Source organism: Cinclus cinclus, chromosome 19 (assembly GCF_963662255.1).
Source record: "Cinclus cinclus chromosome 19, bCinCin1.1, whole genome shotgun sequence".
NCBI classification, from domain to species: Eukaryota; Metazoa; Chordata; class Aves; order Passeriformes; family Cinclidae; genus Cinclus; species Cinclus cinclus.
The window spans coordinates 1,960,153-2,030,553 of record NC_085064.1 but is presented as its reverse complement, the minus strand read 5'-3'; the positions used below and the strand labels follow the sequence as shown (position 1 = coordinate 2,030,553).

The 70,401-nt window shown below is 50.7% G+C and overlaps 1 protein-coding gene across 1 annotated transcript; it reads left to right on the top strand.

The window, feature by feature from the left end:
- Nucleotides 1–24,468: 24,468 nt before the first annotated feature.
- DAB2IP (DAB2 interacting protein) lies at nucleotides 24,469–58,173 on the top strand. Its single transcript, XM_062505555.1, has 13 exons — nucleotides 24,469–24,622; nucleotides 29,771–29,869; nucleotides 32,007–32,561; nucleotides 40,297–40,441; nucleotides 42,620–42,764; nucleotides 45,763–45,999; nucleotides 47,462–47,663; nucleotides 47,823–48,001; nucleotides 49,514–50,387; nucleotides 52,592–52,744; nucleotides 55,627–55,820; nucleotides 56,397–56,484; nucleotides 58,006–58,173. The coding sequence occupies exons 1-13, from the start codon at nucleotides 24,479–24,481 to the stop codon at nucleotides 58,171–58,173; spliced, it is 3,183 nt and encodes a 1,060-aa protein (XP_062361539.1). The 5' UTR covers nucleotides 24,469–24,478.
- The last annotated feature ends 12,228 nt before the right edge of the window (nucleotides 58,174–70,401 follow it).

Genomic DNA, 70,401 nt, shown 5'->3' with positions numbered 1-70,401 from the left:
ATCAGCAAGAAGAATAAATCAAAAGTTTCAGGGCTCTGCCTGCCTGCCTTCAAGAGTCAGGAACTGTATTTTCCCTCTGTTAACAAGATTGTCTTCCTGCTGGAGGCAGGATCCCATGTTAGATGGAGCTTGTTCTGGGATACTGAGCTGGGAACAGGAGTGAAAGGGCAGAGAAGAATCTTGCCAAAGGCCACAAAGCCAGCCAGGCCTCCCAGCAGCTTACAGGAAAAGGCTCTTGGAACAGTAACATCTAACACATATAGATAATATTTTCTAATTACTCTTGTATAAGTCCTCCTAGTATCAGAGAGGGACTCTTTATCAGGAAGTGTAGTCACAGGATAAGGAGTAATTGGCTCAAAGTGAAAGATAGGAGCAGAGCAGAAATTTCTCCCTGGGAGGGTGAGGATGCCCTGGCAGAGGGTGCCCAGAGCAGCTGTGGCTGCCCCTGGATCCCTGGAAGTGTCCAAGGAGAGGCTGGACGGGGCTTGGAGCAGCCTGGGACACTGGAAGGTGTGGCAGGGGGTGGAATAGATTGAGCTTTACTGTCTCTTCCTACACAAACCATTGTGGGATTGTCTGATTCCAGGAAGCAGCTCCAGACCATACTCCATTCCACAGATGGCAGAGCTGAGTGACTGCATGACTGCAGCAGTTTTTGTTTGAAATGGTGAATCTCTGTTGGCTTTGTTCACTTTCTGTGTTTGCACAGTTCCTGTTGCTCAGGGCACCCATCCCCATTGCTACAATTGCAGCACAGATCCAAGGCCTATTAGATAACTGAGCTTTACTTTCTACAAAGATATTATGCAGTGTTCTTCACTGGGTTGCACTAGAAGACCTAGAAGCAAGACATTTTACTTTGAAAAATATTTTATTTTTAAAAAAAATCAATCCACAGAAATGCCAGTGGGAATGGCAACAAATCAAATCCCAGGAATAATTTCTCAATGGAACTTTTTTTTTTTTTAATGCCATTTTAAAATCTCAGGGTATTTTCCATCTCTGTTTCTTCCTCCTGCTTAGACAGGAGATGGTTGGAAAAGATGCTCCAGTCCCTCCCCAGTCCTGGCAGCCTCATGGATCACCAGGAGCCCTGTGAGTGCCCTCTGTGCCATGGGAAGATCCCCTAAAAGTGCTTTGGAACCAAACTCTTGGAGCCCTGAGCCCCCTCTGCACAGCTGCACCACACCATCAATCCAGGCCTTAAATAGAATTATTCCCTGATCAAGGACCCCAGAGACCTCTTTGCTCACACAGTCACTAAAGTTGTGTTAATTATAAACCTGTGTATTAAGGCCAGATCTCCCAGTATTTCTTTAGAAATGTATTCCTAAACCAGGTTTATTGTTTTAATGAGAGAATGAAGTGTAACACAGGATAACTCCCGTGGTGCTGGAGTGCCAAGCCCTGTCCTGGTGCCACTCACAGGCCGTGCCAGAATGCTCTCCTCGGCAGGACTGTCACATATTTTACCACTTTATGTGGCATTTCCTCCACTTCTCTGCCTAGAAATATTCCTGCATTTCAGCACTGAGCATTTAAGTGTAGTTTAAAAGTGGGTCTCAATATTTCTGTATTGGCAGCTGATCTCCAGTCAGAGCATCCTGTTACAGACAATGACAAGCACAAAACTTTTCAGAGGCGAGCAGCATTTTTCTGTTTTCTGTCCTGACGCAGCTGTGGCCTGGCTGGTGACTGGAGTTCCTCAGCTGTGAAAAGCACTCATGGATCTGCAAGCAGGGGGTGTTTCTGCCCATCACCACCAGTGCTTGCAGCAGCCCAGCTGGCTGGGGAGTCCATTTAGTGCCAGTCCCACAGCTGGGCTCTGAGAGGTGCCTCAAGCAGGCAGGTACACACTGAACGGCTCTTGGTGATTTTGGGGATAACGGGAGGCCAGCACGACAGTAAAGGGTTATTAATGATAGCATTCCCTCAGGAAGGGCTTTATTTTTCTTATTAGGGAAACTGTCGCTTTTGGAAGTGTTGCAGACACATTTTGGAAGAGGCACCAACTATTTTAAAAGTTAAAAAACGCATTGGCAGGTGTGAGGGAGATGTTCTGGAAAGAGAAGATACAGCCTGGCTTAAGAGGAACCCGATGTATTCAGAAAGATCCAAGCTTTTCTGTTTGATCATTTTTCTCTTCCCACCCACCTTGGATCAGCTCCCACCCCTCCACATGTAGGATCTGAACCATTCCAGCCAGTTCCCAAGTGGTTCCCAGCTCCCAGTCCATGCAGACCAAGGCACAGCTTCCTGAGGCTCTGATGGAGTTTGTGAAATGCTTCCACAAATACAGACAGGGACGAGCTGATGGAAAACAAACTTTCTGCAGGAGCTGCAGTGAGGGTGCAGGAGGGGACACACCAGGAGTACAACCGGGACACGATTGTGGTGGCAGGGACAGCTCCTGCCTCCCCTCCCTGCTGCCTCTGGATTGCCCTCTGGGGAGGGGAATGCAGCCAGAGGATGGTGAAACAGACTGAGGACACTGAGCACAACTTAAAATTCATGTTTGCAGTAATTGTTTCAACTTTCTTACTCCATTTCTGGAGCTTCGCCCCTTGTGGGGTTGTAATTTATTCAGTTTTATCTCCCAGGTTTTTTGTCCTGGTGGGTTCCAGGCAGGTTTCTCTCTCTGAAAATGAGAATTTGTTCTTCAGTGCTTCTTTCAGGGTGTTTATCTCCTTTTAGATCCTCTAAGCACCTCTTTTTCCCAGTTACTTTACCCCCACAAATCACAGCCTCTTGTCTTCAGTTTAATTATTACATTTAATGAAATAGCCCTGAAATTGAATGCTCTTTAACAAATCCCTGATCAGGATATCTCACAACAAAAAGTATTATTATTATTATTATTATTACTAACATGAAGTAATGCTTGAATCCTTATCAAGTGTAATTCAGGGGGATTAATCATTTCAGTTGAAAGGAAAAGTTTGTTCCATGATTTACTGAACTCGTTTGCTCAGTGTCCTACTCCTGTTTATTTAGATTTATTATTATTTACTGGTTTTTTTAGGTCTTGAGATCAAATTGTTGATCACAGTGCTCTGAGGTTTGAGTTTGTGCATGGCTGGGCAAACAACAATCAGCTAAATACAGGAAAACAAGCTAAATATAGAGAAAACTGAATGAGAATATCACATTTTTGATGTCTGTGATGTCGAGCTTGACAGACCCACTAAGCACCTCACTAAGAAAAGCAAAGCAAGCCTCAAAAACCTCAGAACTTGCTGAGATTTTCTCATTGAGAAAAAATTTTGTGTCTTCAACTCGAACTACAAAAAAGAGCAACTGTGAATCAGTCAGACATCCCACATTTCTGGCTGAACTGAACTTGTGAGCAGTTCCTGCAGTGCCCTTTCCCATCTCCTTGGAGCTGTTGGTGTTAATGAGCCCCAGCCCTGGCTGAAGGCTGAGGAAACAGCTGGGCCAGATGTTGGCCACCTGGGCTCCAGGAACGAGGCTTCCCAAAGCTGGGACAGGTTCAGCTCCCAGAGCAATGGTTTAGACATAGAACCACTGTCAAAACTAGGTCAGCTGGATATCAAAAACCTCTGTTTGCTGATCTCCAGCTCCAGGGCAGTTGTGCCTGGGCAGGCAGCTGCAGCAGCACCACGGAAGGATGGGGCTCCCCTGTTTCTGTCAGTGCTGAGCTGATGGAGATGGCAACAGCAAGAGTCCTTCTGGAAACCAGAAACCAGTGGAGAGGTTAAAAGCAGCCATTGTTTGGTATGTGGGGGTTTTGCAGACAAAATTGCACATCTCTGGCAAAGGACATCTCCAGCAGATGCAGGGAGCCCAGGCGTGTGTTTAATGCTCCCTCGGCAGCAGGGGTGGGAGCTGGGCTGACAGAGCTGACCAGCCACAAATCTGTGTGAGGAGCACTGGGAAAGGGCAGAGAGACAGACAGACTTGCTGAAACAAGGCACAGGAAAAGGTGAAGCATTCCAGAGAGGCCTGGGCCCTGGTTCTCAGCTCTCTCTGCGCTGGACGTGAAGCAGCAGCAGGGAAGGTGAATCCCAGCACCTCAGCATCCCCCATGTCCTGCCTGTGTCCTGCTCCCTCGGCCCTGCCTGAGCAGTGATCCCTCCTGTCAACCCCTGTTCCCCAGGAGAAGCCTGCCCTGCCCTGTCCTGTTCAGCAGCCAAGGGACAGGAGTGTCCCTGCTGTCCTGGTGGATGCAGTGCCACAGACAGGGCTCCCAGCTCTGAGCTGAGCCCGGCTCTTCCCATTGAAACAGGGGTGCAGCCACGGTGGGACACAGGAGCAGGGCAGGGGTGTCTGGGGAGTTCTGAGGCAGCAGAGGAGTCCCTTTGGCTGGAAGGGGGACAGAGGGTTTGGGCTTGTTCACTTAAATGTGGCCAGCCAAATGTGGGCAGCCAAGCATTCCTTTCTTCTCACCAAACGTTCCTTTCTTCTCACCATCCTTCAGCTCCTCTTTGATCTGAGCTGCACTTTTTCCTGGAAGACTTCCAGCATTCTCAGCGTAGCTATGAAGCTCCTTTTTTTCTTCCCTATTCAGGCCACATCCCTCAAATTTAAGAAAGACTCTGCAATGGTGACGTGGGACTGTGGTGTGTAAAGTCATTTCTGGAGAAACATGTTTGACTTCTTCAGATGTTCCTGATCTCTCCTCCCAGAACAAACACAGAACAGGCAACAGCAGCACAGGCTCCCACAGTCACCTCAGAGTTTGACTTAATGCAATGTACAAAATCAGCCCCATAAAAGGTTCAAGCTGTGGTTTGGTACAGATGTCCAATAAATTGAGAACTTTTGGCGACCCTCATTTCTAGACTGACGTGTCAGACAGATGCACATGCCAGAAGCACACTGGGAAGCAAAGACTGTGTTGGGAAGGATGCCAGGACCAAGATGCATTTGCAGAGCTTTGGAGCAGCAGCTTGGCCATCTCTGGCCCAGGCAGCAGGATGATGGAGAGAACCCCTGGGTAGCAGGCTGGGTAATGATGTTGTTTTTAAAAAGGACAACAAAAAAGGAGTTGCACCCTGCTCCTGCTAAGGAGGCTTGGAGGCAGGAGAGAAAAGGCTCCTTTCTCTAGAGGTGAACAGTCACTTCTTCCTGCAGCAGAAGAAGCCTGACACTAGATAAGTAGCTGTGAGAAGATTCATAAAAAAACTGATTTATAATTTGCCAGAATATAATCCTATTTGATCAGTGTTATTCAGTTCCTCTTTCTTTTAAAATTCAGTGCACTTAACTGTTCTACGAGGGTTTATGAATGTTTAAAAATTGCTTTGTGGTCCCTAAAGTAATTTGACAAGTCTGACAGCTATTGATTAAAAACCTGAAATTATTCAGACTGTAGGATGACTTGAGGGATTAGATAGAAAGTTTTTTTCGAATGTGAAAGGAAATAAGATGTTGGAAAGTAAATATGTTCTTGAATATTTTTGAAAAATCCATTACAACTGTGAAATTAAATTGAAATGAGATACTTCGTGTGGAGATGAAGGAACTAAATGCTGGCTTTACTATTTAGGCATGGGGTAGAACTCCCCATCCCAGGCTCAACAAATGCTTCTCTGGAAGTTGCAGATCCCTGGCACAGATCCCAGCTCAGGGTGCTCCTTGGGGAGCTCCTGCACCTGCCCAGCCCTGGCCATGGCCCAGCCAGCTCCTTCCATCCCGCTGCTCCTGGTGGGGCTGATGGCAATGGGCTCTCTGTCCAGACAGACATTGTGTTGTCCCATAACCAAACATACCCAGGTCTGAAGAATTCCCCAGCCTGCTGCCAGCCGCTTGGGAATAAGGCAAAAAACAGTTCTGAGTGTGTTCTGGGAGAATCGTCCTTCCCTGATGGGGGGAATGGGCTGCTGGGCACAGAACCCCTGTGCCCCCTGCTCCAAGCACAGGAACTGGGGCTGTTCCATACCCAGGGAAATGTCTGGCTGCTCGCTGCCAGCACTGGGGGCAGCTCAGTGGGAGGAATCAGGTCCCTGAGTCCCTGGGCTGGTGCAGAGCTGGTTCTGCCAAGGGAGTGCTCCACAAACACCTGATTCTGCTTTTGATGCTGTTATCACTGCTGGTGTTTAATCAGGTAATGGATGGCTGTTGGTATTGGTTAAACTCCGGAGTGATTCTATGCATGGAGAAAATCAAGTGTTTGTTATGGAGATAATCAAGTGTTTTTTATGATGATACAGTTCCCTGGACTGAGCAGCAGAGTTATGTGGAGTAAGCACTCAGTAAGCAGATGATAGAGGGCTTGCTTTGCCTGTTACCTCAGGGCACCACGCAGCCCTTTTTCATCTCCAGTAATTCCCAGTTTCACTGGGATCAAAAGCCTTGGTGAGGGGAGTCTGCAAGGTACGAGTGGAGCTGGAACCAGGTGTCACCAGGCTGGGCTATTTTAAACCCTTGTGCTATTAATGGCCCTCGGTTATATTTCAGTGACAATATTAAACTTTAAAAAGATGAGTGGAAGGAAAGGAGACCTTCAAATTTAGTTACTGCCAGGAAATAATACTGGGCACCACATAGTTGTCATTCTGCAGCAGACAGGGATTATCCATAAGCCCTGTACCTCCAAAGTAAAGGAGAGTAATAAAGCCAACCCCAGGCGCACTTTGAACTTGGCTACCTCTGATTAATTAAGTTTTTCCTTCCTTGAGCCTGATTTAGTACTTATGCTCAGAATGAAGGATTTAAGTTAAGAAACTGTTGAGAAATTGAAGGACAGCTCTCATCCCCTCTTACCCATCTCATCCCCTTCCCTATCACGTGCACACACATGTGGGTAGCAAGGGCTTGATGTGGCTGCTGAAAATCAGGCTCTGAGGGCATTCCTGTCCCAGAATTCTTGTCATTCCTCCTGCAGTTGTACCACTCTGGCTGTGGATTTTTATTCCTGCCAAGCTTGAAATGTCAGCGGGGCAAGGCAAACATCAGCTAATTCTGGCTGCAGGTCTCAGGGCAGTGGAAGGTGTAATAGTGATCCTGCATTTATATGGAAAGTAGGAAGGTGTCTGTGCAGCTCTGGAGTATCCTCCTTTCATTCATTTAATGACAGAGCTTCCTGGGACATTTAAAATCTGTCTGTGACAGGGCTAAGGCTCAGCATAGCCACACACTCCACATTCAGAGAACTCCTCTGCTTCCCACAGAAGCCTGTCACAGTATGGTTCATGATGAGAAGTGCAAATATGAGACAGAATTTCCCAGTTTTGTGTTTGCTGCTTTGGTACTTGGTGACCACATTGTATTGTTTTGGTTTAGAAGAAGTTTGTAGAACAAAGCTGGGAATACCTTTGCTCTTTCCAACTAAATGGATCTCCCATGTCCTGAGAAGTCAGTCAGCCCCTGCTTTCCTATGGAATTGCTGTGGCTGGTGCTGTATCCCAATTTACACTCAGTGATTGAGAGGGATGATGGTTGTACCTGGGTAGTCAGATCTAAAAAATACCCTAAATTATTCTGCTTATCCCTTAATTAGACTTCCTTAGCCCACTTTTTTCTTTTTTGGAAGAGAAACGATTGTTTAGAGTAATGAGAGAGTCTGTTTTGATTGAAGGATGTACAATAATCTGCCCTGAATCTGCTCTGCTGCATTGTACTAAACTCACTTATTTTCTCTATATTTGTTCATAGTCAAAGCATAAATAATTCAGCATTTTGTCTCCCTGTGAATGTGAGAAGCATGCTTGCTGATTCCAGATCAGATGGAGCAGTGATGCTTATTACTCTGATGTTGGGGAATGATTGTTGCATATTTAATATCACCATAAATAAAGCTCCTGTAGCTGCATCCCCACTCGTGGGATGGGTGTGAGGCTCTCTCTGAGCCCTCAGAGCTGTGCTGGGATGGAAGCAGAGGCTTTGCTTGTCCACTGTGACACAGGGCATGAGTGACAACTGCGTTTCCAGCATGCCCAGACTGGCTGGCATCCACCAGCCCACAGCACTGCCAGCCCCACCTGCTCCAAAGTCATTTATCTCACCCAGAAATACTCAGAGACTTGCACTGTGTGACAAAGCAAATAGCAGAAGTAAAACAAACCTCATTAAAATAAAGTGGCCTGGATGATAAGGGGAATGGTTAACATACCTTTAACAGCAGTATTTCTTTTCTTCATTTTATCTCACTAATGCCTTTAAAAACTGCCTGAAAGTATTTTAGAGTAATTACTAAAGGAGCTGGAATTTTTAGCAGTCTTGTAATAGGGAGCTGAACATCTCTGATTTTGGTGGCTTTTTTTCCAAAGTGTGGGGAAGACACCAGACAGTGAGTGAGGATCTGGGCCATGTCTATTATTCCTATTTATAATTAAAATTCCGTTTGAAGTGTGGCACAGGTATTGCAGCATCCTGCAGTCCTGGGCTGGGTGTTCTGCCATCCATAACAGCCTTGCAGGACTTTGTTCCAGCACCTTGCTGAACTCCAGCTGGTCACCCAGCACTGTTTTCCATTTTCTCCTCTAAAACTCCCTCCATGGAGAGAAATTCTTGAACATTTTACCAAAGACACTTGCCAGAATAAAGGGAGCGAGGCACAGCTTGGCAATGGTGAGAAGCAAGGGAGAGAGCAAGCTTTGTCCACGAGCCATTTGCAAGCCAAGGCTGTCCCACTGGGTCACATTCCTGTTCTCTCAGCCTTGGCGTGGATCGCCTCTTTTTAATGGACTCCAGTGTTCCCAGTGTTTCCAAAGTTGTTTTAGTGTTTGCAGCAAGCTGGGATCATCTCTGAGAAACAGTTTGTGTGGATGTGATTGAGGGAAGGACCAGCACTGTGCTGGAAGCAGAGACCCTGCAGGGCACTCGGGCCCTCTGGGAGCCAAGGGATGGACTTGGCTCCTCCTTGGAATGCTGGGGGCTCCGAGAGGACCCCTGCCAGTGTCACAAGGTGGACTGGCAGGTGACTGTCCCCACTGTCCCCATGTGCTATGCTTGGATCTGCACCACGGAGCCATCCCAGTGCCCGGAGCGCTCCCAGCAGGGGCCGAACCCATTGATGTGCTCCAGGAGCAGCCGTCTCTCCTCCCAGGGTGCAGACAGTGCAGCAGCACCAAGTCTTCCACATAAAACTTTCTCCTTGCCACCCATTGATGTGGTCACTGCCCCAGCACGGCATCATCAGGGTGACAGAACTGTGCAGAGGGGGAAACTCTCCCATCCAGCCCTGGGGCTGGCAGTGCTGACCACTGTTAAACAGATGTGGATCAGAGCTGCTCCAAACCCTGCCTTTACTGGCACACGGCCATTTTGCTTGTTCAGTATTCTAAAAGCAGAGTTAATAACTATTTTTGTCTCTATTCTCATTTCTCACGTACATATAAAGGCTCAGTTGATGTTTAGCTTGACAAGCCAGGCTGCAGTTTGGATGCCAAAAATCTCCAAACTGTCATGGAGGGAGACAAGGATAAAGGAAAAAAACAACTTAGATAAAAGTGCTGTGGACTCAGAAATGCTGCATGTGGCACACTTCCCAATCCTCAGAGAGACTTATTAATTCACATTGTGGAAGTGTTTATGGTGCACAACTCAAGTGGCTTCCTGGCTCCACTTGGGATCTCACTGCATTTAGGAAGAAGTTGCTTTCACACTTCTATAGGCAAAGGAATTAAAAAGTTGTTTTGTTTCTTAAAGTGTATAAAGTAATAAAGTGTTTAAGGGATAGAATAAGGGAAGTCACATGTCAAAGGCAGGCCAAGACTGTACTCAGGAATTGCACATCAACCTAATGCAAGGAGGTTTTTATTGCCTTCTCCCAAACCACAGTGTTCAGACTTGGATATCATATTTAGTCCTTTGCTGCATCCTTGCAGCTTCCAGAACTGAAACTGCTTTTTGCCCAGGGACTGGGCTATCACATTCCTCCAGCTCTAATAGCTTTTAAAAAAACAAAGCTAAACAACAACAACAAAAAAAATTAAAAAATCCGTAAGCAAAAATCTTAAGTTATTATCCCATCATTTGTAACATGGATATGAGTGTTGTAGGCACTTAACAGACAAGGCACTTGGCAGCTTTTCCCAAATTCTCTGTATTCTGTGTGGCAGCTGCTGGTGCATCTGGATTTTGCAAGAGCTGTAGGTTGAAAAGCACAGAGCATTTAACCCATCCCTCCTCCCAGGGAAGATTCCTGCTTTACCCTCACATCAGCCAGCCAGATCCTCGTCACTTTTGCTTTTCTCAAGTGTCCAAAGAAGAAATCATGGAACGTTTTTCTCACTTGGATCTCTCAGAAGTCTCCACTGTCCCTGTGCCTGTCCCTGTCCCTGTCCCTGTCCCTGTCCCTGTCCCATTTTCGAGCCCAGCAGTCTGAACTGTTGCCCTCGTGCCCTGTAAATGAGACAGGACTGGAGGTTGTGCAGTGACTCAGCCCCGGCCGTGCTCGGTCGCTCCCCAGAGCCAGGGTCCGTCCCTGTCATTGCTGTTGACAGGCTGATGATTTCCCGGGGAGAGCAGCCCTGGCGGGGCAGGCACGCACAGCTCCGGAGTGAATCACCCCGCAGTGCTGGGCTCCAGGACGGGGTCCTGTCCTGGAGAGGACGGTACAACCCAGGGCCACACAGAATGTCCTTTTCAAACAGCTCCAGTTGTTTTATGAAACCGTTTTAGGCTTTAATGCTGCCGGTGCAGGATGGTGACAGCAGAGGCTCGGGGCTCCTGTTTGTGATGGAGCAGGAAAGCAGCTGGGACTGCTCGGACCAGGATGGACTTTGCTTTTTCACTGTGTTTAGAGCACAGTTGCTCATTTAGAAACTCACTGGGTGCTTTCGGTTTCGGTGCACTGGAATGGCAGATAAAGGCAGCCAGGCTCTCTCCTGGAGCCAGGCAGGGACAGGAGGAGCAGCCGCTGTCCCCGGAGGGAGGTGAGCTCTGGGCTGCGACATCTCCGGGCTCTGCCCAGCCAGCCCAGCACCCCCTGCTCCCCTCTCTGGCTTCCTTGATGGCCACTGCTCCTGAAGTTGTGTGCAGGCTCCACCGTGGAGCTGTACATCACTTCCAGGCACGGTGTAAATCCAGGGCAGCCTCATCAGCTCAGGAGCAGATTGCAGTTTTGTTTACGAGAGCATACGCTGGCTCTGCATATTCCCAGGGATTTGACCTAAGCTTAGCATCTGTCAGGATAAGAAAAAGTGGTTTAGTGCAGTGGCATAGCAGCAGTTCAGCGGATGGGCACCGGGGCAGAGGGGATTGTTGGCTCTTCCCACTTGGATGATGGTTTTATATTCCATCAGAGGAAGAAAAAATATTTGTGGAAATTGGTGCTTTGAGAAATTAAATACAAGAACAAAATCTAAACCAGATCCAAACATTTTGCATTTTCTCAGAAGAAAGTAAAGTAAGAATTTTTGGACTCTGCCCTGCAGATTTAACCCTGCAGAGTTGGGACCTGCAGAGCAATGCCAGTGGTTGTGAGTGGAAAAGGCAGAGCCAGGACTGTGAGTAAGGAGTGAACTCCAGCAGAAAAGAAGGTGTCTGTGCAAATCTGTTTATTTTAACTCAATCTACTTTACATCAACTCAGGCTCTTAGTGTGTCTGAGCAGTTTTAACTCTTCTTGTGATCAGTACAGGCTAGTGGCCTAAAATGTAGGTTTAGACATTAAGAATGGAGTGAAATTGCAGGTGAGACAGGCACAGGTTACTTCAGGGAGTTAACTGAGGCCAAGCTGGCTTGTGGGGAGCTCTGTGGTAAACCTGAACACCTGTCACAAAGTAAAATCCTTCCAGGTTCTGTCTACAAAAATTCTGCACAACTGTGAGTGTAAAATACAGTCATTTTTGCAATGATGATGAGCTGGGTTTAATTTGGTTAATAACTGAGGCAAGTTAATCCTGTTCAGGCAAGGATCAAACCAGTTTTAGTGCATCTGTGTCAGTGCTTTGCATCTGTCTAACTAGATTGATTTAAAATAGCTTGGTTAGAAAAGGAAGTTGCTTCTACTGTACAGCTCCTGATCTGGGGCTCACACGTGCCCCAGCTCCTGCCTCCATTCCCTTCCACAGGGTGAAGCTTTAGGTCAAGCTCCCCTCTGACTGCCTTGTTTCGAAGATGAGGGTGGAGATATTCACTGGGAGAACTCATCCAGGAATCTCCACGTCCCCTAAAAAAAAGTGTAAAAGTGTTTCTGCTCAGGGTGATTTACTGGCATTCACAGGAATGGCTCTGCAGCTCCTTCTCCTTTTGCTGGCAGCCAGGCTCTGGGTCCCTCTGCCAGGATTTGTGCCGAGGTGTGGGCTGGGTGCTCGGGGCAGGAGCAGCAGAACCCCCTGGATGGAAGCTCAGCAGGAGCCAAGGGGGGGCTGCAGCTCCCCAGGTGAATTGTCAGCAGCAAAGCTGACACGCTGCTCATTGTCTTCTTTTAATTAATGCATTATTCAGCCAGGCTGAGACTGTTCTTCTGAGGGCTGATTTAGATCTGCAGAGGTTGTTGCCACCGTGGCTGGCTTGGTGCTGCCGGTAGCAGAAGGCACAGTGTGCACAGACAGTGGCATTCCCAGACACATCCCGAGTGCAACACGCTCCCCGTGGCCTCCCTTCCCTGGAGAGAGCAGTCCTGGCTGCGTGCTGAAATCCACAGCTCTCATTTCCAAGGAATAGGCAGTTTCCATGATGGGGAAGCCACATCCACCCTGTGTAACCCCAGCTGGCTCTTAGCAGACCCCAGCAGCTCTCACAGACTCTCTGATGCCCCAGCCCATGTCTGCAGCGGGGAAACTGAGGCACACAAAGGCAGAGCAACCACACCAACCCTTTGTAAGAAAAGAAAAAGCCTGGGTTTTTTCAGTCTGTACCTACTCCAGGTATCACTGGGATATTCTGTCAGCTCTTGCTATACAGAGATTTATATGAAATAGTTTCTATTTCATTGAAGCAATTTTCAGAGATTAATTTTTGAGGGCATTAGCATTGATTCCTGAGCACACGTGCTTCCTCCTCCCACCAGTGGTCCATATCCAGGGAAAGCTGCATTGTCTGAGCTGGAGGAAAGCTCACTTGCCCTAATTTATTGAAAAATTAATTTTAGATTTAAAATGGGGTTTTCATTTATGAACCCTGCTCAATCTGTTCTTCATTCCTGAGTCTTCACCCTGACCTTTCCCTTATCTGAAATCCTCTGGGCTGTACACTGCGTTCATTAGTGGAACTTCCAGGAGGGAGCAGCAGGTGTGGGCTGTGGATAAGGACTGCACGCACGCTTGGCTCTGTGCTTATCCAGGTACCCCTGGCAGCTCCTGGCTGTAATTTAATTTAGGGCAGTGCCAGGATTTGGACTTTTTTTTTTTTTAAGAGTTTTTCACAGTTTGTAAGTTTTAATAACAATTTTTACATCAGCTCTGGAAGTAGCAGCCCTTGGCATTGCATGGAGAATGCAGTAATGATAGTTGCACTTAAAAAAATGAGCTGGAGAAGTGATGCAGTGCACCCCAGTGCTGCCAAGTTTAAACCCTGCTCGTGGAGTCTGGAATTGTGAGAGTCAGGATGGTCCAACGAAGTCCCTGGGGCTGACCTGGGTTTGGTGCAGAGCTGTGCCTCACTCTGCTCCAGAGGAAACAAAGGGACCATTCCCAGAAAAGGGCACAGAAGAAGAACCTCTCATTCTATCTGAAAAGAAGGTTCCCTTGAGAAGGATGTGCTTTATATCCATCCCTAGAAGATGCTAAAGGTACTAAAACCTCTCTGGCTAAAAGGCAGATAGCAATCGGAAGAAATTAGCTTTATATCCTGGTGCCAGCTATGGATAGAAAACCACAAACAAACTTTAAAATGCTTAGAGCTTTTCTTCTTTATTTTCTTTAAGGGAAGTTCAGCAGCAGCAAAAGAATATTTTCCCAACTTTATTCTGATTATAAATTTTGCATTCTTTGGATATTGCTTTTTAAGAACATTGTTTTGTTGAACATCATTCAACCTCCAAAGTCAGCTTTTCCCTATTAAACTGAAGCCATTATACAGGCCAGTATTGTTAGACAGAAGGACAAATCACAGGAAAATGTAGTTTAGATGCTAAAACATCTATTTGTGTTTGTCAGGCTCAAAGTCATTCACCATTGGTACTCCTCTGTAGTTTAGATTGGAATTCAAAACTTGACTCCTGCAAATGCCTTGGCTCAAATTGTGGTTGAATGTTAAGTGGTGTCTCTGAAGCGAGACTAATCACACAGAATGATATTGGATGTTTGCAGGAATGGGACCTCACAAAAAGGTTTAGAAAAATCTGCTGCTAATAACAATGTTCTGTTTTAAATAAAACCTGCAGAAAAGATGAGTGGCATCTCAGTAAAGACAGGTTTCCTGTGGATTGGGATTACATTCCTAGAGGAAAGTCTAATGCTTATCCAGGAGAGCAGAAAAGTGAAGCTAATTATAAGCAGAAAGAGAAATTGGCCAGTTAGATGCACTGTCTGAGTGCTGTGAAAGGGGGCTGGAAGCAGAGTGAAATATTATTTCAGTGTAAACACTATTGAAACGGTGCCCCATTTTTCAGGGGTGCTCAAGTCAACTCTGCCCCATGACTGCAGCTCAGCTTTGGGGGTCAATGCAGCAGGTGGAGAAGCAGCAATCAGAAACAGCCAGTCAGCCGTGCAAACCCATCTATTGTAATGTTAATTGTGCTGCAATATGGGACTGTTCAAACTTTTTAAAACAAGTGCATTTATGACATCAACAGCTATTTGATTTTAACAGTAAATTTGGAGTAAAATTGGAGTAAAAGTGGATAATCACAATCCCTTCCCCTGCTGACTCCTTGAGGTTATTAGGAAATTGTTTGTTTCCCAGTGATAGACAGCGTGGTCATAAAGCACAAAGCACTGGCTTCACAGTCAATAAAAAGTGAGAGATATCTGGGTTTAATAGCTCTGAAAGGTAAACATGGCTGGAGTGTGGAAAGGCTGCTGCCTGGAGGGCTGGAGGCAAAGCTATGTCCATCCTCCTCTGCCAGCCGAGGAAACAGAGTCAGCCAGGCCTGGTTGGGACCAGAGGAGAAAAAGGGACTGTAAATAATACAAATAATAACTGGGAATGGAAAACATCCTCTAATAACCTGTGGAAAAATACTCTTTACCTGTCCTGACTGGGCACAGTGGCTTTCCTTTACAAATGCCATTTGTTGAGCAGCGAGCAGGATGGGTGGTGCTGGGATCAGTCAGGAACAGGCAGTGTAAATGTGGAGAAGGGGTGGGGTGGAGATCACACACAGTGCCCGGGACAATGCCAGCACTGCAGGAGCAGTCACAGCCCTGACTGTGCCATACACCCTGTATCACCTATGGCTCAGAGGGAACAGCTGTCTGCAGGGAAACAACACCTTGTGCACATCAGGAGTGAGCTACGACTCGCTGGAAGGAAGCTGGATAAACCCTGGCTTGTTCAAAATGAGCTGAGATGTCGATGTACAAGTTCTTGGTGGCAGTAAATGCTCCCTGCAGCAGTATTTGAACACTGAGTCAGTGGAATGTGGCTCCTTCACTGCCTAGCACTCCCTGGGGACAGGGACAGAGCAGTCCCCATGGCCCTGCTCTGCAGAGTTTGCTTCTTTCTGTACCTCCTGAGCCACACAGGTCCAGAGACCACGGAGAGGGAGAGGGCAAGGAATGACCTGTGCATTCCAGATCCGTATCCCAACAAGTCTGTGTGTTTTAGACACCAGCCCAACCCCAGAGTGATCAATGGGACAGGGGCACAGTGACACTCCCGTGTCACTTTGGGAAAACGGTTGGCATCTGCTGAGGTGAGTGTGAGAATCAGTGTGCAGCATGACAGTCCCAAAGGCTCCAAGGTCAAATGTTACCTCATCCCCTGATGCCTGGCTCATTTCCCAGTCCTGCACAGACCAACCATCTGGAATTTCAGGTTTGGGACAGGGGGAATTCAAATGGGCAGTTCCCAGCAGACAGAACTCTTTTGCTGGGTCCTGCCGGTCTTTGCTCTCATGTGGAAGCTGTAGCAGAGCTGTGCTGGGTCCTTATGTCAGCTGGAGCTGCCACAGTTCCCAGCAGAGCCAGTGCAGGCTCAGTGGGTTCGGTACTTCCTTCCAGAGTGTCCTAATGAAGTCTGGATGTGCAACAGAGACTGCTCCAGTGCTGGGCTGCAGAGAGAACCCGAATTCTCCCTCTCCCACTGCCTTGGGTCTGCTCTGCTCTCCACCCACTGCAGGTGCGAAGGCTCGTTCCAAAGTTCAGGTTCTGCGTTTTCGTGCCTTGCCAGGAAGATAAAAGGGTTGGTAAAACTGTAACTTGACCTTAGCGTTTCGCAGCAGCCACGGAGATAAGCTGCTGAAGGAAATAGGGAGAGCAAAACACGGATGGCTCTGGGGAAGGGGACCCCACAAGGCAAGAGCTCCGTGTGAGGACCCCGAGCGGGACTCAGGGGAGTCTGGCTGGCAGGTGGGAATGGCTCTGCGCTGCTGACCAGCATCACAGCCTGACAGGCACTGTGGTTTTGCTCCTCCACACCGAGGACCCCCGTGCTGCTGATGCAGATTTGAGAAGAAGATTGACTGAAGCTGCCTGTTATTATTTTTGGCTACTCCAGCAATGTATCAAAAACCTGACGCTGGGTTGAATCTGGTGCCCTACTTTATAGAAGCCCTGAAAAGCAGATCAAGGACAGCGAGCTTGTCTCTCTGCATGGCATCTGCCAGCAAAGGGTGAGAAAACTTCAAACCACTGGTGGGGGGGAATGGGGGAGGCAAAAATGAGGCAAAATGTGCTAAATCCAGAGCGCTGTTTGCAGACTAAAAGGGAAAGGGGGTCTGCACGTCCTCCACTAAGGAGGGAAGGTGGGACAGGCAGAGACTGGGGTGTTCTGCTGCCAGCGTGGCTGATGAGCAGATGCCATTGTCCCCGAGGCACGCTGGGGACCACCTTGCTTTGGAAGGAAGAAGGGACCCCACTGGCCTTAGGTGACCACGCTTGTTAGGCAAGCTCAGTAATAATTCTGCTTCACGTTTTCTGGATCCTTTGGCAGTGAGAGGGTCATGGCCACCTCTCTGGCTGAGGTGGAGAGGCACGTAGGGGAGGCTGTGCAGAGAGTTAGTGTTGGAACTGGGCAGAGGACCTGCAAATTTTGACTCGTTTGTCAGTGCCGTGCACGGTGGCGCTGGCTGGAGGGATGGTCCGTCTGGGAATCCGGCTTGTGTGTCCCTGGAGGAGGCGAGACTTGTGCCTGCTGCCTCGGGCAGGAGCTGCCCTTCTCCCACTCTGAGATCTGCTTCCTTCTCCTGTGCTCTTGGGGGGCTCCGAGTATTCCTGTCACCTGGGGATGTTTACCGCTGTTGGCGTTTGTCCCTCCAAAGCTGACCAGCGCTTGCAGCCCAGGTACCGGCTTTCTCCACTGATCCGGAGCTGCCTCGCATGAGCTGCAGGATGTAGGCTTTGCTGCAGGCACGGACAGTAGCCTCTGAAAAGTGGAAGCGGCCCTCAGTAAGAGGCAGGGGATGGTGCCATGTGGTGGTTTTTCATTTACTAGATAGTCCTACTTTGTTCTTGATGAGTAATGGAGGCATTTGAATACGCCAGGATGACAGCAGCAGTCTGGCTCTGGGAACGTGTCGGCGTGGGCTGGCAGAGGATGGTGGCAGTCGGGACAGTGGGACCATGCCGCGCAGCCTTCCCGTCTCCTCTCCGTCGTCTCACAGCTCCTTTGCCGCTCACCTGCTGTCCCGGGCCCCGCGTTCCGTGAGGCTGCCCGGGCCTGAGCCCCGCGGCCCCGGACCCCGCCGGGGAGCCCGGCCGGGAGTCCCCCGGTGAACTCCGCGCCGATGCGGGTGCGCTCCGTGCGGGGTGCGGACCATGGCTCACGCGGGGGCCGCCGGCTGCTGCTGCAGGCGCTACTCCCTGCTGTGGATCGCGCTGCTGCAAAGGTCAGTGACTCGGCTCTCCGAAACGGGAAAGGAATGCGGTGCGCGGCCGAGGGCAGGGACAGGCGGGCGGGCGGCGCCGGCCCTCCCCTCCCGGAGCCGGACCGGGCAACGCGGCGGGGACAGCCGGTGTCCGGGGCAGCCGCCGCAGCACTCGGGCTCCCGGAGAGCTGCGCTTTACCCCGGTTTATCACAACAGAATGAGGGCGACGGGCGGGAGAGGCGGCATGAGGCGAGAGGTTCGGGGACCGCGGGGCACGGGGCGCTGCTGGGAGGCGAGGGGGGGGAACCCCCGGCCGCGGCGGAGAGCGAAACGCAGCCGGTGCCCCCCAAACCGGGGCGGCGGGCCCGGGGCGCTCTGCCCAGCTACAGCGCAGCCAATGGGCCGCGGCGGGGCGGAGCGGCAGCGGGGCCGGCCCGGGGCGGGGGCCGGGGGCGGCGGGGCCGGGGGTCCCCGCCCGCGGCGGCAGCGGCGGCAGCGGGAGCGCGGCATGGCCCAGCCCGAGCGGGGCGGCGGCGCGGCGGAGCGGTGGGGGCCGGGCTCTGCGGGTGAGTGCGGGGCTGTGCGGCCGTGCCCGGGGTGAGCGGGGTCAGCGCCAACTCCGCGCCCGGTCCCGCGCTCCGACCGGCGGGTCCCGCACAGCGCCCGGTGCGGAGCGGAGCGGAGCGGGCCGGGGGCGGAGGGGGAGCAGCGGGGCCGGGGCGCGGAGGCCGCCGCGCTGGAGGGACCGGCGCTGACAGCAGCTCCCGGCCCGGCCCGGCCCGGCCCGGCCCGGGGATGCGCGGCCGCGCTCCGTCCCCCTTGCGTGCGTTCGCGGTTTGTTTTCATCCTGGGCGGCGTTTCATCATCCGTGGCCGGGCTCGGCAGCCGCGCTGTGGAGATGGGCCTTGCGGATCCATTTCCGTGTGGTTGGTCCAGGAGGACACATCCTGCCTCGCCTTTGCCGCCTTATCCAGATTCCGCCTCCAGACTGATGTTACGCAAAATTTAGGTGATAAAAATCAAGGCCCTTATCTCCACCCTGCTCCCCTCGTGGAAGGTGGTGATTCTGGGAGCACCCCGGGAGTTATCCCGCGAGTGCTGGCAGGGAGCAGGAGGCTCTGGTCCCTGCATCCTGTTTTTGCTTCTGCTGCCAAGGACGTGCCCCAGGTGTTTGTTGAGGCCCTACGGTCCCTGCTCGTTCCAGAGGCCGGTGCTTTGGGAATGATTTGTTCCTAGGGCTGTGCTGTGGCTTGGGCTCCAGATTAAGAGTGGTGGATCTGTCGCTGCTCTTTGCATCAGATGTCCCTAGATCTGGCACTGTTTAAACTGGTTTAGGCTGTTGTGGTAAAAAGGTTTTTTTTAATGTAAGTGTTGATTTCTGTTGAAAGTGTCATGTAGATGCTATTCTGCTTGTGGGAAAGAGGCTCCTTGAAAACATTTTTGATAGAATGAAATTCAGGTGTATATGTGATCACCTTTTGCTTCCTGCTCCTGATGCCCTTTCCTTGCTTTTGCAGTTCCTCTCCTTTTGCACGTGATAAATACCTTTGGTGTCCTTGCTGGGCTTGCAGGTTGTCCCTGACAAACTTTGCAGTGGCACGGTTTTAAACAAACACCCATGCTCAGGTGAATGTCACAGGTTAAAATCATCCGTCAGGTTTGCTCTGGCAAAAACAACGTTTGGAATCTGGTATGAGCTGACAGAGTCCTTCTGAATGTAATTAATCCTGTTGCCAGTTGAAACTGAGAACAGTCTGAAAACAAGGGCAGGCATTAATAAATTTAATTACATGTCCTTTGTGTTGCTCAGGGAAGGTGTTGCATTAGGGAGGGCAACCTGTAACGCCAGGTTCCCATGGTGAGTATGCTGAGCAGCGTTTCCCAGGCGGACATCAGCAGCTGGAGTTCAGGGAACGCCAGGAGAAAGTTCAGGGCAGCAGAACAGGGAGAAGGGTGTGCTGCTGCATGCTGAGACTTCATCCCCACGTCCTCTTCTACAGGAAAAAAAACATTCTTCATCTCCTGGAAGCCTGCGAGTTCTCCTGTGTGCTGTTGGCGGTGGTTATTCCCATAACATCGCTTTCATATTTATTTGTTACATTGAAGCAGGATGAGGCACAGGGGAAGAAGGGATGAGAACTCCCAGCAGTGGTGGCGAGGTCAGCGGGAAGTCGGGCCCCGTGGGGGGGGTCACGCAGGCACTGCTGAGCCCTGGGGAGAGCTGCTGTGCAGGACATGGGAACCAAATCAGAGCAGCCTGGGCTCTGCAGGGCGTAGTCCCAGGGCGAACCAGCAGCAGTGAGGCTCAGGAGGGACAGTGGCACAGGACAGAGGATGGTGGGTGATTTACTCCCATCTGCGACTGCTAAAATCCTTCTCCCATCTGATGTCGCAAATCAATTTACAGGAGTTGTGCATTTTGTTCTCAGTCATAACAAACCCCTAATCCCCGGGCTGGAGACAGATTTAGATTCTGTGGTGCTGCATGTGGATCTGCCAGGCTGTTCTGTGCTTGGGCAGGCAGGACCCCTGCAGGGGAGGGGGTCAGGGCTGCCCTGAAGAACCTGCGCCCAGCTGGGCACAGAAAAGAACTGTCAGCCTCAAAAAGCTGCACACAGGAAATCTGTCCTGGCCAGGAGATATGTCACAGAGTCAAACCTGCAATCTGGGAGATCAAATCCTTCTGACTCTGGGGAAGCATGCACACTGCCAGCTCTGCAGCTGGTGTCAATGGGACTTCTTCAGCTTAGGGCTTGGACTTCCTTCAGAATTCCCCAGTCTGCTGATGTTCTCAGAGCAGAAGAGTAGGAGATTTAAGAAAGGCTCTTCTTCCCCAACCCCCCCCCCCCCCCCCCCCGTATTTCAGTGTTAGGTTTTGTGTCTGCTCCATCCCTATGCAGCCACCCACCAGGTTCTCTGTTTCTGTCTCTCAAAAATAATCAGGAACGTTTTCATCATAAAACCACAGGAGCAGCAGCTGGGGGTTTTCAGGCAGGTGAGGCTCTGAAATGAGGACTGACAGAGTTGCCTCTTTGCAGCACTGTTTGCTGCCTCCATTGCTCAAAACCCAGCCCTGGAGCTGGGTGAGGGGAGGATGGATTGCCTCTCCATGCTTGTTTTTGCAAGTCTTCCCTGCAGTCCACGTGGTCCTGGTTGGATTTGGTGATACTCAAGTGGTTGTGGAGGGCACAGGCAGAGGGGATACATCCCTCCACATGGTAATGTTTTATGACTTTTATTATTTAGCACAACAATCCTCTCTGATTGCTCTCGGGCAGCAGAGTTCTTTCTTTAATAACCACAGACTGGCTGCTGCTCCGCAGGACTCGCCAGGTCAGTGCCAGTAGCAGTAATGTTATTTCTCTTTAGAACTAATGTGGTCTTTTATGAGATTTTGTCCTCCCCCCTTCATTTCAACTGAACTTTAGGCAAGTAAAAAAGGGATTAAAAAAAAGGCCTTTGGCAAAAAGAACTGAATGTGCTGTTTGGAAAGAGGGTTCCTGCTGTGAGATGGCTCTGGGCAGCTGGCCGTTCCCAGTATTAAAACAAAGGTGTAGGATTGGAATTAGATCAGCTGACGTAAACCAGGACAGGACCTGGAATACACAGTGAGTTATTGCAGCAAGAGATCGGCTGGCCCCACAGGCAGCATCGTCACAGTGATGGTGGGGAAATGAGTATGAACAAAGTACCTCTGTCATCTTGGAAGTGTGTGCTCACTGTCAGCAGATTGTGTTCCAGGTGCCTTTGGCTGTTTGGGATGGCTGATGGACAGCACAGGTCTGCAGGGACTCAGGTGTCCCTGTCACTGTGGGTGCAGCTCTCAGGCTCAGGAAAGCAGCTTGGGGCCTCTCTCTCACTGCTGGTAGGAGGGGAAGTCTTTGAGAGCAGTGACAGGGGCTGGCAAATGTTTTCCAGTAAATGGGCTCCTGCCACAATGTCAGTGAGGGGCAGAGTGCTCTGTGCCCTGGAGCAGGGGTTAAAATGAAAGAACCGTGTGCCCTTTGAAGGCAGGGGGGCAGAACAGAGATGGAACAGAGACCTGGGAGGAGGCTCTGCTCTTCCTGCCCTGCCAGGGCTGCTCTGGCAGAGAGATCCTCATCCCTGCTGCTGAGATTTCCAGCAGCTATAATTAATGACATCTCCCCACTTAGCTCTTGATACACAGACAGATGCTGGGTTTTTAGGGCTGGTTTGAGACCTGCAGGGCTCCCCCTGCACAGAGCAGCGTCTGGTGAGAAACGTGTCTGCTGCTGACCTGGGCCAGATCCGAGCAGGACTGAGAGACATCGTGGGAGCAGGTCCTGCTGTGGCAAGGACCTGACAAATAACCTCCCTAAAAAAGTCCCGTTCATTTTAGGATTCCCAGAGGCATTTGGCAGAGCATGGAGGGATAGAAACACACGTGTGCTGAATCTGGTGAGGGCGTAATATGTCCTGAGAAACTCCCCCTTGGTAATCCTTCGGATTGCACATATGCATTCCCACCCGTGGCCATCCAGCTGCAGTAGTTTTAAATGAAAAATAGATTTGTTTTGTTTTCATTTTTACAGAAATTTTTATGCCAGCATGAGGTGACACAACTGAGTTGTGGGTTTGTATTTGTCTACATAAGAATGCAAGTCTCAGCTTGGTTATTTACCTTTTCTAATTTCCTCTGTAAAATATGGAAATGAGATTTACCAGAAATGCCTTGATTCTGGGCTTATCTGGGCTGGATAAGAAGTCTGTACTGTCAGTTCTTGAGCTGCTGGATATTAGTTCTGTGCTCGGCATCCAGAGGTAACTTGATCTGTCTGCCTGTATTAGAGTTAATTTACAGTATCATTCAGAGGAAAAGGATAGGGACCCTTTTCTCTGAAAATAGTGTAAAATTGCCACAAAGTACTGGGAAATGACTGTGCTGGGTTCCTAAAGATCAATTTACTCACCATAAGAGATGTGGGGTGAGTGGGCAGCTGAGAGAGTGGCTAGTGGCAGGGAGAGCCTTTGCTGGGAACCTGGGGCTTCTGATCCAGCACAGGACTGTGCCCACCCCAGCAGGGCTTTCAGCACCTGGGGGCTGCAGAACCCAGTCCCCTCAGAACCCCTGTACTGGTGGCTGTTCTGCAGATGTTTTACTGGTGTCACCACAGCTGGTCCTGACTGGAAAATGTCCCGGAGCCCTCGGGCAGGTGTCCCCAGGCTGGGTGTCCCTGGGGAGGAGGTGGCCCTGGCACTCAGAGCTGTCCAGGGAGCAGCTCAGGCAGGGAACCAGCCACAGGCAGTTCTGTTATCACCTGGGGCTTCACGCATGGCCTGAATCTTAATGGCAAATCTAGAGAAGCACCTGTTTATCTGCTGCTGGTGTTTATCTGAGAATCTCCTTGGGCTGTTTTCTGGATCCAGCCTGGAGTGTGATTTACTGGAAGCAATGAATTTTGCATGCACTGTTGACATTTCTCTCTGTTTTGGTCAGCTTCATTCTGGAGAACAACAAAACTTAACACTCACATCAGAGCAAGCTGGAAGTATACTGGGAGCATTGTTGTTTGGCTCATGAAAGGCGGTGCTGAGAATATCACAAACTGCCCTTATTGCTGTCCTTCCATGCCTTTGGAGAAGGCGTCACACTCCCTTTGTAGACAGGGACATTTGGTCTCTCTAGGAGCCCCCAAAGTACTTGCCAGAGGTTTTATAGGTCAGAGTAACCAGGATCAGAGCTCTGGCATAGGAACATCTATCGTGGTGCAGGCTATAGAGAAGGCAGCTGCTCCCTTTGCACTCAAGTTATTTTTTCCCTTGCCACTTTATGGGTTTGCTGTGTTTTCCCTGGGAGTACTTAACTACCTTTCTTTTTTTTTTTTTCCCCCTTGAGCTCTCTGGTTTTGCTTTAAGAGTTACAACACCATTGATTGTATTGGCTGTCTCAAAAATGGTGCTCTGCTCGCTGTCTGTGGGCTCCCTGCTGCTAAATGCTGCCAGTGGGACTCCAGAGCATTTAGATCAATCAATAGGGCTATCACAGCCTTATTTTCCACACTGTCCCCATCCCAGGGATGTGTGTGACAATCAGAGAGAACACATGAGCCCAAAGATAGTTGGTGACAGAGCCAGAGGTGGGTGTTTTGGTGAGGTTCTGTCAGCACCAGGTGCTGCTGATACAGCAGTGGGTGCTGAAGCCAGCTGGTCTCCAATGCACCCACACTGCTACACATCACACCTGGGAAGTCTCATTTGGGAACACATCACACCTGGGAAGTCTCATTTGGGAACACATCACACCTGGGAAGTCTCATTTGGGAACACATCACACCTGGGAAGTCTCATTTGGGAACACATCACACCTGGGAAGTCTCCCTCACCAGGTGTGGTGCCCATTTAGAGTTTGATTCAGTTGTTCAGAAACCCCAGAGTGTGCAAACTTCTAAAGAATTTACTCCAGACTGCCTTGGAGTTTGGAAAAATTGTTTTACTGCTCATACTGACTGTCATGGAACCTTTAGAGTAGAATGGAACAGTAGCAGGCCTGGTTCTTCAGGGCCCTTGGTTATTTCATGATAAAACATTCCCAGGAATATTGTACAATTTTTGCTAACAGATGTTGCTAACAGATTTCTCTGGGAAGGAGAGCATCCACTGACAGCATCACGTTTTTCCTCCAGATCCCATCTAATGCCGAGGCTGAAGGAATCGCGCTCCCACGAGTCCCTGCTCAGTCCCAGTAGTGCTGTTGAGGCTCTGGATCTCAGTATGGAGGAGGAAGTGGTCATCAAGCCAGTCCACAGTAGCATCCTGGGACAAGACTACTGCTTTGAGGTAAGGATCTGTGCTGGGGCCCTTCCTGCAGTGCTGGGGCCGCCTGGGGATCCAGGTGTGGGCTGGCATCTGGGGTCTGGCTGTTACCAAACATTGCTGCTCAGAATTGCTGCACAGAGACCATTTCACAGGCAGAAAATTGCTCCCATCTTTCCAAGGAGGATCATATCCACACAATCAGAGCAATGAGCTCCTTGTAAATACTGTGGCAGCAGAGCTGCTGGCACAGGTGCTGCACTGCTTAGGGCTGTGTATCAGCAGAGCATAAATTTATTTATGCTCCTACAGTTTATGTTCATACAGATATCAGGAAGTGCTAATCCCTACTCAGTGTTCCCTAAGACATTACATGTGGTCACAGAGCCAGCCTGCTGCTGTCAGTGGGAGTGTGGGGGACTTTGTCTAGAAAACTGAAGCTTCCCTTGTTTGGGTAAATAGAAAAATCTGTGAGTATTTCAGATTACTTTGACATCTGTTATGGCATGTGGTAAGGTCTGTGCTAGCAGGAGGGAGTAGGACACGTACAAGCCAGGCTGTAGCTGGATAATTCAGTACAGGATATCTTGGGAATCATTTGTCCTGAATTGTGGATGGCAAAGTATTATTGCTTGTGGCAGTGGCTGGGTACAGAACTGGGAAATGGTTTTCTTACAGTAATAAGGTGGTGGATATTTGTGTTTCTGTGATGAGCACGTAGCACTTGCTTGTGCTTGGACACAGAGAAGCAGATAAATGGTGTAGCTGTGCTTGGATTGTGCTGTAGGGGTGATGAGGCTGCAGGCTGCCCTTGGATGGGCAGTGCTGGATGAGAACACATGTCAGTGTTCAAGAGGAGTCAGACTGGAAAGATAAAGGCATTTTTTCTTTACTGAAAACGACACATTTTGAAATAAGTGAGTTAAAAGATGTATTTATTAAAATATAAGTGGGTAACATGAAAACAGTCTTACAAAAAATAGCCTCAAACATAAACTGTATTGTTGGCTGAGGTATAAATTTTGCAGTGCTGCTCATTCTTTGTGGAATTGAGCAAGTGCAATGGGTCAGGAGGGGAACAGTTTTGTAAATTATGTGTCCTCTATTGCATTCCACTCAAGAAAGATAAAATGAAGCTAGATGGAAAATAGATGTGACATCCATAATACAGGAGTTGTTTACCAATTCTGTTCAGCCCACAAGAGGAGAGGAAGGGATATGAACAGAACTTGTAGGAAGCTGAGTGAGAGGGAAATTACACAAGCCGTGCACTTGGAAGGAGGAAGAAAATTTTGGGGTTAAGTGAGTTGGATAAAGAGAAGTCACACTGTAAAAAAAGAATGTGTTAATTGCTGTTCTGCAAACCCTGCAGAGGAGAGGAAGAATGCCAGGAAACAACAGGGACATTGATTTGTCACTGGTGAGCTGCTCACCAACAAACTCCAGTGGGAGGGACCGAGGTGAGAGCTAAATGGCGTTTTGTGTCAATGCCTTGGTCTCGTGTCTCCTGAGAGCCTCTTCCAAGCTGGGAGTGAGCTCAGCCCTGGAATGAGTTTGCAGATCTCCTGAGGTCCCTGTTGGGCAGTTACTACAGCCCACAGTTGTGTCCTGATGGACACAAAGGAGCTCAGGGCATGTCCTGGGAAAGCAGCCCGGACCAAGAAATGCCAGGTGAGAAGGCCCTGCCAGGTCACAGAGGTGAGGGAGCTGAGCTGTGTGCTGTGCAGTGCATGGGGAAGGTGCTGCAGTTGGTGCTGGTGCCTCATCCCTGCCTGTTGAGGCTGTTGTGGACCTGCTCCCTCGGGACATGTGTTGGGAACAGGCAGAGCTGCTGCCTCCAGCTGAGAGCTGAAGCTGTCGCTGGGCACTGCCAGACTTGCTCAGATTTCACCTTCTGCCGGCTCTGGGGTGGCCGGACAGGGACAGGGACAGTGCCTCGGGAGCTGGACCAGGGCCATCAGTGCTCACCTGACACAGCTCCTGCCCCAGAGCAGCCTCGGGGAAGGGGCCAGGAAGATCTGACACGGCTGCAGATGGAGCAGAGCAGGTTGGGAGAGGAACTGGCAGCACACCCAGACGGAGACAAAAGCGAGAGGTGCCAAAGCCATCTGCAGTGGAAAACAACCAAGTGGCTCGTTGGGAGGCAGCTGGTGGAGGAAGGTGCAGGGAATTGTTCCTCCCTTCTCTCTCCCACCCTGCATTAAGACGTGCTCCTGCTCCCCTCAGCTCTTCCAGGGAGCACAGTCAGCACCAGGGCAGGGCTTTTCCACAGGCTGTTTTTGGCTTTTTCTGCTTGCTTAGTTTTGTGAAACTTGCTTTTTTCTCACTTGCTGAATACTTGGAAGTCGGTATTTGTTTCCTTCATTGATTTTTTTTTAATTTTTTTAAAAAATTACTCAGCATCATTTTCTTTCTCCTTGCAAGACTCCTCAGTCAGCAAGTCATCCCGTGCCACTGCACGTGCTGCGTGTGCTAAATACACAGTGGGCATCTCAGCCAGTGCCAGAGGCTCAGGGCCCAGGCTCCCAGAGCCTATTCCTGGCCCTGGTTTTTGGGGGGATCCTGGGCCAGGCCAGGCCATTAGGGCTGAGGGGCTCTCTTAGGTCTTGGCAGACCAAAGCCTTGTCCCATTGCACAGTTGTGCCTGAGCTGTCCCAGGACACAGCTGAGGGAAAGACAAACTGTGGTTTCTCCAGTAAAACTGATCCTGTTGCCTCATCCTGGCCTTGCCTCAGCAACAGAGAATTTAGTGGAGCTATATTTAGCAGCACTGAATTTGATCCAGCTGTGCAAACGTTGGCCATTGCTCGCGTGGCCCTTTGGATGCCTGGAGCAGCTGCGGGGCCAGGGGTGCAGCTGAGCCCTGGCTGCTCCCTGGGAAGGGCTCTGGACTTGGACTGAAGCACCTTCACTGGCTCAGTTACCATCCCCTGCTGCTCCATGCATGTCCCTTCATGTGAAGCCACCTTGTACCTTAGGACTGTCTTAAAAAGGACAAGATTTTGTCTGAACAGATCACCCATCCAAGGACTGGGGATGGTGAATAGGAAAAGTAACATTTCAGAAATTAATGAGTTTTATTAATTGGGTGTATCCTGTACATTAACAGTATTCCAGCATATCCAAAATCTTGATGATTCCAGAATACTCTCTTTATAAAGATAATGAATATCTCATAAAGATCATTAATGCCATATGATATTTAAATCAGAACTCAAAGCTGGGATCTGATTGCAGATCTGGGGAAAATTACATTTTTGGTCACACATGGTAGATGTGATCTTCAGCTCTCATCAGACCAAGACACATTTCATATCTGACACCAGATTTTCCCCTTCTCTCACTTCAGTAGGACAGTTACAGGTTTTTAGGTTTTGAAAGATTAATTTATAATTGGTTAAAATTCAGTGATGAATTTGGCAATGATAATTCATGTGTTTACCTAAATGTGGCAAGAAAATACAGTGACTATCCTGTGTTCCATCAGAACTCCATGGGGGAAGGCTCAGGGATGGAGGAACAGGAGCACTGGCAGCAGAGGAGAGGAGATGAGGCAGGGGGGGGTTTGTCAGGGGAGATTTTGAAGAAGCTAGAAATACTCTGGAGGGTGAAAGGATGCTGGAAAGATCCCACTACAGAGTCTGTTCTTGGAGCTACAGGAGAGCTTATGCTCAACAGAATGTATTTTACAGGCAGAGTATAAAAGCGTGCAAGGACTGGGAGAGTGTCTTTCTGAAGGGGAAAACCTCTGGAATATCAAGAGTTGGAAGATTCTTCGCGTTTTTATGTAAAGACAGAACAGGCCTCGTTCTGCCCCGGTCTGTGTTCAAAGGAAGGGATGTGTTCAGCTTATCATTGAGGTTTGCTAATGACAAATCTTAGCGAGTGCCAGCTCTGCTGTAAGAACAGGTTGGGCTTCTGGGAGATACATGAAATTAAAGGAGATTGTGTCTCCCAGAAGCTGATAACCCAGTGCACAGTGTGTAAACACAAACACTGGGAGATGATAAAGCGCTCACAAATAACTGCAGGTTGAGGCTGGCGGAAATGAAGCTCCGAGGGGAGTTATTTAAAGTCCCAGCCAGGTCCATTCAGCCTCCCAGCAGAGCTGAACATGGTGAATGTCGCTGGACAAAAGCAAATGCAAAGGGCAGAGAGCTGGAGCCACGTTGCTGGTGGTCAGGACCAGCATGTGTGGAGGAGATGGCAGCTTGGGGAACATGTCTATGTGAGGAGCAGGTGCAGGGACCTCTTGGCTTTGATGCCAAGGAAGTTTGGCATGGGAAGGAAATTTGGTGCCTGTCATTCTGGGCTGCCAGACAGTGGTAGCCCATGATTCCATGGGATCAGCAGGATTGAGTTTCCTTGGAATAGCAGGAATGTGATGAGCCATAAGGGGAACTTGCATCTCTGGAAATGTCACTGCTATGAGTGTGTTTCTTAAACCCTGGCTATGAACTCCCAATGGCCAGAGAAAGTCACACAAATACTGCAGAAAACCCCTTGGGGTGAACTTGGAAGCGTGAGAGGAGAGCTCAGCAGCACTTCCAGCCATGTTGAGGTTGGGAAGCCCCCCTGGTTCTCCCCAGCTGGGGATGAGTGCTGTGAGCTCAGAGTGTCCTGGCTGGGCCATGAGCTGGTATGAGCTGTACCACGGCCAGGAGTGGGGTGTGCAGACTTGTCCCCAAGATCTTCACAGCGAGGGCTGCAGGACCCACAGGACACAAAGGTGGGAAAGCAGCCTTTCTCGAGCCCAATGTGCTGCTGGAAACAAGGAATGGGTTGTTACTGTCACAGGCTTTGGGCTGAGCCTGGAGGAATGCCAAGTAACCACTCAGAGTTCCAATTTATCTTTAGTTCATCTAAGGATTTGCACTCTCTCAGTTGTGGAACTTGGTGGTTTAAAACATCACATGCATGGGGCCCATTATCTAGTGTTTTCTGGTGTGGAAGAGGAGAAGTAATTGGAATTTGCTTCTATGATTATTTCTGTGACATACAGCGTTGTCCTGTTTTTCCGCCAGCCTTAGGGTCTGTTGCTTCATGCTTGGGTAAAGCTGTTTACTTAAAAAAAAAAAAAAATCCACTAGCATCTTCCCTAAGCCCCCCTCTTCCCCCAACCACACTCTGCAGTGTGCTGGTCAAGACATAATCCTGTTCCTTTCCCTGTAGGTGACGACTTCATCAGGAAGTAAGTGCTTCTCGTGTCGGTCGGCAGCAGAGCGAGATAAATGGATGGAGAACCTGCGGCGTGCCGTGCACCCCAACAAGGTAGTGCCTGTGAGGAATTGCCTCTGCTCTAGTTCAGTTCCTTGTTATTACATTTTATAGCCCAGTGCATGGGAGCAGCAGGGGAAGTATTGTCATTGGAGTAAGTGAAACTCTGGGTCAGCCTTTTTCCATATTGCTTTCTTCCACAATTATATTTACAGACAAGCGCCAATTATTCCTTCCCCTCTCTTCTCAGCACATGCTGCTTCAGCTCTTGCTAAGAATTGATCAGGCCTGAAGAATCCTCACTGTTGCTGTTACTGATGGTACTTGCCACTTCCATAGGACTTTCACCTCCCAGAAGCTGTGGGACAGATGTCAGGTAGCTGCCAGCGAAGTCACAAGGCTGAACAGTCTGAAGGGTTCATGTGTCAGCTCCTGACAGAGTCTGCTCTAGTGATGAGGAGCTCAGATGTCCATTTTCAGAGGCAACAGTGGAGTGTAGCTTTCCCTTCCCCAGCCAGCCGAGGTGCAAAGTCATCTCCTGGGATTTACAGGAACAAATCCTTCTCTTCAGTAGAGCACAAGGATATCCAATATGCATTTTTATGGCCCACTAAGACTTAAGTACATCCTAAAATAAAACTTACAGCTGCTTCTTCCCCACTGTGCTGGAGTTGGCTGCAAAGATTGGTCAGGATTAATACGGGATTCCACAGCTGATGAGCTCAACCAGGTCTTCTGCTGGTCAGAGAAGACACAAATGATGGGATCCTGTGAACTCCTCCTCACTGTGCACACTAATTCAGTCCAGGCCTGGTGGGTTCTAAAGGGGCCCTGTGTCTCAGAGTTTGTTCCCAGTACAGTGCCAAATGTCAGAATGAAAGATTTCCTGTAATATCAGAGTATGAGCAGTGGAGGGGAGAGGTGGCCTTCTGCCTCTGGCAGCGTGTTCCTCTAGTGGAGTTCAGTGGCTCCAGTTCTTTCCAAAGGCTTTTCCTGGTGATCCTGGCCTGAGAGGGCTGTTCAAAGTTTGTGTACCCACACTTAGCATGAGAGAACTCCTGGGAATGTGAGTTGGGACTGGGCATGTCACTGTGGCCTCAAGGTGCAGTGTTGAGTGGAAATCCATTTGGAAGTGTTTCGGTCATCTCAAAACCTGCAGTAACTGATGGGTGACTTTCCATCTTTGTTTAAGTTCACAGACAATAAACTCTCAGTATCTGACTTGATATTTCTGTCAGGAATTCAGTGTTCTTGTGCAGTTCCTGTGTGTACTTCCTGAACCTACAGTACCGCATTGTGGACTTTCCAGCAGAAATGTTCCTGCCCAGACTCCTGGGCTGAGCAGAGTAAGCTGTGGCTGCTGTTTCTGTGAGGGGCTTCCAAACCAAACAGGGTTTGCAGAATCCCAGCAGTGGTGCAGCTGCCAGTGTTTTATCTTTGGAGTCACTCCTGCAGCAAATACCCCTGGATGTTCCTCCAGGATGAGGTCAGCATCACGAGGGAGCTCTGAAAGATCCACAGTATTCTTGGCTCTGTTATTGTTTAAAAGATATCCAAGGCAGATTTCTGTCTCTGAATTGTTGTGATTGTCCCATGGGATGCCCTCTCCCATGATTCCTCTCAGTGTTTAACTTGGGTGCTCTGGACTTCTGCCCTAAAGTATGGTGAGGTATTGCAGTTTTTTCCCTGCCATTGGTGGTAGCATTCCCACATGGATGAGGTGATCCCTGGGTGTGCATTCAGGTCCCTTTGTGGTGCAGGAAATAGCATGAGCTCAGTGCTGCTGTAAAGCAGCTCTACTGAAAAACAAAAGGAGGCTGCGAGATAGCTGTAACACCTTCTGCTCTGCACAAACCATTCAGGACCAGTGAGGGTCTTTTGGATTCTTCAGAGGCCCTCTTGGCAGGGAATAGGAAATGGTACATTTATTATTTTGGAGGGGTTTTATCTCCCTTGTTCCTTATATTAATTGGCACCAACAGACATGGAGAGCACGATGATATTTTGGAAAATTAACATAAGTAGTGTTATTATGCAAATTCTTGAGAGCCAGTATTTCCTTAAAATAAAGTGTAATTAAGCCTCTGCTCATTTAGCACATCCGAAATAATTAATTTATACCTCCAGTTTTGTTGCACTTGGCTCTGTGGGGTTTTTTTACTGACCTTTTTTCTTTGCATCTTCTTTTCAGGACAACAGCAGAAGGGTAGAGAATATGTTAAAGTTATGGATTATTGAAGCCAAGGACCTGCCAGCTAAGAAAAAGTACTTGTGTGAATTATGCTTGGATGACGTTCTTTATGCACGAACTACCTGTAAATTGAAAACTGATAATGTCTTTTGGGGGGAGCACTTTGAATTTAATAACCTCCCATCGCTCAAAAACATTACTGTGCACTTATACAAAGAGACTGACAAGAAGAAGAAGAAGGACAAGACCAACTTCATCGGGCAGGTGAACATCCCCGTGAGCTCGGTGACGGGCCGGCAGTTCGTGGAGAAGTGGTACCCAGTGGTGAGCCCCAACCCCAGCAAGGGCAAGTCCCCAGGGCCCATGATCCGCATCAAATCCCGCTACCAGAGCATGAGCATCCTTCCCATGGAGATGTACAAGGAGTTTGCTGAGTACATCACCAACAATTACATGGTGCTGTGCTCGGTGCTGGAGCCCTCGCTGAGCGTGAAGAACAAGGAGGAGATGGCGTCGGCGCTGGTGCACATCCTGCAGAGCACGGGCAAGGCCAAGGTAGGACCCTCTGCCATGGGTAGTGTCCCCCCAGACACCGTGGGGAGCAGACTCTAGGGCTGGCTTGGGAAAACTCCTCAGCTGGGCTTCGGGCCATTGTTAATATGTTCTGTTTTTCTTTTGATTGCAAACAAGTTGGTAGCACACACAGCACGAGTTGCTTAATTAGCAGAGAGGTTGGTGGGACCACGAGACAGCAACTGAGCCACTTTCCCTCACTCTTCTTCTGGAGGCTCAGGGGCCAGGCTCTTTCTGTATAAACAGTCAGAGTTGTGAAAGTAAGCAAGAAGGTAGTTTTCCAGGATGGAATGTAAGCAGTGCTGGCCTGAGCTGAGCAGGCTGTGTGTGCTGGGTGTTCCTGGGGAACTCAGCAGGTTCTGTGCTCTGCTCCCTCTGCGCTGAGCACCCTGCACAGTGGAAGCTGTGAGCAGCCTCTCCAGAATTCCAGACCTGCAGGCATGCATGTCTTTGGATCAGATCTTGGTCTTCAGGGTCTGTCCTACTGCTTTTGGAAGGGGGTCCAGGGGGGCTCCCATGGCAGTGTTCGTTGGGGGTTGATGCCATTGACTTGCACAAGGTGGAAGTTCAGCCTTTGTGGACCACTTTGAGCCGCCTTCCTGGCTGGGAATGCCCTGCCTGGTCTGGGGAAGAAGCAGGCCAGGAAGAGGCAGAGAGTGAGAGTTACTCCTGGTTGTGATCCATGAGGGAGCAGGCAGGATGGGCAGGGCTGGAATGCCCTTCCTTCCTGAGGTGCCCAGCACACAGGGCAGGGAGTGACCCCACTGCAGAGCATTCTCCATCCCTGGTGGCCTGGCACAGCCGCAGTGGGCAGTGCCAGTGTCGGGGCTGCAGGAATTAAAGCATCACTGTTTTCCTGTTACCATCTCGCTGCACTCTGCAGGGGAGAACTGGGGAAGGGCAAGATGTCCAAAGCTTTTGCAGTGCTGAGGAGACACGAGCTCCTCACCTGAGGGACACTCACAAGGCTCTGCTTCCTTGGTGGCTGCTGCTGCTGCCGGGGCCGGTGGCTGGGCTCATGGATTAGGTTTAGTTGCCATCTGTTGGACAGAGAAGTGGCTTGGCCTCCTGATCTAGTTCAAGGCAGGCAAAGCTCGCTGAGAGGATTGGGAGCAAGGCCCTGCTGTTACAGCAGCAGAGAAAATAGCTCTGTTAAAGCCTCCTGATCCCAGGAGTGCAGGGAAGGGCCTTGGGGCTGTGTGGAATGACACTGGGGCTGCACAAGGGGCTGTGGTTGCTGTATCTGCTCACTCCTTGTTCCAGGGCTCCAGGGCTGTCAGCCCATGGTTCCTGGGCACAGCCCTGCCTTGTGCTTGCACCAGAGGCTCTGCTGCCCCTCGCTGTGGCTCCTGCAGCTCTAATGCCAGGGCTTTGTGGCAATAACGTTGCCATGAAACAACTGTCCACAGCTTACACGGTTCTGGTGCAAAAGGCTTCAAGTGTCATCCTGGATCGTGTGTAGTCATGGCTGAGAGTGGTTGTCATTGCTTCAGCCTTTTTCCTCTGCCTTTCTGTACTGGAGAGGCTCCAGAGAGATCAAGTGTGTTTCCAGACATGTGTCTGCATCAGCGCTCGAGATCCCAGAGGCTCTACACAGGGGACACAGCAAACAGTAAACAGGCTTGATGACTTTTTCCCTAAAATGGAGCTTCTGCTTTCCCTGCCTGTCATCTGCCATCAGCATTAGCACAGGGTTTGGGGAGCTGTCAGAGCAACAGGAGTTATTGGAGCATGGGAACCAGGTGGTGCATCCTGGGCTGGACTATAGCTGGGAGAGGGAAAAGCAGGAAGGTAGAAAATGATGAATGAGAGGAGAAAGCAGCCCCTCATCCCTGCTTGGGGGTACGTGGATGCACCCCAGTGCCCTGCAGGAGAGCTCCCTGTGGCTGCCCCACCTCCCTGACCCTCTCTGAGTGCAAGGACAGCAGGGCAGGGACCCCTCTTCTCCAGGCCTCTGTCCCCTCCTGACTCTCAGAAGCTTGCCCGGGCTGGAGGTGGGTTCTTCATCCTTGTGCATCACCAGGAGCCTTCCCAGTGAGCCCTGCAGCCGAGGCCATCGGCAACCACTGATGAAGGGGTTCTGTGGCTCTCGGCTGCTGTAGCTGACCTAAAGCAGCAATTAGGGACTGCAAAACAAGTGCCCGGTAGATTATCTTGGAACACTCGTTAGCAGCTAATTGCTGTTGGGCTGTGTCGGGCCCTGTTTTCCTGCAGCGATTTGCTGTAAATACGGAGTAATCCCTTAATGAGGCCGGGATGGGCCCGTGTGTCTGCCCAGGGCTCGGGACAGGAGAGGTGTGATGTGCCACGTGCCAGACACAGCCAGGTCCCTGTGTCCCTGTGGAGGCAGGGCCATCCTTACCCACAGACACCCCATACCAAGGGACACTCTGCCAGCCAGCTGTGGTTACCTGGAGCTGCTAAAACCCAGAGCCTCTTCTGCCAGGGGAGTAGGACACCTGGGGCTGCAGGTGGAAGGGGAACAAGGACTGTAGGTGATTTTTTTTTTTCCCTAAATCTCTGCTTTTTCCTGGGCTGCCTGGCTGTATCACAGCAGGTTAAGAGGTGGAGCATGAAAGCAGAGAGTCCCCTCTGGAGTCAAAGTCCTTGCTTCCCTTGATCTGTGTGTGGGAAAGGGAAGAACTTCATCCCTGCAGCGCTGGGTTGGTGTGCACGGGGCGCCTGGGAAGCCCTGAGCAGCTGCCGAGGCAGTGGGTGGAGGGGAAGGGAAGGGAAGAAGGTTTTGATAAGGTTCTGAGTGCAGGCACTCAGGGAGGGAGAGAGCTGCCCCAGCCCGGTGGAAAACCTGACAGACATTAGTGCTCCATCAGCTCTCAGATGTTCCCTCTCTCTTATGGCAGGAAGGGCTGACAGGGGGATATTTGGTGGTTGCAACAGAGACGTGGCCTCTCAGCTCAGTCCTTCACTTGTTACCTGTTTTCACCTTCCTAGTGAGAGCACTGATAAAGTGTTTATTCCCTGTAAGGATTTGGAGAGCCTGAAGATTTTCACATGTTTTGCAACCCACAGACAAAAGACATAAAGTCGTAAAGCAGTTCTGCTGCCAGGGTTGGAGTTACCAGGAGTGCTCAGTCCTGCCTTACAGGGCTTGGTGTGGTCCCTGTGATGTGGTTGTGGATAGGTGGCTGCATCCTTCCCAAAGGACTTCTGATGTTTCCAGAATATTTCCCATGCTTAGATTTGTTTCAGGGCTGTCTTAGAGCTCCCAGACCTCAGTTCATGACCATAAATATACAAAAAACTTCTCTTGTCCAGAGCACTGGTAGACCAAACCCAGCAGTAGACAAAGCTCTAACTAACCAGCTGCTCAGTGGAAATAAATATTTATGGTGTTGGGAATGGAGTGAGGAATAAACATGTGTCCCTGTTTGTTTGTGCTGTGAGGATGTGCCTCGGCTGAGCAGATGTGGCTGCTCCCCCCGTGTGGATCTGCTGGAACCGCACGTTCCAGTGGCAGAGGCAGGGCTGGGTCCGGGCTCTGGGACCTGCAGGCAGGGCTGTGCAAAAGCGGCTGCTGGGCTCGGGGGCTGGGACATGAGCGGTCACTCGGTGTGTTAGTGCTCTGTCCCTCAGGTTTGCTGATTTCCCTGAGCAAGGTGATGGACACAGATTGCTGTGAGTTAACCCTCACAGTGCCATTCACCACCTTTTCCCAGGGAGAATTAGAAAAGGCCAAAAGTGCCATGGATGAGTTTCGGGGATCAAAGGAGGGAACATCACTCTGTTTTCTGGCAGAGAACTGTCTGGAGCAGATCCTCAGAGGAACTGTGTGATGGAAGAGTCGAGAACTTGGGGCTGGGGCCCTTGGTTTCACACCATCTCTGTCCAGGACCCAGCTGCTGCCCCTCTGCCCCTCTCCTTTCCCTCCTCCTGCCGCCTGTGCCGCAGTTCCCTCCCCTGTGGGTGTGTCCAGTGCTCCTCCACCTGAACCCTACAGCCCTGCCGACCACTGGTGTTTTTCACCTTTGCATAAGGGCCCAGCTGGACTCTGAGCTAGTCTTTGAAATAAGCAATAATCTTATTACCTTTATCAATTCAATCCTCTTAAGGTTAAGTCAATCCTATTAATCAGGCTTGTGATTTGGAGAACCTTATTATTTCAAAGTCAATCTGCCCATCAGTCGGTTACGGTACCAGGAATGCTCAGCTCCAGCCCAGAGGGCCTGACCAGCACGGGGAGTCCCTGGGTCTCCTCAGCTCCCTGGCACCCCACGTGCTCCAGCTCTGGGCACATCCCACAGAGGCTGAGCTGGGAGACCCTTCCTGGGATGGCAAAGTGCAGAATCCTTCCTGGCTTTGGACAGGACACATCCTACAAGGCTTGTGTTGCTTGTCAGCTCCCTTGGAAGTGCTCCTGCTCCCACCACAGCCCTGCCAGGCACCCAGCTGGCTTCATCCTTCTGCCTCCTGGGCTCAGAGCAGCAGGGCCAGGCACTGCCAGTGCCACCCCCAGGCACATGGAACCCCTCGGGGCTGGGGCTGCTGGCTCCTGCCTGCACCGGGAGGAGCTGCCTTGGAACTTGCAATAGCACAGGCTGGTTTATGTGCAGAATGGAGACCAGTGCAGCCCTGAATTTATTTATTTATGAATTGCTCTTCTTTATCAGCATATGTGCAGCGACTGGGGTCGCACAGGTTCAGATCCATCCAGTCTGGAGCAAAAAGCCTTAAAATAAACATGGGAACAAGCCTGGAGAACACTGCCACAGCCCTTAATTTTGAGTGTAGACCTCTTCCTTCCCCTCTCGACTCTGATGTAATGAAATAAAGCATCTTATTTTCTTCCACTGCCCGGGGCCCTAACTGAAAACAACCCCCTGCTGATCTCTGCTCCTCAGAAACAGGGAGTTTTATTGACCTTAGTTATTGCATTTTATTCAGGACCTTGTATGTGGGTGAGTGAGGCCCCCGGAGGGATTCCACAAGTATTTGAATTCCATTTGTGTCTTCTGAGTGCTGGCTGCTGAAGTACTTAAGGCAGAGATAGCAGAAGTGGGATCCAGAGGCAATGTGGCTTTTCCATGTGGAGGGAAGGGAAGAAGTGAAGGTCTGGGCTATGGCCCTGGGCCAGAAATGCAGGATGTCGCAGGAAGTGACCCAAGGCTGAGGCACCTTTCCCCCAGCTCACAGAGCTGCCCAGAGCAGCCCCTGCAGAGGAACTTGCCCAAGGACGTGGCCTGGGGGAGTTTTGACCCTTGCCACATCCCAGGGCCACGCTGGCTGGATTGCTCTGCAGCCCAGACCTGCAGGGACAGGGAGAATCCTGAGCTGTGGGATGCTGCTGGGTGTCCTGGCTCTCCCCTCTTTCACTGCTCAGTTGCAAGGCCAGATTCTGCAGTGTTGCTCCTCAGCTTTGGGTGCTGTGCATAATGGAGTTCTCTGGCACTTCAGCAGCTTTCCTTTCCACTTTGGAGACAAGGGGTCCTTGTCCCAGTTGTTGAGCTGCAGATGCTTCATAGAGAACAATAACAGCAGCAAATATTTCCAGGAGCTCTTTTCTGGCTTTGTGTTGGGTCCTGTCATGGAATCTTGCCTCATTTTAAATTCTAGTGAATTCTGTAGATCAGCCCAAGTCACCCAAATTCACATTAACTCTGTTTCCCACTTGGCCCTGGGTTTCCAGGACTCAGCAGCCAGTGCTCAGCTGACAAGAGGGGGAAAAGCAAACACTTGGCTAAGAGATGCTGTAAAACTCAGTGTTCCTGAGATAATTAGTATGTTGGGAAAGTGACAGGAAAGAGAATCAAGCAAAGCCAAGGTCAGCGGCTGCTAATTAAGAATCAGCACCTTGTGTCAGCCTGAGCGGTGGCTTGGAATTGAAACGTACCCTGGGAGAGCCCCAGGAAGATAAAGGTGATAGAGTTACCCAGATAGCAACTAACGGGATTTGAGCAGGGTTTAAAGTTTCATTCCAGCTTGGCAGATAAAAAGGGCAAAATGAGAGAAAATAGCAGAGGGAGGCGCGTGCTTTGCTTCCAGGAGGGATTTTTGCCTCTGCAGCTGCCGGAGCGTTGCAGACGTAGCAGGATTTGAGGAAGGGCATCTTCTGGCTAAAGAAGTAATGGAAGTGCCTTTTTTTTTTTTTTTTTTTTTTTTAGGCCGAAGCTGCTCCTCTGGTTTTTTTTGGAGGATCTCAGGGGAAGGTCAAGGCAGTGTGTTGGTCCCAGTCAGAGTGTTGTGGGAAGGTGGGAGCAGTGGATTGTTGGTTACTGCAGGGATGTCACCTCCCTTCCTTCTGTGCTCTTACACAGGGATGTACCTGCCTGCCCCAGGGTTTGCCTTTGCCTGGGACAGGAGCATAGTGATGGAGGGTCTGTGGATTAAATTATTTGGGTCTCTTGGGTTCAGGGAAAGCTGTTTGTTGAACCTTGATTAAACTTTCAATGCGGAGATGTCCATGTGAAAAATGAAACAGAGCAAGTTGCCTCTGGTGCAAAGCTCCCATCCAGCCACTGGCAGGGAGGGAGACCTGATGTCCCCTCTCCCCAGTGGGGGCTGCAGCAGGCTGGACCATGGCAGCTGTGCTGTGCTTGGGGACATCAGGGACAGGATGCGGGGCACTGTATGGCAGCCTGGTGTGCTCCTGCTGCCCCTGCCAGGAATGGGCTCCGATTGTCAGGGGAAATGAAGAATTTCTTAGTGGAAGGCTATTACTAAGCAGATTATGTTGTTTTAATGGAAAGGAGTTTAAGAAGGTGCCCTTGGTTGTGGAGGTGAATGAATGTGTGTGTCATCATTTCTCTCCTACGTGGGAGGCAGTCAGAGGGTTAATGTGGGTGATTTGCACAGTGCCAGCAGCCTCTTTCCATTGTTACTCAGGTCAGTGGTGACACCTCAGCACCTGGTGCAGTGAGGAGGGGCTGGGCAGTGCTCCTCTGTCCATTAGCAGTGCAGAGAACGTGTATCAGCATTAGCAGGTGCCTGGCATTCCTCCTGGATCTGGCCTGGCTGCAGCACACTCAGATCAGCAGCGTGCACAGGAGCTCCTGACCCCCTGCTCAGTCAGTGAGTGCTGTGACTGAAGCAGACCTGGAGCTCGCTCTAAAATGCTGTTTTTCCTCTGCAATTTGCAGTTGGAGCTAGACTGATGCAGGGGCAGCTGTCAGGGGCTGCTCCTGCTCACCTCTGCCATTGCTCTGTTTCACAGGGGATTATCACATCCCATGGATTTGGTAGTGTGCACATCAGACCAAAAATGTGCCCCAAGTGGGTGCTGTCAGTGCTGTTTATCTCCTTGAACAGGGAGGAAATGGAAATTTGAGTATCTCAGTGCATATCAGAGGCTTGTGTCTCAGCCATTAATGGGCACGGCTCATGACATTAAAGCATGGGCCTGGTTTGCAGCCAGTGCAGTTGGACACCAAACACAGCCACATTTAACAGGGGAGAAAAGGTTTTGCCTGCAGAATGTGAGGCTGAGAGAGCGGCCAAAAAGTGGCACCAATGGAGAGGCAGATGCGGGTCTGGGGTGAGTCATTGTTGGGGTGCAAGAGTTGAGGCTCTCCAGAGGTTTCTTTCTCCTTATTTCTGAGGGAATTTGGGCAGGCTGTGAGGCAGTGTGTTCACACAGGATCACTTGCAGCACCTCCAGTCCCTTGGGTGTCTCATGAAGGTGGCACCTGTCGGGGCTGGGGAGCTGCAGCTCTGCGGAACCAGTGTCAGCGTGTGGTGACCCACCATGGGCTTTGCTTTCCAGGATTTCTTGACTGACCTGATGATGTCTGAAGTTGATCGCTGTGGTGAGAATGAGCATCTCATTTTCAGGGAGAACACACTGGCCACCAAAGCAATCGAAGAATACCTGAAGCTGGTGGGGCAGAAATACTTACAAGATGCCTTAGGTATGTACAGAGCATTGGCAGTCTCACCCAGAGAGGTTCTCCAGGCTGCACGGTGGGGATGTCACCTGAGCCCTGATGGCCATCAGAGGCCCCAGCACTTTCCTGCTGGAGGGTTTCTCTGGCAGCAGGTCCCAGCCTGGACATGGCTGTGGCCACAGTGGGCAAGCTCCCTGCTGCCAGGTGAAGGTGACCGCAGAGCTGGCGCCTTCATCTGCTTTCAGAGGAGATAACAAGTGGATGTTTGGATGTTTGAAGGCATTCTGCTGCCTGCCAGGGCTCCTGTCTCAGTGCTGGCTGTCATGAGCTGAGTGAATCTCCCCCCCTGCACCCCCACCAGAGATGCTGCTTGGCTCCTGCAGCGTTCCCCAGTCAGATGAGATCTCCCAAGTCACAATGATGCGCTGCCTCCCACATCATCCAGCACTGGGAACCCTCCTGGTGGTTTTTTTTTTTTTGTTTTTTTTTGTTTTCCAAGTGCTGGCTCTGTTTATGGCTCCAAAAATACTTCTCTTGATGCAAATGAAAATAATTTGAAGCTTCTGCTTCTGGGCAGGTCAGGAAGGAATTGCTGCATGCAGGGAACACAGCACGAGGATGGGGAGGGGCTGCCTTGGAAGCTCTGTGAGCTTTCATTGGATCCACATCCCAGGGCAGGATGAGCAGAGTTTCTATTGAGGTGTTAATTTTTCAGTATGCTGGGTTCCTGCTAGTGGATTTGTATAATTTTAACAAGGAGCAAAGAAGCATAAATGCTTTATTAAGAGAATAATGATAATAATGAAAACCTTGAGGAAGGGGAAATAATTGAGCAAATTCAGGCAGAGAGCCCACAAGAACAGCAAAAGGAATATTATTTATTTCTGCCTTGTAATACTTTCTGGTTGAAGGCAAGTCTGTAAGTAGATTACTCATAAAAATTCTCAAAAGCCAGGAGATTAATGATTTCAGAGAACTTTGAAATATTCCCTTTTAGGGGCTCAATGCTGCCAGGCCAGTTCCATCCATGCAGGAGGAGCCTGGGGTTCCTGCTCACTGTGGGCACTGGTTCTGAGTGTCCTTTTCCCAGGGAGATGAATCACCTGTGTGTCACAAGGTGCTCCAGGGCAGCGTGGTACTGTCCTTGGAACCATGGAGCAGGTGATGGGGCCAGGTAAGAACAGCAGGCATCACCTGCAGGCAAGCAGAGTGGCTCCAGAGCTCCCTGGCAGAGCTGAAAACACACTGGAGAGGCTCTCCAGTATGTAATCTAAATTTGTTTTGGCAATAGGGAAGGAATGCAGATTGGAGTGAGGAAAAAACAGGATGGGAAAATCCAAGACAGTCAGGAATTAGGAGCAAACCAACTGGAATTAGAAGAAAACCAAAGCAAACCTTTCTCCTAGAACATCACCCAAGCTAAACCCCGCCTCCTCCTCCTCCTCTCTGTTACCCTGTCCTGATCTCCTCAACCACTGCTGGGATGAAGGACTGACCCCCCAACCCTGAGTGCCGGGGCTGTGCCCAGGTACCCTGGGGTGAGAGGTGGCACAAGAGGAGAAGCTGATGGAGCAGCTCAGTGTGAGCCTCTGCAAGGGTGAGGAGGAGCAGCCAGGCAGCAAAGAGGAGCACAGGAAGACTCAAGGAAATATTTTAATTTCATTTTATGTGATGTTCAGCTCAAAATAAACCAAGTAAATTGCTTCTTTCCTTTAATTACCTATTTCTCCTGTGAATCACAGTGGTTTGTCAGCACCAGGGCACAGGCTGCAGTAGCAGGCCGTGCTACCAATAATTACAGGGCCTGCCAGCATCCTTCCTCCTGGATTAGCCCAAGGGAGCGTCTCTGGAGCTGGTGCAGGGGGGTCAGGTGGTTGCTGGGCAGTGCAGTCCTGATGCAATATCCCAGAGCTACAGGGACAGTGCTGCCAGCTGGGGGACAGGGATGGCATGTGCAGGGTGCTGGGTGTGCTGTGCTGGTTGTGAGCTCCCAAGGGACTGCCAGGCTCTCCTGGGTCCTCTTGGAGACGTGGAGAGCCAGAGAGCTGCCCCAGGGGCCACCACGTGCTCTTGTATCCCTCTCCTCTTCCCCCAGCGTGATGGGGTGCCAGGGAGCCACTTGGACACTGGGGCTTGGGAACTGAGCTGCTCGAAGGCTGCACTTCTCATGTCTCCAAACCCATCAGCAACTCTTTTTTACAGGGGAGTTCATCAAGGCACTGTATGAATCAGATGAGAATTGTGAGGTGGATCCCAGCAAATGTTCATCTTCAGACCTCCCCGAACATCAGGGCAACCTGAAGATGTGCTGTGAGCTGGCCTTCTGCAAGATCATCAACTCCTACTGGTGGGTATTCCAGGAGTGGCACTCCCTGCTGGGCAATGCTGTGTCTGCAGGAGCTGGGACCTGCCTGTGCCTCTGGCACAGCTGTGGATGGGGAGCTGCGGGGCTCTGCCACAGTTTGCAGTATCTGCTCTGGGGATGTGGCACCCTCCCAGATTCTCTGGCACCCTTGTTTTCAGTGGTGCTGAAGGGTCACTGGGGCACAGGGACAGGGCAGTGGAGTCAAGTAACACCAAGTGTGACTGATTCAGAGAGGTGCTTGATGCCAGATGTGTATGAAATTCTGCAATAAAGGGCAGAGATGCTTGTGCTGGATATTCCACCTGTGGAACAAGTCAGTCTGGATGGGACTGACAGATCCACACCTCCAAGAGCATCCAGCAAAGCTCAGAAATCCTGCAGCAGGCAGAGGGGCTGTGGCACCTGCAAGGAGCTGCCCCAGCACAGGCAGCTTTTGTTCAGGCAGATGTTCTCTGGTGGCAGAGTGCTGGAGCTGGGAGGAGGATGCTGTTCTCCCTGCTTGGCTCAGCATCCCACATTCCTCTGCATTAACCCCTCTCTCTCCCAGCCCTGGGTGGTTGCTGGGTGATGGGAGCCCTTTGCCTCCTTGGCCCAAGGCCTGGTATGCAGCTGGAGGCATTTCCGAGTTGCTTGTTCTCAGGGGAAAGGTTCTTGCAACTGGTTGGGACAGGCCCGAGTATCCCAAATGGGCTGGCGTGAGGCAGTGGATCCTGCTGAGGAGGTGGTTGTTGGGCACAGCTGTGCTCGTGGTGTTCCTGCTGGGACTGGCAGCCAGGAGTCCCTGGGTCTGTGACAGCTGCTGCCTGCAGAGGTGACCTCAAAAGGAAAAAAGATGGACTTGGGACTCTCTTTATTTTGAGAAATAAAAATATTTTCATTCTGCTTTTTTGCTAACATACCCAGAGCCTTTGGTCCTGATCAGGAGAGAAGGAGTATTTTTGTCTCACTGCTGGATTTTCAGCCTTTCCGCTTAAAATCTGGGCTTAGTTTTTATTAATGTAATTAGTAGCAACACTGTTGTTGCAAAGCATCAACGAGGGATAATACTGGAGGAAGGAGGTCTTTGATAATGAGGATTTCTCATTTTCTCTCCTTTCCTAGCTGTTGTGTTGAGGTCAGAAAACTTATTATAAATAATCTCCCAAGATACTGAGTGTGCCCTCCTGGAAGCAAGGACGGGAACTGATCCTGCTCAGGGGGAGAGCAAGGAGCAGAAGGTTTGTTCAGGCTGCCATTATCTACCACAGGTACACAAAGGGCAGGTTCTTTACAGGTATCCTGTTCCTTATCCTTGGCCAGTTAGTAACTCTGACTCAGGAATGGTGTTTACCTGCTCTCCCAGGAGGGATTCACCACCTCCAGTCAGCAGTGGATCATAATGGTTTGAATTAATGTCTTCCTAAAAATACCCAAAGCACCACTCAAAGATCCCTCTAAAAATAGACTTGAAAAGTGACCCAGGGAAAGTCAGGAATGCACAGGAAGTTTGTTGCTCTCATCCTGCTTTTCCAAGGAAGACTGGAGCAGCTGAGCTGCTGCTCTGAGTGGTTCCCCCTCAGCCTTTGAGCTCTGCTTTTGGGGATTAATTGGGCGGATGAGTGTTGGGATTGGCCAAGGTATCCCAACAGCCAAGGACCCTGCTTTAAATAGAGCACTGGAGTGTGCATGCTCATCTGTGGAGAGAGTCAGGGAGAGGAAAGAGGTTCACAATAACCGAAAATTGTTCTAATTATGACATAATTTGGACATCTGGAAAGTTTCAGTGTAAGCAGAATTTCAGCATGTGGAAGCTCGTTACCGGGAAGTTGGGTAATGAATTACGGGCCCGTTGTCACATAAAGCCAACGATCCAAATTCCATCCTGTGACACAATTCAACTTCCACGGGCTCTAGCCTGTGATGGGAACATGCAGGTGCTGCATTTCAGGGGTTTGCTCTCCAGTCACTGCACAACCTGTCCTGATCATTCAAGCCTCAAATTGCTTAAAGGATTCTCCTGTTTCTGGGCGAATACCATGAAGTGAAAGGGTTTTGTCCAATTGTGTGGATCAAGCCAAAGACAGAGGAGAATTTATCCAGGCAAAGACATTGGCTAATGTTATTTGTAGAGCTCAGGGTGAAAAAAATAAATAGGTTCATGAAGGTGAAAGTGTGAAGGCAGCACAGAGCAGATCTTCCAGGTACTTCCATGGAGTGTCAGCGCTGTGTCACAAGGCCAGATGGCCTGAGATGGAGCCTGACCTCCCTCACTTGCTCTTGTACCCCTGCTGTTGGGAAGCAGCTCTGGGGATGACACAAGGATGATGGTTCCTGGCCAGGGCAATGGGATCTGTGTGCCAGGGACACCGGGACCAGCGGCAGCCCAGTGCCAGCCTGCTTCTGGGTGGGAGTCTCCAGCTGAATAAATAACACATGCTGGGAACAGGATAAAGGTGGGAGGGAGCTGGGGAGGGCTGAGCAGGAACAGGCAGCAGTTCTCCAGCGATAAGGGCTGCTGCAGTGAGCGTCTGCTGGCCCCCAGGGAATTCTGGCATCCGGGAAAGGCAGGCTGAGGTCTGTGCAGCTACAAGGCTGGAGTAACTCCGGTGGGGCTCTGTGTTTGTACTAGGCACAGTGGGATTTGATCCAGGTGCTTGAACAGGAGTATTGCAGCTTGCACAGCCCCCCTCTCCAAGCTCCAGCTGTGCCAGAGATTCCAGTGCTGCTGATGATTCTTCAGGAGAAGCTCTCCTTGCTGGCTAAGCTTCCACCAGCTCAGAGCACCCCATGGCACAACCATTGAGTCCTGAAGAGGTGCTGTGCACAGTTTGTTTCATATCCCAGTCTTCCCAGTTTTCTTGGCTATTGACATCCAAAAAGGTCCAATAGAAGCTGCTTCTCTCACAGCTTTACAGAGCAGCTTTGCTTTTTCCCCCTGTGTGGTTTGAGACTCCTGACACTCAAACCCCGACAGACACTGCCTGTCCTTGTCTCATTTCAGTGTCTTCCCAAGAGAGCTCAAAGAAGTTTTTGCCTCGTGGAGACAAGAGTGCAGCAACCGAGGCCGCCCCGACATCAGCGAGCGCCTGATCAGTGCCTCCCTGTTCCTGCGGTTCCTGTGCCCGGCCATCATGTCCCCGTCCCTGTTCAGCCTGCTCCAGGAGTACCCCGATGACCGCACCGCACGCACTTTGACTCTCATCGCCAAGGTCACCCAGAACCTCGCCAACTTCGCCAAGTAAGCCAGGCTGTGGGCAGGGCAGGCCTGGGGAGGGGACAGAGCCTCCGGGTGCGTGGGCAGAGCCTGGCGCCGGCACAGAATCCCACACTGGCCGCTCCTTTCCTTGCTGGAAAGGGCCTGTTTGCTTCCTGTTGGATTTTTCCCCACGTCTCTCTGGGACTCGTTCCCTCACTGTCAGGTCAGGGAGATCATTCAAGTTTCCAAAACAGGACATGTTTTATGAGCAGGAAAACAGGCTGCTTTGACCACATGGACGAGCAGCGGGGTGGCAGTGGGGATTTGGTTCTGTGATGTCCTGCGGGTGCAGGACCAGAACCCGATGAGCAGCAGTGATGTGCTCAGCTCAGGAACTCTTCCATCCCTCCTTTGAGCTCTGGGACCTTCCCTGCTATTAAAATGCAGCTGACTGAACTGAGAACAGGGACACCAGCAATTTCTAACTAAGCCCATTGGTTTGATGGAAACAAAGCGAGAGATTTCTGAAAATCTTTCCACTGGCTGTAGCTCTGAGCTACTTACCCTGAGCTCTGATAACAAAATGATGAGCTTTTTGAAACATGAATGGACAGTTTCTATCTAAAGCTCCTTAGATCTGGAAACTGGCTTAGTGCTCACACTCACAGTCAGGAACGCACAGACGCGCCTGCGGACACCGGCAGGAGATGTACAAGTGTGTTACACTAGATGACAGAAATTCTCTGTATTCCTGACCAGTCCCTAACTAAAGGGTTTTCATATTTCCAGCACTTTTCAGAAAGGCTCTTTAGCTAAGCTGACATCAGTCAAGCTGAAGTGATCAGGCCAAGCTGTCCTGTGCATGGCACTGGGCTGAGCCTGTCCCATGGAACCGCTGGCACAGCACCAGCTGCTGCCAGGACAGTCCAACCACGAGGCTCTCCCTGTAGTGCTCTAAATCAGACAAAAAACTGAGGGTTGAGATCTTGGAGGGCAGAAGGAGGTGGCAGGAAGCCTGAGGGGATGGTGGGCTGGCCCAGCTGCAGGGCTGGCTCTCCAGGGTGATCCCAGAGCAGTTGTGCTGGCACTGCTGGAGAGTGCAGGATTCCTGCCTCCATCCATCACTGGGCTCCAGGCAGGTGAGGGTGACTGCTGTGACAGTATCGTGGTTTCCAGTGACAGGTCTTGTTTCTGGAGGCTGTGTCCCGACTCAGCAGTGAAACACTGGGTTACCAAGAACTCCTTTGTTTCTTCCTGCTTTCACCTTTGTTTCTGCTGTGCAGATCCCACAGTGATGAGGGCTTAGCTGGATCAGGCTGGGGGTTAATTTTGGTTCCATGGTCAGTGAGGTGTCCCAGGTGCCTGCTCACAGCTCAGGGATCCCAGAGGCTTGGAAGGGTTGAGATGCCAGAGGAGGGTTCTTCACTGTGTTGTACCTGCCCTTTTTTGTGGCCTGCACTTTTTTTCCCTGGATTTAGCTGAAATCAGCGACGTCTCTCAACAGGTTTGGCAGCAAAGAGGAATACATGTCCTTTATGAATCAGTTCCTGGAACACGAATGGACTAACATGCAGAGATTTCTCCTGGAGATTTCCAATCCTGAAACCATCTCAAACACAGCTGGCTTTGAGGGCTACATTGACCTGGGCCGGGAACTGTCCACGTTGCACTCACTACTCTGGGAAGTCATTTCTCAACTGGAGCAGGTATCCAGGGGATGGCAGGGACAGCTTTGGGGGTGAGAAATGATGAAGAAAATGTTCACGTGATTCCCTGAAGAGACTGCCCAGCAATTGGCAAAGCCCACAGTTGTCTAGCAAAAAGCACAAGATGGGGGTGGTAATTCTTCTCTCTTTCCTGCCCAGGGCACTGCCACCAAACTGGGGCCTCTGCCGCGGATCCTGCGGGACGTGAACGCCGCTCTCAGTAACCCGGCCTGTGTGCAGCTGTCGGTCACGGCCGACCACGCCGCCTCCACGCCCAGTGCTGGCAACAGCATCTCTGCAGGGCTGCAGAAAATGGTCATAGAGAATGACTTATCTGGGTAAGAGACCAACAGGGCCTGGCCACACACCAGGGATTACGGAATATTCACACAGGAACAGGCAGGACAGGGTGCAGCGTGGAGTTGCCTGATCCAGGCTCTCCCATTGCAGAACTGGTGCTGGATGTAGTTCAGCTCTGACTCTGGAGAGAGCAGTGGGTGGTAGTGCCAGTCCATGCCTTCATCCTGGGCCTCTTGAGAACCAAAACTGGGGATGTGGTCTGGGATACCAGGAACCTGGTGGTTCTGGTCTCAGCTGTTGAGACGTGGCTGCAGAAGCAAAGTGTTCATCCTTTCATGACTTGAGGGTCTGTGAGTGCTCACCTCGAGGTGATGAGGGATATTGTTAAGGGCTCTGAGAGTACAGGATTGGCCTCGCCCATCTTTGTACAAAGTAGAGGGTGTGCTGATTTCACTGAGATCCATACCTGGAGAGTTTTGAAACTATCCAAGCTGTAGAGGCCTCACAAGGATTTTCAGTTTACTCTGTCCAATCTTTATAAAACTGGGAGTTTTCACTGCTGAACAGTGATTCACAGACAAGTCACCTACATACTTTTTGGCCTGATTAATTAAGGAGCTTCATTCATGGAGAGAGAATGAGGCTTTTGCAGACCTCTAATGGTTCTGTTTGTGGAAAACGAAATGGAGCCCACACAAATGGAAAGACTGTGGTAGTAAAATAGTTTGTAAGTGGAAACTGCATAATATTTAACAGTTTAATTAGGAATGAAAGGCAGAAATGGCACTGGACTTGCTGTAATCAGAGCTTTCATCTCTAGTTCCACCCAGCATGAGTTGAAATTACTTAAATCCAGTGCTATGGAGGATCTCTGACAATATGCTTCCCCCCAATACTTGCTTACAATGCACCATCTTTGATCAGCAGAATATTCACATTAAGCTACTGCAAAGCTCTCTCTTCCTATCCCCAAGAAATCAATATTGCATGAATGTGCATTGCAGCAGGAGGGGGGGATAACCTTCAGCTGCCAGGCTTTAGCTCTGCTGTGTGAGTGCTCTCTGGCCTGGGAAGCCTGGTGTGGATCCAGCCCCCACGGTGTTCTGTGCTGTCCAAATCCTGGCCAGTGTGCCGGCAGGAGCCCAGAGCAGGGGACACAGGACTGGCATGGATACAGCCTTTGGGAGCAGGAAGGGTGACCCACACTGACCCAGAGCAGAGCAGTCCCCAGTAGCGTCCCTGAGCCTCGTGACAGCGCAGTGCCCTGCGTGCACACACTGTCCTTACTCACCTGCCCTCACCTGCCACTTCCCAGGCCAGCCCGGGGCTCCACAGCACCCTCCCTGCTCCTCTCACTGTCCCCGGCTGGGCCAGCCCTGTCCCTGCTCCCGCCAGGGCTGGGTCCTGTCCCTGTCCCCATCCCTGTCCCACACAGCTGCGCCACCCTGATTTCTGAGTGATTTCGTTTTCCTGCTCCGGTGCAGCATTCACAACTATTCTTTTTTGTTTTGTTTTCCTCTCCTCTTCCTTACGCACTGACTTCCCCGCAGTCTGATAGATTTCACACGGTTACCATCTCCAACCCCTGAAAACAAGGACTTGTTTTTTGTCACAAGGTCTGCTGGGGCCCAGCCCTCACCTGCCCGAAGCTCCAGTTACTCAGAGGCCAATGAGCCCGACGTGCAGATGTCTAATGGCAGCAAGAGTTTGTCCATGGTGGACTTGCAGGACAATCGGCTCTTGGACAGTGGGGCCAACGTGCCCGGCACGGCCGACTCCCTCAATGACAGTCAGTCGTCCCTGGGGCAGTTGCAGGGCGTATGGAGCACACGGACTCAGCAGAACAGCGTCACGGGCATGGCCACCGTGCGCCGGGTGGGTCAGACCCCCACCACGCCGAGCGGCGAGAGCGCGCCCGGCCGGCCCCAGCTGCTGGCGCCGCTGTCCTTCCAGAACCCCGTGTACCAGATGGCCGCCGGGCTGCCGCTGTCCCCCCGCGGCCTGGGCGACTCCGGCTCCGAGTGCCACAGCTCGCTCAGTTCCCACAGCAACAGCGAGGAGCTGACCGCCAACAAGCACGGCTTCGCCGGCCCCGCCGCCGGGGAGGACTTCTCGCGCCGGCCGGGGGAGCTGGCCCGGCGGCAGCTGTCGCTGACCGAGAAGGGCGGGCAGCCCACGATGCCGCGGCAGAACAGCGCGGGGCCGCAGCGCCGCATCGACCAGCCGCCCCCGCCGCCCCCGCCCGTCACCCGCGGCCGCACGCCGCCCTCCCTGCTGAACACGGTGCAGTACCAGCGACCCTCCAGCGGCAGCATGATGTCCTCATCGCCCGACTGGCCCGGCAGCGGGGCGCGGCTCCGGCAGCAGTCCTCCTCCTCCAAGGGTGACAGCCCCGAGATGAAGCAGCGCACGATGCACAAACAGGTGAGTTCGGGCTGTCCAGGCGCGCTGAAGGGGCCAGGTGGGGTTAGCCCGTGGAGGTCGCTGCCGCGGGAGGGGATGTGGCTCTCAGCTGCCACATCAGTGCCAACCCCGTAGTGGCACTGCATGTGGGGATGTACCTCTGCTTTGGCCCGAGGCCCTCCGGGGACAGGAGCACAGAGCAGTGTCCACTCCTGGTGTCCCTCCATCACATGGCACACTGGAGTGTGACGTGGTAGGTGGCAGAGGCTCGGGGGCAACGGCAGCCATGCCGCTGTCCTGTGCTACCATCTTGTCACTGCTTTGCCTCTCCATGCCCAGGCTCTCATCCCATGCCATAGTCAACCCTGTGCCATCTCCCAGGCTTGGAGCAGGCCCTGCTCCCCTGTAAAAAGGAGCCTCCGTGCTGCTGCTCCCATCCCAGCGGGACCATGGCGCTCCGGGACATTCCTGTTTGCTCTGTGAGACTCTCCCATAGGAGCAGGGAGGAAGGAGCCCAGAGTGACGTTCCCGCCGTGCTGAGCTCTGCAGTGATCCCAGACCACGTGCTGGGCTGCACAGAATTCCACTGCACTGTCCGTGAAGGTAAAATGGAAGGCAGTAGGTCACAGGCCTAGGGCCCTCTGGTTGTCCTGGCATGGACAAATGGTTTTTATAGTGCTCACTTATTCATTCTACATTTCAAAACCAGCCCTACAGAACATTATCACAGTAAGAACTCTGTGCCTAAAGGAAGAGTTGTAAAATAGAAGCAAACACTGAGACTGGACAACCAGCAAGAGCCCAGTGTACCCAGACCTGGAGTTAGCTCAGGCCCTTCTCCAGCACTCCGTGTTGCTGTGTCTGCCTCTCCTGCACAGGGCAGCTGTGGAGTCTGGTCAGTGCTGCCCACAGAAGGTTGTTCATGCTCCCACCCAGGGCTGCTCCGTGATTCCAGTATCGACGTGCAAGCACTGGCATTAGCAGTGCCATGCAGCAGCCATTGTGTAACACAATCAATACTCATTAGGGACAGAGGGCACAGAGCTGTGCAAGGAGCAGAGGCCTGGTTGTAGCAGGGCTTCTTCCAGAATGACAAGGATTCTCCACGTGGCCATCGGAAAGCCCTGGCTAAGTTCCCTTCGCAGAAGATTGTTCCACCCACCCCTGTGGTCCTCTCAAAGTTTCTCTTCAGACCTGAAGTCTCAGAATGCCTCTCCCACCCTCACTCTGCATGTTTTATTTGCATGAGGATTTGGCAGCAAGCGATGTTCATGAGTCAAGACTGATGATTCAGATTCATAATTCTGGAGGTAGAAGATCAGACTGGAAGATGGCATGGGAAAGCCCCTGACCCCAGGGAGGAAATTAAACCAGTTCACTCCTTCTGACACAGAACCTCCTGTTCTGCCGCCTGACAGTTACAGAGTTTCTCTGTCCAGAGGTTGGAATGAAGGAGAAAGTCTCTGACATTTCTGATTTGTTAACTTCAATTCCCAAGTCATTAACTTGAATGACCAAGTCATCCAGATCTCATGTGTTCATCTGACTGCAGTTATAACAAGACAGGATGGGAGGGAAATAGCAGAAGAGTGACTTCCTTGTCATGTGGTTGGAAAATATTTAGGCAATGCCACTGGCAGTCCCTGCCCAGGCCAGGACTGAAAGGCAGCAGACGTGACTATAGCTCACTGACCATGGAAGATCACTGCTAGTAAGTGATACTGAGCATTTACATCTCTTCAGCATCCTTAGTGTAGCCTCGGCTGAAAATAAACTTCTCTCCAAGAAGGCACCTGCATGGTCATAAGGAGCATTTCAGTTTTCAGATCTTGTTTTATGGAATCCATGGAAGCAAAGATGGCTCATACAAGACGAAGACTTGAGAGAACTCTGGTCATGGAGTGAATAAACCACATGCAGCCACTCTGCTCACCTGCAGCTCAGTGCCTTCTCAGGTTGTGTCCCTGCAAGGTGACAGGATCTGCTCAGACACCGGGGCCATGACTTCGAGCAGGCTCTCACTGCTTGACCCAAAATATTGTCCAGCTGCAGAACAGGAGCTGTTCCTGCTGCAGCCCCAGCTGCTCTGGTAGCTCAGCCTGGCTCCTTGCTGTCTGAGCAGCATGGGAGAGGCTCTGCTTGAAAGGAAACTCTCTCTCCAGCTTCATGACCATTTGTGTTACAGGTTTTTCTTTTGTCATGGTTGTATCATTGTTTCATTGTAGGCCCCTTCTCCTGTGAACCCCAATGCCCTGGACCGCACTGCTGCTTGGCTTTTGAATATGAACATGCAGTTTTTAGAAGATGAAAGCATTGACCCAGATTCCAAGCACAGGGATAAGCTCAGGAATAAGGACGAGCTCAGCCAAGCAGAAAAGGTAAAACCTGATTGGATTGAAACAAGTTTCTGAATAGAGAGAGGTTTTCCTTTAATGTCATTCCCTGAGCACCCTGGGGAGAAGGTGGGCTGTGTGTAAGTCCCCACCCAGGAGAGAGGAGGCCAGGTTGCTCCCTGTCCTACTCAGCCTCACAGGGAACTTGTGGGGAATGTTTGGGAGGTTTTCACACACAGTGGCTGGAATCACCTTCTCATGAAAGCAAGTAAAAAAGACAGGAGCCAGGGAAAGCGCTGATGCTGCCCTGAAAAAAAACTCTGCAGCCAGCCAGTGCCTCTTACTCTCCCCATTCTATCTCACTCAGCTGCTGGGAAGAAAGCTTAAAAAGTGGATTAAACACACCTGTACCAGAGAAGGGGCAAGGCACAGGCAGCCTCATGCCTCACAACAGGGACATGGAGCAGGAAGCAGCTTCCATGTCAAACAGTTGTTCACAGACCTTAAAACTAAGTCCAAAATTTGGTCTCAGAGACAGCACCGGTGCCTGAGGTGACTTTGTGGCATTCCACAAGCTTATGGCAGTGTCACACAGATCAGGGCCTGGCCAGTCAGGGGTCTGCTAGGAAGCCAAGTGCAAAGTATTCAGTCTCAGCCCCTGGGCCCCACAGAGGCCCTGTGCCTCTGAAGCAGAGGGGTGCTGCTCCCTTCCCCTCCTTCCTGGACCAATCTGGGGTGGGAGAAGCTGGGAAGAGACAAAGTAGGCCTGGCTAGGGTGAAGAAGAAGGATAAAAATGAGGATCCAGCAGTCAGAAGCTGGTAAAATCCTGTGTTTGCTGATTGCTGCTTCTGCAAGGTTCTTTCCCAGCAGCCTGGCTCTGCCAGGATTGTGGCACTTGAGCATCAGTAGCATTTGGGATGTTTCCTCAGTGTGCTTCTCTTCTGTCACACCAGCACTGCAGACATCACCCTTCCCTAAGCCCCTGTGCTGTTTCCTAGCACAGACACGTTTCTGATTTTGTTCCAATAGCCTTCCTGTGCTCATTCTGCTGTGCTGTGTCATTTGGGGACTGTCACCTCTTAAACCCAAGGAAAATGCTGAAGGGCAGGTGTCATAGGACCCAGGAGGTACAGGGCAGCAGCTCCCAGCCACCCCAGGAAGATCAGGGCAGTTTTGTGGGTTCAGCCTGTCCTGACTGGGAGCAGGGCAGGCAATGATGGGGTTACAAACTCCGATGGCGCTGCAACATCCCAGTGCCTGCCCCAAGCCCAGCAGGAGCCCTGGCCCAGGCTGTCTCATTGCCATGCAGCATCTTTCCTTACTCTGCTGTCCCATCAGTCACTGACATTCAAGATCACCATTAGCATAACCTCTCTCCCCATTACCGTAAGACCTGAATGGTAACTGAGAATAAGACAAGTGTTCTAGAGATAGGAGCAACTCCTTCGGGCTCTGAGGCCTCTCCTGCTCTCCTCTGAGCTCACTTATGCTGCTCCTATTTTAAGGCTAGGGTAGGTATTAATCTTTCCTGTTCAAGCAACTCCCTGCTGACTTTAGTGCTTCTGTGCAGCTGTACGAGCGCTTTGTTCCCTCATTGCTTCAGGTTCCATGTGCAAACCGTGTTCCTGTGCTGCAGTAAGAGCTTTGCTAAAGGAAAACCTCCTTGCTCCAGTACTTTGGCAGTTCAGGAAACCATCAGCTTCCTAAGTTTTCAGTCCTTGGGAGCTGCAGTGATTTTTGCTGTGAGTGGAGTGCTGGTCAGTCCCCAGCAGCAGCCTGGCTCCCTCCCCTCTCCCTGGAGCTGCTCTGGGCTCACACAGTCCGGGAGGACTCTCAGACCTGGGACATGGCCCAGCCCATCACTGCAGTCCCTACCCAGCTATGACGGCCAAAGGGAAAAGCCAAGTCAAGACACAACAGAGTGCATTTCTCTCAGTTCATTAATACCACTCGTAGCTTTAACAGCCTTCATGACTGAGATGGAAGCCTTTTTCCCCGTATCTGACTCTTTAAAAGCAGCTTGCCACCTTAATCAGCTGCATGTTAATTATTCTCAAGTTATTCCAGTTCAGATGCTTTTTTAAAACTATGTCCAAATATAATTTTTTTAAATTAAAGCAGTTTCCTTGTGCACACGCTCACTGGATTTTCCTTTAGCAAAGCAAGTTTACTGAATGCTGTGCTGCTGCAATAGCTGAACCCAGTTTTACTGAGTTCAAAAGCTCCTAATTTTCTTAATTGCTTTATGTGACTCTGCTGCTGATTTATAGCTTCAACCAAATGAACAGTACAACTGCGGGGTCGTGGCTTCATGCAGCAGCTCTTCTTGGACTGAACCCTGGTTCGAGATATGAGTTTAATGCTGGGCCCCAAAAGGCAGGAGTGCTCCGTGCCCTGCTCAGCCAGCACAGTGCCCTCGGTTTGATGGAGGGTGACGAGACAGCAGCGTCCTGCATTTTTCACTGCCCCTCGTGCTTGGCACCCAGCCTGCCCAGAGCCCCCCATTTATTGCTGCGGACCAAAGAGCTCCTGCACGAACCCCAGATCCCACGGCTGCAGCCTCTCCTGCCTGTGCTACCCCGCGCTGTCGGTGTGAGAAGCTGCACGCCGCCTTTGCCGCTGGCCCGCTCTAACCTGCATTTCCCCTGTGAAATGCCAGACTCTGCTAACTGCCCACTCTCTGCACCTGCCAGCGACCTGCCCGCCCCGCGGACCCCGCATCGCTCCTGGCGCCTTCCGCGGAGAAGACGGAAGAGGAGGTGTCGGCGTGCGGGGTTGTCTGATACGGGTTTGCAGCTGTAGTGTGATACAAGGAGAGGGGCGTGAGCGGGTTTGGGGGAAACCCTGGCAAGGGCAAGACCCTACGAGGTAACGTGGCACGTGTTTTCTCCTCCTGTGTCTGTCCCTGCCTGCTCAGTACCAGCAGGACCTGGTGGTGCTGCAGGACAAGCTCCGCATCTCCAACAAGAAGCTGGAGGAATATGAGACTCGCTTCAAATGCCAGGAGGAGACCACGCAGAAGCTGGTGCTGGAGTACCAGGCCAGGCTGGAGGAGAGCGAGGAGCGGCTCCGGAGGCAGCAGGAGGATAAGGAGATCCAGATGAAGGGCATCATCAGCAGGTAAGGGGGGGGAGGGAGTGCTGGGAATGGCAGTAAGGCAGGGCAGCCTAGCTGGCATTAGAGTTCACCCCTTCTCAGGAGAATCAGGATTCTTTGGAGGTATCTTTGCATATTGGTTTTCCCCTCCGTGTTACCTGGGACAAGGAAAACGCCAACATTTTCCTGATGCACAAGGGCAGAACTTCAGAAGGGGAGAGCTTGGAGGCCTGGACAGCCTTGTTCTGTTCATATAGCTATGGATCTCATCACCATCCCTTTCTTGTAACTCTAAATCCCTTTCTCCCACACAGTGGGAAGTGGTGTTTACATTTGTCTAGGACTGTGTCAGTGCCGTTGATTTCACCTTTACCTGAGCCAAGCCCACTTAGTACTTTCAGTCAGGCCTCACCACTGGGTCAGCCTTCACTGTGCTGTGTCACTTCAGCTTTGGGGAACTCCACCAGAGAGAGCTCCAGGAAAGAGTAAGAGCCAAGAAAAAAAGCTGGTTTGTGGGTAAAAGGAGGCAGTGTGAGGGCAATATCTGGGCTTAGCAGAGCCCAGCCAATGTTAATTGTTTCTTGTGTGCTCGGCTCCCAGACTGATGTCAGTTGAGGAGGAGTTAAAGAAGGACCACGCTGAAATGCAGGCTGCTGTGGATTCCAAGCAGAAGATTATTGATGCACAGGTGAGTGCCCCATGCCAAAGGCTGCTCCACTTTTCAGGGTGGGTTTGCCAACACACAGGTACCCCCTGCAGCAGTCCCTGCCACAGTAAGAGCAGGTGGGTGAGTCAGCACCAAGCTGCAGGCAGGGACAGGGCAGCTGCAGCAGGACACAGTGACTGTCACAGCTGTTTGCAGCCTTGGAGTGTGGCACAGAGGGCATGGGGTGGCAGTCTGGGGAGGGATTGTGCCCATAACTCAGTCAGTGAATGGATCACATCCCCTGGAGAATTGTTTAGTGTCCCAGTAATGCCTGGATCATCAGAACAAGGAGCACGCAGCCTGCCCACAGCCAAGCCAACATATTTTTCCAGCCTTTGGGTTGTGATTTGCAGGATTGGGAAGCTCAGTTACTGCAATCAGTTATAGTGGGAGAGGTGCATCACACGATGGATGCAAAACACTGTGTTTGGGAAAGAGAATATGAAAATATAGCCCATAATCTTTTAGTTTGTCTAACAGAGTCCACCATGTCCTCAGCAACCAGGCCTCCCTGCAGCCTGTGGCTTAGAAGTGATAGTATATTTTAGCCTTACATTTAACAACCCTTATTGAGCACTTTTGAGTTGCTATTCAGGGCTAATTCACTGTATAGCTAATTAAAAAGGAGAAGTAGTAACTTTGTAAAAAAACCCCAGCTTTTCTGGGGAGCAGTTTGTTCAAAGCTGCTGAATCATCCATCCCATTATGTTCTGCATTGCAGCAGAGCTAAGCACACCCAGGGTGTCCCTAAGGGGTCAGGGGTGGTAGCTGCACCCTCCCAGCAGCTCTGGGACCTTCTCCTGCCCCCTGCACCTCGTGGGGTACATGGCAGGTTCTGACTGTGCCCCTGCACACTCTCTGCTGTTCTCTTTTGGTAACCTCACACTGTACACATGTTGGACATATTCATACACAGACTTTCAGAGTTACACACAAGCACCTGCTGTGCCCCTGAGCTGGTTCTCTTCCTCTGCTGGTGGCAGTCACGGGAGGATGACACTTGTTCAGTGTCACAAAGAACAGGAGTGGTGGAATCAGGCTGCAACATGGCAGCTCTCGCTCCCATCCTTACAATGCTGTAATGGGTGAGAGCTGCCATCAAAGACAGCCTGGGAGGCTACAAGTCATTTAAACTATTAATTTACACTAATTAAACACTGACAGGAATAACTATCTTGGGAGAGTTTGGGTTTAGAAATGGAACCCTACCATCTTTGTAACAGCTGAGTTAGAACAAACAGTACAGTGTATAACTGAATAATTAGAGCAACTGTGTCACCTCCATTTTCATCAGGATCCTAAAATAAATGTAGCTCACATTGCACAGGCAGGGGATAGTTGTAGCCCTGTGGATTTCAAAAAGTGCTATGTAACACTTAAAAACCCCCCACTTAAGAATGCCAAAGAGACAGGTTCTGACCCAAAAGGCCTCTGGGTCACTGTCTTGGGTTGACAATCCCGAGGGACTCACACTGACCGTGCCCTCTGCCCGTTTGCTTGCAGGAGAAACGCATTGCTTCCCTGGATGCTGCCAACGCACGGCTAATGAGTGCCCTTACTCAGCTGAAAGAGAGGTACAGCATGCAGACACGTAATGGGATCTCCCCCACAAACCCAACTAAATTGCAGATTACAGAGAATGGAGAATTCAGAAACAGCAGTAATTGTTAACGCGCGGAGGGCGCTGCCGCAGGAGAGGCCTGGCCGGAGGGACCGAGCACAGCAGGCGTGAGCCGCGGCTTCAGAGAACGGCTGCTCCCCGAGCACCAGCTCCTTACTGCGGACGGCGCCGACTGACCCTGCTGGGAGATGTCCTGCCAGCACATTGAGGGACGGGAATGTCGAGTGTGAGATGAGTGGCATAAGGAAATAACATATATTTGAGAATCGCTGTCACTGTTGGATTTGAATCAGTGTTTAATGTTTAAACAAAAGTAACCTTTTCCTTCTAAACTGCCCAAAGGATATGCCTCACCCCTCCCAGCAAGGAGTAACGTCCTTGTCAGTGCAGTAAGCGAAGTAAAGGGAGCTGGGCAGAGCCTGCAGCAGGCAGGGGCCCAGTAAGTCCAGTTCAAGTGTGCTGCTGGATGTAGTGTCCGAGGGACAGCAGCAAAGCCTGGCCCGCTCCTGCTGTGACTCCCCCCGGAGCACAGCCCTCCCAGAGTGAACCCCAGCCGAGCCCAGAATCCTTCCTGGGGGCTTTTGTGAGCCACTGACTTGTACAGCATCCCCAGGGCATTTATACAGCTAATTAGTGTTTCATTAACTCTGCCCATCCAGGGAGCACAGTGCAGAGGAAGGTCAGGGTGGTGTGGTGGCCAGAGGGGTGCTGTGTGGGGAACCCCCGTGGCAGGGGGGCAGGACTGGTGCTGCTGGGGGCCCCTGGGCAGCCCAGGGGCACAGAGCAAGGCCAAGGCTCTTGGCACAGGAGTGGAGGGAGGAGCTGGCACCTGGTGAATGGCAACTCGATTCCTCTGGACAGCTTCTGCTCTCTCACAACTTATGGGAAGAGTTTTGTAAGCAATAGCCCCAGGCACTGTCTGCACACTTCCCACCACAGAATAAAGTGAATGTTGCCTGAGCTTGGTCCCTGAGCTGTGATTGAGGGACAGGGGCTGGATTTGCTGGTGCCTGTTGTGGTAGAGGGGGAGCGAGGGGCTACACGCAGTGGCAGCTTCCCGGCTTGATCAAGGGTTCATTGTGGGGATGGAATGCTCTGTGCTGAGAGTTTTACTATTTCTGGGGAGAAAAACAAACAGAGAAACAAGAAAAAGCCCTGAAGAACCATGAAGATCGGTAATTGTATTTCTTTTCTTTCACAGTATGCATTAGAAAAAAAAAGATCCCATTTTCTGGAATACTGTCCTCTTTAAATTGGGAATGAGCACTGCATGGAAATTAACCGGCTTGAAGAATGTAAAACATGGTCATAAGGGAGTAACCACCAAGAACAGCAGCCACCACCGAAAGGCCCCTTGTCAGGAGCACTGTGCAGGCATAAGCCAGGATTAGACTTTCCCAGCGCCGAAACGCGCGGCTTCGGCACAGACGCGTTGTGCTCAGCGGAGGGGGCGCCCCTTCACGGGGGTGTTTGTGGGTTTGTGGTTCTTGCAGTTAGTCCTTCACAAGTCCCACTCTCAGAGCAGGTCCCTCGTACCGAGAGCCAGAGGTTTCTCTGAGATACGGATGACAGTGTACAGTGTACAGGACATCTGCCTATGGTCCCTCTAAAGGTTAACACACTGCTCAACGCCTGTCCTAGCTCCTCCTGCCATGTGTAAATGTACAGCCCAAGGGACTAGGACGTTCCCTGAGCTCTGCTCTGCTTAGGTACCGTCTCCAGCCTCACACATCCCAGGCTGCCTGAGCAGGACACTTTGCCAGTAAGCTCTGCATTGCCGTGCTGCCCCACAGCTGTAAGGCTCCTTAACGGCATTCTTCCTCATGCAATCGTTTGCAAAATTAAAGATGCTCTTTTTCCTACATGTTTTTCTGGTCCCTGGAAGCCCTGGGCCAAGCCCAGGAGGAGCGAACGTGTTGCACTGAGGTCTCCACACCCTGCCAACATCTGCCGAGGGGTGCAGCACACAGCAGACCCCAAAAGGAGCTCCTCAGAGCAATGTCATAACTCAATACTTATGGCAAGTACAGCCACCTTTGAATTTTGGAGACTAGCACAGATGGCTTTGAAGAACCTCAGAACAAATCTGACAAGGTTACAACTGGAGAAAGACCCAGACAGGTTAGGAATATACAGGGTACTGTGAACCGTTGGGTACATAGTTTTACACCTGCCACTGTCTCAGAGTCCAATACATGATAAGAACCCTGCAAAAAAAGACTATTTTAAATGCTTTTGCCCTAAGATGCCTGTTTAGAGCTAACTGTTTTGAATTCTAAGTATTTGTGTTGCGAGAGACTGGAGTTTTTCAAGACAGAAGTGACATAGAGGAATGGAAACGCTAACAGGGCACGGGGCGGGCGCCCCACCAGCGACGTTTCCATTCATACATGGAAATAATTTTGGGATGCAGTCAGTGCTCTCCGTAAGAGCTGGAAAAAGAAACGCCCACAAACCAATTGTTTAGTGCTGAAGCTAAGCACAGTACATCTTAATCTTCTCCTCAACCACAAGCCAAGGCACTGATACCCCCCCCCCCCATTTGTCACAAACTTCTGGTTACCCTCAAACTTGCAAATTACTGAACACATTGTTCTGCTGAAATAGCAGGAGTGCTTAAACTCTTCCACAGCCAGTTATTAAAATCTTAAAAGTTCCAGTGCCAATACCTTCTGGAGTTGTTGCTTAGTTTCCCGAGCCAGTACAAAAAGAAATATAAATCAGGACGAAGTCTCATTACAGTTGAGTTTCCCCATTTTTCCGTTTCCTTTCCCTGCAACTGTCAACAACTGGACCTAACCGTGACTCTCCCCTAAAAGGTTTGGGGGCAGGCGTTCAGGTCCAGGCTCAGTTCTGTACCTTCAGCTTGTGCTTCTGTTATTTATAAGCTGTACATTTCTGTGTGTGCGTGTGCGTGTGAGTGCGGGAGCCCCGCGCGTTCCCTGCCGTGGCCTCGGAGCTGGTACCTGGCATAGCAATACCTGGATCCCGAGAGGTGCTGCAGCACCAGAGCAAACACCACTGTCCCCAAGGTTTTGGCATCGGCTCCGTTTCCTTCCTGCTTCTTGCGCTTTCTACAGTAAGAGGCTGTTCTAGTGCAAACTCGTCAAAGTGTAAACAAAGCAAAAACACTCCAGTTTTTATCTTAATACAAGTCTTAATATTTTTTTGTAAATGTTCTCAGTGTTTACTGTACCGTATCTTTCTCACTAACAGTTGTATATAGTAACTTACTTCTGGTGCTGCTTATTCGGTCGGGATTTGGCTGTATCTCACTGCTGTGTTGGAGAGGTGGGCTCGGGCTGCCAAACCTGGATCCAGACCCACATTCTGATTTCAGCCTCCCCCCTTGGGGATCTGGAGGAAGGGAGCAAAGCCACGGATCCAGATTTGTTGTGAGCCCGTCTCAAAGATTCTGTTTTAAGAGTTTTGATTTGGGGTTTTGTTAAACTGTAGTGAACGCTCCTGAAAAACTGAGCGGTTTTGTGTGAAGGGGGATGAAATACACTGACCTGTATCCCAAGGTCTCTGTGGACTCTACGTATCATCATTTTGGACAGGGATTATGGCTTCAATGCCAAAAGATGGGAGGGACTCCAGTCCTTCCCCATGCCAACTAATACTACAGTGTAGTCACCAGCCCCTTTTTCACCAGTTTAAGCAAATCCTGCCGCCATCCAAAGAGTCCGGTGTCACTTTGCGTTGTCATTTGAGTCTGGTTGGTTTTGTTTTCTGCTTTTGCAGCTGTAAAGCACTGATTGCACTGTGAGAACACGTGGAACCCTCTGGTCTGGGAGCCAGTCCCAGAGGCTGCTGCAAGGTTGCAGGACACAGGTTCTGCTACTGTGAATATTCCTAAAGGGCAAAGGGGACTTGCTGCACCTCAGTGAGGTGTCACAGGCTCTCCTAGGAAAGCAATCAGCAAGGAATCAATCATTCCCAAAGTTTAGATAGCTCATAGGCTTTTTCCTGTTCCTAATGTCCACACCCAGATGCAATAGAAAATGTGCTGAGGTCTGTTCTGTGATGGACAAGGAGAGGATTTCCAGTCACAGATGGCAGATGCAATGATGTGTTCAGCCAGGACAGCCACAGGCTGTGGCCCACGGGTCTGATGTGAGAAAGGAGCTCATTTCCCCCAGCGAGCCCAGGGCAGTGGGAGCAGCCCTGGGGCCAGCAGCTCCACCACGGTCCCTGCCCTGTCCTTCACACAGCTTTGCCTGGAGAGTGCAAAGCAAAAGTCCAAAGGGAGCACCTGTGACACTGTCCCTGGGTGGCGCTCCGTCCTTCCCACCTGCACTGACTGCTGGGGTCACTCCTCCCAAAGATTTGCGTTCAAAGCAATCCAGGCCTCCAGGCTGGCCAGGACTGGGAGCTGGTGTGGCACAGAGCCACGGCCTCACGGCCGCCAGCAGCTCCCTTCAGTGGCCACAGGAAGGGACATTCCCTGCCCATCCCCAGCCGGTCTCTGAGCTTCAGGGCCGTTTCAGACACTGCTCAGCCAGGAGGCTCTGCCAGTGGCACTGCCCTGCTCTGACCCCGCACAGATAACTGCTGCCTTTTCCTCCTCCCTTGGGGAAAATCAGACCTGGGGGAGTGGGAGGACAACGGCAGCATGAGAACATGCAGCTCATGGGCTTTCCAAACCAAATCCAATCCTGAGGGCGTTGCACAACATCCAGAAACAACCACGCTTCGGAAAAGGGTGTCACGTTCACGCATTGACTTTCACAGATCACCTGAGCTGTGACATTGCTGTAAATGCCATGTGGCTCTGCATCAGCTACCAGTACCCCAGAGTGCAGCCTCCATGTTCACATATTCCTTTATCATACATCACTGTGTCTTAAGATATACCTCTCTCTGTATATCTGCTTAGGCTGATACTTGTTCCTGATAAGCAGTCGCTATGTTTTATATCCTCTTATAAAGAAAAACAAATCTTTTTTTTGTAAGTATGTTTAAAAAACAAAAAAGCAAAGTGGAAGTGTTTGCTGAATCTCCTTCAGCTCCTTTTAAACTATGTAATAATGTACAGAGAAGGTTGTTGGTGTTCAAAGAAATGATGTGGCTGTGCAATTTATGTACATTTGCAATTAGAAATATTAAAGATTTATTTAGATATTTTACATAAGTGCTCCAGCACCTCTACTCAGTCATTTCCAGCTTTTAGTGCATCCTGGCACATGCCACATGCACACACAAACCTGTTTTAGCTGCCTCCCCAAAGAGATCATTGAAATTTGCTCCCAGCAGTATTTTAGCCATTTTCCCTCCACATGCTCAGGGGGTCCGAGAGCCAGGCCTGCTCCTGCCCCCACCAGTCCTTACAATCCACCCTTCTGCCTCCAGTAAAAGTAGCAGGAAACTTGGAGGAAAGTCATTAAAACCCTGGGCAGCATCAGCACCTCTGCCTCATTAACATCATCATAATTAGCTCCTCCGGGAGAGGTGGAAGACAGGCTGGCTTCATCGAAATGAGTCGGGATGTGGGGAGCACCTGTGGCTATTCCTGTGCTCGGCAGCGCTGGAGCCGGGCTGGGCACTGGGCTCTGCCCAGCCGGGACAACCCTCCTGTTCCTGTCAGGAACCGGCACCCCAGGGAGGGAAGGCAAAACCCACCCAAGCCAAAATCTTCTCTCAAGGCTCTACCATTCCCCTCAACACTGTTGATTTTGAAGGCTGAGAGAAAGAAAAATGCAGCCCTGGAAACACAAAACACCTCAGAAAACGCTGCAAGGAGGGATTTGTCAAAACCACCTTGACTTTAATAAAACCTCCCTAGCGGCTGTTGGACTTCGTTAGAGCAGAGCTGAATTCTCAGCCGAAAACACCCGGAACGTCTCTGTGCACTTGACAGCTCTCAGCATCTGGGGCTCCCCAGCCCGGCTGCGGCCGCTCCCAGCGAGCCCTGGCAGACTGGCAGGGCTGGGAGAAGAGAGACTCGGAATTGCAGATGAGCAGCCAGAACAGCCACGGGAATACGGGGCCGGGAGGCTGGGGAGCACAGATGTGTTTGCTTGAGGTTTTTAATCTGGAGAGTCATTTAAGCACAAGACTCATCAGCAATAATGATGTTCCAGTAATTGCACCCTTACAAGCACAGGGTTTGATCCGAGTTCAGTAAGTGAGAGTCACTAGCCCATGAGCTGCTCCTGGTGCCAGGCAGCACCTTCTCCTGCACAGCCCAGTAAACACCTCAGGCAAGGCTGAGATGGTGCAGCCGTGGTCCCACTGCATTGTCCCAGCAAAGCCGAGTCCCACAGCAACTGGCAGCTGGGAGATGTCAGAACTGGGCATCTTCAAAACAGGTAAATGCAAGAATCCTGCCCACCACAATGGAGGACAAAGCAGCAGCCACAACAGTGGCCGCTGCCAAGTGAGGAAGTGACAGCATTAAGCCAATACTTGCCAAACTGGGGCCTTAAGAGCACAGTTAGCCTGTTAGTTTGAGTGGGAGGGAGGCAGGGAGGTGCAGAGGCTCATACCTAGGGAGAGAAGGGACAGGAACAGCTTGTGTTGGCTCCTCCAGTAAGTCTCTGATCTGCTCCTGACAAGCATCCTTCCCTCACAGTTTCCCAAACCCTTCACAAGCAGTCAGCTCCCACTCCACTACAGTGGGTGAACACCAACATCCTTATTTTTCCAATAGGGATGTGCAGTAGAAGCACAACTTTCCCAAGGCCTCCCAAAAGCTACAAAAGCCAAAGAGCTGATTTTCCTTCCCCCCACCTTCTCCGCGCAGCCATCCCACGGACGGCAGCCCAGGCTCCAGAGCAAATACCCTCTGGAGAAGTAATTCAAAGCCAGGCAGTAAACAAATCTCCAAAGCCGTGGCCCCAGAGACAGAGCGCAGCCGCTCCCTGCCAGAGAGTCAATAATGACAGGCGAGCAGAAAGGAAGGAGCTGGAAGAACAAGAGTCATTAGTGGAAACTTGTTGTTTGTGCTAATTAGATCATTATCTGGAAACTGCTATTGATGTTGCTATTTTAGCTCCTGCTGCTGTTCACAACTTTATTTTATCCACGTCTATTGACTGCCCACACTCTTCTACATCCTGCAGCAAGGACCGGCAGTGCCGCCCACAGCCAGGCCAGGATGAAGATGGTTTGAGTCCCGTGGCAGGCAGCACCTCCTTCCCCACCATCACCTCAGCACCTGCACTGTCCTGAGGCACTCAGAAAAAAGTGTTTTCCAGCTTGTTACAATGTGCTCTGTGCTATTATTGATCTTAGTCAGTGGATTGTATTACTTGGTTATTAAGTGAGGTGACAGGAAGAGAGAGGAGGACTTGGACACATGTAGAATTTCTGCCATTTCCCACCTGGCAGCCAGTACAGCCCCTCAACACATAAATAATATTGATGCAGGCCCTGTACATGATCAGATCTCCCCATTGGTAGCATGAGCCATAACTGAATAACCTCAACCATTTGATTTTTGTGCTACATCATCAAGGAGTGAAGCCTGAATAACAGAGCTCCCAAGCTGATTGACTTTGATTTATTACAGTCACTAACTACTCTTCTTCCTGGAAACCACAGTCCCTCCTCACCCCCTGAGCCATGTGTGGGGGACCTGGGGTGATGGGAGGACAAACATGAGGCTCAAGACTCAGCAAACCACAAATCAGGGACCTGGGTTTGCCTCCAAAACTCACATTCTCCCTTCTTCTGTTTATTCACCAGTGTATCTGAACCTAACCTGCAGAAGGCCTTTTGTGTTTCCACTGATGAGACAAAGGAAGAGGGAAAATAGCATCACATCACCATAACAGGCTTTCAATTTTGTCTGTCACTGCAATTTCATACCACTTTCACACTACACCTGCAGTAAATTCAGCAATGATACAAGTGAACCTAATTCTGCCATCAGAACTGCAAAAACCATTCGTCTCCCCCAGAGGCAGAGGGCAAGGGACAGGGTGTGAGGACACTGCCCCTTTCCCGGGCCATTCCTGAGCACACGGGTGTGCCACATGCTCCCCGGCACTCAGGCTGGTGCCAGCAGAGCACTGTGCCCTCCCGCATCTCTTGCTGCGCGCAGCCAGGAGCACTCACTCCCGGTCCCTAACACTTGCTGCACCTGGGACAGCGGTGAGGAACGGGAATACCGGGAAACGTCAGCAGCTGGCAGAGGTGTGAAGCCAGGCTGCCTTCAGCCATCCCGCCGGCACTCCCTCGCTGAGCTCTGCTTAACACACTGCCACTCCCCCCCGCTGCACTGCGAATAGAAACGCGCTCCAATAAATCACCTCCAAGTTAAGAGCAGCCATTAGCTATTAGCAAACACCGCAGGCCTGTGGGCCAGGGTAATTCAATGTGATATGCTTGGGCATGCAAGGTAATAGGTTCCAGCTGAATACCATGTGATACAATCTCTTCAATGGGAGGTTAAATGAGGCTGAGACAGAGACCAGATGGATTTATCTGGGTAGCGCTGATGATTTTTTTGTGTGTGTGCTTAAGGTGAAGTGAAGGTAAGTAAGGCAGAAATAATCTGAGAGAAAAGCACGAGCTGGGCTGCGTGCAGTTGGGGAAGGGGTAGCGGGAGGCTTGGGACCTCATCCTGCTGGAACAAACCGAGCGAGATGGAGGATGCTCTCAAGGCAGTACAGATGGAAGCAGCCAGAGAAAAATAAATACTTTATCAATCTCCCCTTATGGAGGAACAACCAGAGGGCAGAGTGAGACAAGTCAAGCGTAGCTGGGCAGATGTAGACACCTCACTGCTGATACTTCAGCAGGAATTTGGAGCCCAAACACCACCTCTCATTCACCAAGGGCATCTGCAGCGGGCAAAGGGACAGACCCAGTGTGCTCTCTCAGGTTGTGTGGCAGCAGTGCCCATCAGTGTGGCCAAAAGAGGAGGAGCTCCATGAGCAGACTCAGTACCTAAGAAAATGTGCTCAGCTTGTTCTTGGAGCAATTTATCCTTGTTCAGGTGGACAGCAAGGAGCTGCAGGACCCCTGCGAGGCACAGCCAGGTGTCTGCAGAGGGAGCAGGACCTCTGAGAAACCACAGGAAATCCTTCCCCGGGAGGGCAGGGATGCCCTGGCACAGGGTGCCCAGAGAAGCTGTGGCTGTGCCTGGGTCCGTGGAAGTGTCGAAGTCCAGGCTGGACAGGGCTTGGAGCACCCTGGGATAGTGGAAGGTGTCCCTGCCCATGGCGGGGTGGGATGAGAATCCCCCACGCGGAGCTATGCCATGCATCACTCCCTGCTCCAGAAGGTTCCAGCCAAGAGAGGGGAGGTGGAACACAGCACAGCACGCACCAGCTCCTTCACACTCATCTCCACGGGCACGGCTCAGTCCGGCGCAATGAGGGGAAACCCTGGACATTGCTGTGGAAAGGCCGCATTTCACCCCGGCTGTGCACTGACAACCCGCCGGGCCCCTCGGCCCGGGCCGCCCCTTCCCTCCCCTCACGGGCCCTTCCCTCCCCTCACGGCCCCGCCGCCAGGAAGGTTCTGGAAGCACCGGGCTCTGCCCTCCCCCGGGATCCTCCCGGGGACATTTTCCTGCCCATGGGGCTCCACTGGCACCATCGGAGCCAGGAACCACCCCACAGTTCTGCTCCGTGAAACCGAAGGGCTGAACAGAGCGGGGCCAGCTAGCCCTCGGGGGGACTCTCCCATAACATAGTGCAGGAGCCACGCCCCGCTCAGCCCCAAAATCGCCGCCCGACGAACACCCAGCAAAGGAGGAGAGAACCTACCCCGCCAGGCTCGGGCTGCAGCGGGACGAGATCGCTCCGAACTCCGTGCACGCCTGAGGGCCCAGCCCGGAACGGCCCTGCCCGCACCGGGCGCTGCGCTGAGGACACCAGGTGGGTACAGGTGCGCTCCGTGCTCCAGCTGCTCATTAACTGCGTAATGAGCGAGCGCCTGCCCCGCCTTCCTTTTAAGGAAATGGCCACAGGTGTGCGGCAGGTGACCGGATCGGTGTGAGGTCTGTCTAAAGTTCCCGAACGTTCGGCAGGGAACAGAGGACAAGGAGTGTCTGGAGCCCAGCACAGACTGTGGGTGACTTACCTGCAACAGCTTGATGCAGAGGAACAGCACAAATGCAGCAAGGAATCACTGAGCGAGTCTGGGCACATCCAGGCTGCACACACAAGCCTGCAGGGAAGAGGGTTGAAATTCTGGACTCGCCTCAAATTTTCGTTAGATGTTGTTTTATTCTGATTTCTACCCAGACAGGAATACCAGATCCGATGTGTCTGATAACAAGAAAGATTTCACTGGTATACAATATTTGTATCATATATGTCATAAATAGAATCATGAGTGCAGTGCTGTGGTATTCTCTGAAGAGAATATATACAAAGTGCTGTTAAAAATCCAATGCATTTCCTGTATTGTTTTTTTAGCTAGAGAGGTACCTCAGGATTAACAGATCATCAGTGCATTAGCATTCATATCGTGGATAAAGTGTCTCTGGTCATTTGCATGGGCACAGACTAGTAACTTAAAGGCTCTATGAAATTGGATGCTAAATAATAGTCAGAGGAAATTAAATTAGACAGGAGGGAAGAGAAATGTGACTGCCATTAAATCTCTGAAGTACATTCCTGGTTTATTCCCTCCCACCCGCCACCGAGAATAATATGGCATTCAATTTTCCAATTATATAAATACATTAACACTGGATTACCAGAGGCAGATAATTGAATATTTTGACTGTTCTACAAGGGACCCTTCGTATTTGAAGTGGGAGATGAATAGGGCGTGCAGCATCAGCCTGTGGATGCACAAGCTATAAAAACCTCTACTGGATTCAGAGAGCATAAAGGTCTCCCATAGAGAGAGATCTTATCAGTGTTCAATATACAATAGTTAATTTATTCCACTGATATCGGGGTAAGTTATACAATTGCAAAACCAGGATATTTTAGGCCACACATTGTACTGCTTCAAAGGTGCAAGGGAAGGCATTCGCAGTCATAGCATTTCAAATCCAACTCCTCTATAACTCTGTCTTTACAGGACATCAATCATGAGATGAGAGGAACTGTAAGCTATTTTCCAGTAACACACTGCCAATCGCAAGACAAATGTCAGATGTCACAAAAGGAGAAGTAACCATTTTTCAACCTGTGAATGTCTTCAAATGTATTACAATGAAAGTGTGAAAAAAAATGACCCTTTCAGCTTCATTTGTTCTGACAGGTGCCAGACTTTGGAGTTCTGCATTTTATCTTCATACTGCAATAATCTTTATGACATATGAACAAGGCTGAGGGCAGTGGCATTAGTTAGTCTACAACTGTCCTCTTACGTACAATACATAAAATCTCAAAGAGTCTGGCCATTGAACTAAAAAAGATCATCTACTACTATTTTATTTGTGTTATAGAAAAAGATAAGGAGAAGGGATGCCCACATCTGAGATTAACACATGCTGGGGACTAGTTTTGTGTGGGCTCAGCCCGACTCCTGCATTGCATTGCCATGCTGCTATTGCCACTTGGGAAAAACACATGCTGCTTAAAACTGAAATCAGGAAAAAACCTCTACAAACATTCCCTGAAGAGAAAACTCACTTGATACTGTATGTGCATTTAGTCCCTGACATGAAACAGGTGACACAGCCACTGGAACATTTTGACATGGAGCTCAGGGAATGTTCTCCAACACAAAGCTCAGTGCCCATCTTAGAGCTTTGCCATTTCTGACAGCATGGAGGACACTAAAACATAAGCCAAATCATTAGCATCAAGGAGTAGAACAAAGAAGGAAAATCAAGTTCAGATGTAGCCATTCATTACTGTAATGAACTGCAGACCACAAAGAATTTCACTCAACATCCCTGAAGTTCCAAGTTATTCCTGTCCTTCCAGCCAGTCTCGTGTTCTGCTTAGCCCCCACAAGAAGTGTGTGATCATGGAAGTCATGGTTCATTTCCTGAAAATTAAGACCCCTCTGTACTACTCCAGCAGTACAGCCCAGTTTTGACACAACATCCTCAGATCTAATTTGTACAGTTACACTGTTATTTAAGGGAAAAACAAAGAATATGTGCAAAGACACAAAAAAGATCTGCTCTGGATGTTACTGCAGGTCCCAAAACGGTAACAAACATGTAAAAGACAAAAATAAGCAAACCTAGAACACAGTTAAGTTTAGGCTAAAGTCAGTGACAGGCTTGGTTCCACTGGAATTTAAATGACCTCTTAGGCCTTTGTATAGCTTTCTGCAGAAGCAGTGCTGAATCCCTGAAGACAAAACCACCACTTGATTCACCGGATTTTACTTAAGAAAGTAAATATTTTTCT

Bases quoted from the DNA above. Each gene is read 5' to 3' on its own strand.
- DAB2IP (XM_062505555.1), top strand. From the start codon at position 24,479: ATGCCGAGGCTGAAGGAATCGCGCTCCCACGAGTCCCTGCTCAGTCCC. The intron at 32,562-40,296 runs GTAGGACCCTCT...TTTGCTTTCCAG, and splicing joins AGAGCACGGGCAAGGCCAAG to GATTTCTTGACTGACCTGAT. The intron at 40,442-42,619 runs GTATGTACAGAG...TCTTTTTTACAG, and splicing joins ATACTTACAAGATGCCTTAG to GGGAGTTCATCAAGGCACTG.